A 72,089-nucleotide genomic window follows, 5' to 3' on the forward strand; every position below is an offset into this window, starting at 1 on the left:
AATAAGTTGATTTCCAAGATATTGAGAAGATATGAAGTCCGTCACAAGATTGCCACGATATATCATCCATAGATGAATGGTCACCAAAGTTATAAGTGATATTCTAGGCATATATAACAACTTTTAAGACACCTCTAGGCATGCCACCCTTCAAGTTGGTGTATGGGAAGGCTTTTCACCTCCTTGTTGAGCTGGAACTCAAGGCATATTGGGCCATTAAAAGGCTAATTTTTTATGCTTGATTAGCTGGGGAGCAAAGATTGGTTGAGCTTAATGAGATGGAAGAGTTTAGGGCACAACATAAGAGAATGCCAAGCTATACAAATAAAAGAATAAAATGTGGCATGACTAAATATTGATGCCACGACATTTTCATATTGGCCAACAAGTATTACTTTACAATTCAAGGATTAAGCTCTTTCATGGAAAGCTCAAATCTAGATGGTCAGGACCATTTTAGGTGCATCACGTCTACCCTCTTGGAGCAATTGATATAAAAAATATAAACGATGGGATGATATTTAAAGTCAACGATCAATGCTTGAAAGTTTACAATCGAGCTCCACTTTTACGCGACAAGTTAGTGTTTTACCTGTACGACGTTTGAGTGTGTTTTCCCCGTGAACCAAATTTCAATGCCACACCATTGGATTTTACTGTTTGTGCATAAATAAATAATTTATTTGTGTTTATATTTTTATTATTTTTAATATTTATGGATATTTACAAATTGTTTTGTATTGTAAGGACCCACCAGAGCTCATGACTAAACGATGGAGCTGTTACCAATGGAAGAAAATACAAAGTTTATGAGTGAAATGTTCTTTTTACACTTTATTACTTTATTTTATTTATATTTCCTTCTTTGATTTGTCCATTTACCCCTCATTTAATTCTTACTTTGTACTTTTTCACCTACCCATTTAACCCCATTCACTCACTTCTTTTCAACCTTTAACTCATTCTCTCTCTTTCACTCTTTCTTTTAACTTTTCATATTATTATTCTCTCTTTCGCTATACACCGATGTCATTGCTGCAAGCAAGTAAAGTTCTCAACTTTTTGTTCTTTCTTCTTCCAAATTAGTGTAAAAATGGTGCGCACACGACCTTCAAGATTCGAAACAACTCTCCCTCAACAATTCATGGATGAAGCTGCTAAGGAACAATTCCAAAACTTTAAAAATTGAAAACTTTTTTTCAAGTTGGGGTTTATTTCATCGAAGAGTAAGACAACGATTTTAGGCTGGATGTCATGGACATCGTTGAGCCCCACGCGCTAGCCCTTATAAATGGACTAAATAGATAAGTAAGGTATTACTATCTCACTCCAACAGAGCCGTTTGCAAGACATCCTGGCACCGTCAACGCCTTGTTGGTTAAGGAGTTTTATGCGAATATCTCGAAACCAAACCAACATGTTGTTTTTGTTAAGGGTCACTATATTCGTTTTACATCATCGATAATTAAATTTTATTTCACTTGCAGGACGTAGTCGATCAATATGTTGATTTTGAAAATGAAGTTGATAGTACGACTTACGATAGTATACTCGAAGATTTGTGTTTACCAACACTGAATGGAATGACAATCAAACTAGCCATTTTTTGTTAACCATGAGCATTTCCAACCTCGCAAAAAATTATGGAACTACTTCATGAAACACAAGTTAATATGGATGCCCATAACACGACGGTAACCCTTTCTCGTATAATGTTATTACATTATATTATGGTTACTTGTTCAATTGATGTGGGCCGTATAATTGTTGAGCAAATTCATGAGTGTCTAGGAAAGAAATCAAGTGCGTTGCTGCTCCCAAATCTTACCATGTTAATGTGCTGGAAAAAGAAGGTGGTTGAAAATGATTTTGATGAGATTTTGTTTGGAGTGTCAAATATCACGAGAGCACGACTGCATATTCTATTGGGATTGGTTAAACCCAAATCCAAGGCCACCAATACTGAGGAGTTTGAGGAAGATGAACCCTGCAATACCGAGGCAAGATTGCTTGTCCTCGATGAATCTGTACACCAAACAAGGACTCACTTGAGTGCTTTCACGGGTGATTTAAAGAATTTATTTTGCTACGTCAAGCAAAGGGATGTTGTTGTGGAGTCAATTTTTCAGGAGATGATCCCTCACATGGAATGAAACTTTCCAAGTTTCCAGGATAAAATTCTGCTAGTAATTGACGATGTCGAGGTAACCCCTGAGCCTGATGATGCTGATCCTGTTGATATTGAGCTCGTACAAGACTCGTAACCCATCCCCCATCTCATGTTGTTCATGATGAGTCGTCCCATGCAACCCCCAACCAAGATGTAGCACCAAAGCCTCATTTCACACATAGAACCAACCGTCGTATCAAGACTTCAGTGGGGCGCATCAACACCTATATTTCCTTATATCACTCAACGTCTCTAGAATCCATCCCCACCCCACCCCACTAACGAAGGAGACCAGGCATAGAATTGGCAGTACCTCCACCGCAACACCGCCACCACCAAAGAAATCGAGCTACCTCCCTTTGTTTTCATTTTTACATAACATGAAATTGTATTTAGTTTCTTTATTTACTTAGTTATTTTAAGCATTGATGACAATGTTTCTCTCAAGTTTAGGGGAGGTACTGTTTTTTGTAGAACATATACATGATCGTATTAGTATAACATTATGCCATGATATTAGTAATTGGTAGGACATTTAGATCAAATGCTTTGATGATACTCGGTGATAATGAAATTTTTAGGTTCGCTCCTCTAACCCTGAACCTACTAGTGAGATCCTCAACGCCATTGAAAAGTGCATTATTCCCGAAACAAACGCGCAGCTCTGTCGGACCTTCACGGCTGAGGAAGTGCGGACCTCTTTTTCTCAAATTAATCCCCACAAAGCTCCAGGTTTAGATGGTATACCCGGTTCCTTTTTTCGTTCCTTCTGCCATGTTATTGGAGATGATGTTGTTTCCCTTTGTCTCAGTTTGCTTAATGGGTTTGTTGATTTTGATTTTGTTAATAGAACAGTCATTGTACTTATACCGAAAATTGACAACCCAAGATTAATGAAAAATTTTAGACCAATTAGCCTTTGATCGGTCATCTACAAGGTCGTGTCAAAATCGATTGTTAACCGTTTAAAAAGTGTTATGCATTTATGTATCTCTGAAAATCAGTGCGCCTTTGTTCCCGGTAGGCAAATTTTTGATAACTTTCTCGTGGCACACGAGCTTCTCCACTACCTAAAGAACCATAATAATGGTCCCAACAAAGGGACAAAGTTAAAATTAGATACGAAAAAAGCTTACGATAGGGTTGAGTAGACTTTTATTTCGAGTGTGATGGAGAGAATGGGCTTTAATTCATCCTTTACTCATCTTACTATGAAATGTATCACCACGGTCTCTTATTGTATTAGAATAAATGGAAAAATCTAGAGAACTTTCAAAGCGGAAAGGCGTCTTCGCCAAGACGACCCCTTTCCCGATATTTATTTCTTTTTTGTGTGCAGGAACTTTCCACAACCCTTCTTTTATAACAATGTCATGGTGTGATCAAAGGTTTCCGAGCGAGCGTAAGGCCCCCCCGAATCAACCATTTGTTCTATGCTGACGATATCCTTCTCTTTTTGAAGAATTCTCGCAAGGAAGCTGAGTATTTAAAAAAAATGTTGTGCTTGTACGAGACCTATTCGGGACAAAAGATCAATTATGACAAATTCGTTGTTTATTTTTGCCCCGACACCCCTCCCGAGAATCGAATGCAGATTAAAGATATTCTTGGAGTTTAAGAACAAGAGTCCCCTAGAATGTACTTGGGTCTTCTTCTTATTACCGGCAAGAGCAAATTAAACGATTTTGATTTTATTAGAGGAAAAGTCAGCAACAGAATCAATATCTAGACGAATAATCTTTTGTCTTTCAACGGGAGGGAAGTTTTCATCAAATTGGTTATGCAAGCCCTCCTAACGTATATCATGTCATGCTACCTCCTCTCGGACAAAATTATCGACTATTAGCTCCCTGATAAGAGCTTTCTGGTGGTTGGGACGTCATGGTTCCCAAGGTTGGGCCCTTGTTGTGTGGAACCATGTGTGTCAAGCCAAACGTGACGGGAGATTAGGCTTTCGCGATCTCAAATGCTTCAACATTGCTCTCTTTGGTAAGCAAGTTTGGAAACTGATCCAAAATCCAAAATCCTTATTGTATAGAGTCTATAAAGCAAAATATTTCCCTAGCTCTAGCCTTATTAATGCGAAGATGGACCTAGAAGCTCACATGATTGGACAAGCTTATGGAAAGTAAATGAGGCTCTCTATGAGGGTTTCTTTTGTAGAGTTGGTTACAACGGACATGCTCACATCCTCTTGAATAGTTGGGGAGGCTCCCAATTGGTGGTCTTCTTCATTGCTTATTTGGATAACTCCAATTAGCCTCGGCTTGTAAAGAATTTTATACTCGAAGGCCTCACTCGATGGGATACTACTAAAGTTAGAACGATTTTCAATTGTGCGGATGCTAGAGAGGTCCTCAATACCCTTATCTCTCCGGTGGAAAAAGATATAATACTTTAGAGCCATAACAATAGAGGTCAATATTCTATTAAATATGGGTACAATTGGTTGTTAATGAAAAAAGGGACCATTCATGATCCATCTAGAATCTGGAGAATTTTGAATAAGCTTCCTACCCTTCTGTTGTGTGTTATGAGTACTAATAAACTATACGCAAACGATGTGCAAGTATACACAATAGCAATAAGTAATATAATGATAAATGAGTATCGTCATCTGGGATTGGTGGAAATTATGAGTTTGACCACAAAACTATCTAATTTATCTAAGTATATAAATGATATATACATTGATGATGATTCAATAATTGAGATGTGAGGGTGAATGAAATAATGCTAAAGAACTGTGATTGCGCTGTGGAAAGAGAACAATTTATAATGAGAAATGATGAAAATGCCAAGGCAATATAAAATGGTGAAAATAACAAATAAATGGAATATCTTGATAATCCTCACACTGGAAACTACATCAAGAATGAATAGTGAGGAGTCACTTAAAGAGCTGAAAACTTATCTTTCTAGTTGATCTAGTCTTCTAATGCTTTAGTTGTTCGATGGAGTTTGCTAAAAGTTTTCTCGCTATCTCTAGTCTAAGATCCTAACATAATAGAATGCAACGACATCTCCACTCAGTCTCAACTATGGCAACCTACATTATTGAAGACGCACTACCCCTCTTAGTCTCTTTAAAGTACTAAGGGACTAGGCTATAGTGATTAACTATACCCCATTGCTTATGTTAATCATACTTAAGCTTATCTCAAATACTTAAGAATTAGTGACTAGATTTATCTCGAACATCTAGTCTTCAGCTAAGAAATGGACACTCTTATGCCTTCTACAATCTTAGAAGATGAAGCACACATAAATAAAACAAGTAAAAATAAAAGATAAATAATCATCAACCATTAAAATAAAGTTTCAAGCATCCATCGAATGAACCCCGCCAAATATAACTTAGTTCATTGTGGGGTTCGAACAAACCATGGAGTATAACCAATCGTTCATTCGACTTTACAACCCAAATAAAGCTTTAAGCTTTAAAAATGGAGCAAAGGTTGGAGAAGAAAGCACTAGGAGTGCACAACTGACACTTCATTCAAGCCACCGCGAACAACTATAGGGTGAGCTCCTCTCGGATGCTATGTCACTCCCCCGAGCTTCACCATTGGAGGAACACCAATAAAAATTGAGAAAGAAGAAAAGAAAAGTTGTTGTGCGTTAATGGAGGTAGAGAAAATAGATAAGATGATGATTTTCCAAGTGTGTGTGTCTTTCTCTTGTGAGGTGTCCTTATAAATAAAATATCTAAGGGTATTCTTGGGAAATTTTGCACTCAAAATACCCATCATACCCCTAAATTCATTCCTTATGCGTGAAGTTTATCTCCATAGGTGGCAATGAACCTCATTCAGATGGTTACCAGCAGCAGACACGTATTTTGACAGCTATCTTCTTGTGAAAATATTTATTTGTCTTTTTCTGCGCCAGAAATGCCAACGAATTGCAGTCTACTTCAGCAACATGTGATGTCGCAACATTCTTCTCAACTTGCCCTATGCTCATTGTTTCATGCACATCACTAACCAACCACACCATTCCAATCATATAACACCTTAACAAAGTAAAAATAACACCACCACCACAAATGAAACTACATGAATCTGAAATGACCTATATGAACCCATAGACAAACAATAACTTTAGTGAAAAAATCCTTAAAAGTCACACCCCTAAACTTAAGTTATTACTTGCCCTCAAGCAATGGATAGCAATTAACACAATCAAAATGTCATGGCAATTTTCAACAATAAGAAAACAAGACAAAAATTGAATTTTCAACCCTCAGAAAGAATTGGCTTCACATGCTAGAGATATCAAGAAATCAAGTATTTTTCCCTAGGTCAAGATTCTTTGTGGTTGTGTGTGTGCGTGATTGTATATAATCTATACTTAACGAATCTAGGCAATTTCTAATTGAGTTCCCTTGTTTTTCCATGACATTTACTCATTCATTAAGCACATTTATACTCCATTTTTACTTAATACACATTTTCCTATTTTTTCATGCTGTTATGAGGAGATTCATCCCATCACAACTATTTTCTACACTTGATGTGCCTGTCATTTATTAAAAAATGGTATCCAGGCATTGCCTCAACAATGCAAACATGTAGAGTCATCCCTTGACTACTTTTATTCACTCATATGTGTGTGGTTGCCATATATTAAAGAGAGTTCCAGGTAATGCCACGACAAAGATAATTGTTCCTCTACAGCTATGTCGAAGCATTTATTCATGATTAAATAAAATTCAGACATAAGGGAATTCTTTAAACAATGATTTATCATTTAAGCACAATACCAACTTTTAATGTCAAGGTTAACCAAAGTTCTTTCATAAAAAAATTCCTAAATTCCTTAAGTATAGAGAACATACAAATTATATAAGAATAATTCACAGAGCATCAAGTCCTAGAGTCAATTCTATAATTCTCAATAGTAATTTACATTCAATTTCTAGCCTAAAAATTTCATCATCATCGAGTATCATCAAAGCATTTGATCTAAATGTCCTACCAATTACTAATATCATGGCATAATGTTATACTAATACTATCATGCATATGTTCTACAAAAAACACTACCTCCCCTAAACTTGAGAGAAACATTGTCATCAATGCTTAAAATAACTAAGTAAATAAAGAAACTAAATACAATTTCATGTTATGTAAAAATGAAAACAAAGGGAGGTAGCTCGATTTCTTTGGTGGTGGCGGTGTTGCGGTGGAGGTACTGCCAATTCTATGCCTGGTCTCCTTCGTTAGTGGGGCACTTCCTCAGCCGTGAAGGTCCGACAGAGCTGCGCGTTTGTTTCGGGAATAATGCACTTTTCAATGGCGTTGAGGATCTCGCTAGCAGGTTCGGGGTTAGAGGAGCGAAACAGGTTGGTGAAAAATCAGTGGCAGTGTCGAAGATCCTGTCCTGGTTCTCGGTCCAAATTCCATTAGAAGCAACCAAACCTTTAATCCAGTTTTTCTTCTTGTGCCGTTTGCTCTTGCATAGAAGAACCTAGTGTTCCTGTCCCGGTACTTAAGCCAGTCAACCTCTACAGCTATGTCGAAGCATTTATTCATGATTAAATAAAATTCAGACATAAGGGAATTCTTTAAACAATGATTTATCATTTAAGCACAATACCAACTTTTAATGTCAAGGTTAACCAAAGTTCTTTCATAAAAAAATTCCTAAATTCCTTAAGTATAGAGAACATACAAATTATATAAGAATAATTCACAGAGCATCAAGTCCTAGAGTCAATTCTATAATTCTCAATAGTAATTTACATTCAATTTCTAGCCTAAAAATTTCATCATCATCGAGTATCATCAAAGCATTTGATCTAAATGTCCTACCAATTACTAATATCATGGCATAATGTTATACTAATACTATCATGCATATGTTCTACAAAAAACACTACCTCCCCTAAACTTGAGAGAAACATTGTCATCAATGCTTAAAATAACTAAGTAAATAAAGAAACTAAATACAATTTCATGTTATGTAAAAATGAAAACAAAGGGAGGTAGCTCGATTTCTTTGGTGGTGGCGGTGTTGCGGTGGAGGTACTGCCAATTCTATGCCTGGTCTCCTTCGTTAGTGGGGCACTTCCTCAGCCGTGAAGGTCCGACAGAGCTGCGCGTTTGTTTCGGGAATAATGCACTTTTCAATGGCGTTGAGGATCTCGCTAGCAGGTTCGGGGTTAGAGGAGCGAAACAGGTTGGTGAAAAATTCAGTGGCAGTGTCGAAGATCCTGTCCTGGTTCTCGGTCCAAATTCCATTAGAAGCAACCAAACCTTTAATCCAGTTTTTCTTCTTGTGCCCGTTTGCTCTTGCATAGAAGAACCTAGTGTTCCTGTCCCGGTACTTAAGCCAGTCAACCCTCGACCTCTGTCTCCAGTAGACCTCTTTCTTTTGCATAGATATCACTTTGTTCTTTTTTAAGAGTTAACTATGATCTGTTCCTATACTTCCAACACGTGCAACTTAACCTCTACTTTTACTTTTAACGCCCTCAACGAACTTGCGATATTACGTGGGATTCTTTTATATGCTTACGTGGCAAATTCGAAGCCGCATGAAAACCATGTAAGAAAAATAGGAGTAATAAACTTCCATTCTATTTCTTTACACATGATGCGAACATCTTATATATTGTTTTCTCTAAATTTTGATATAAATCGACAAATGAAACAATGGCAATTGTCCACATGGATAATAAATTGGTAATTTCTCTTCATGGTTTATCGTTTTTTTAATAATTGAGTTTTCATTTTCTAGAGACTTCAAGGGTGAAAACAAATCTGTAGGGAAAAATCTTGTATATTTTGTCATTCTCAGCATCTTCTATCTTTTGTTTTTAGCTTCAGACGTATCCTCTACCAATTTTTTTAAAAATTTATTAATTTACCATATTTATCTGATTTTTTCAATAAAACCCTAATATAAAAAAATCAACTTCGAAATGAAAAAAGAGAGAGTTAAAATTGTCATTATATTTATCATTTTTGTATTATACATATACTACGGGCTATCAAGTTTGTCATTATATTTATTATTCGATATAATTATATTTTTTGTATTGAAATTTTATACCTGTTTATCCAATAGTAATTTTACAAATCAATAAATAAAATTATTTGAAAAAAATGCACTATATTAATATTGAAAATTGACAGAGAGGTACATGGTCCATATTGCAGCATCCATGAAATTCGAAATACAACCATGGAAAGCAACAACAAAGTACAAAGCTTTAAATGAACAAAGACTGCCTCAACCATTGATATATATTATTTTTTATTTAATTATGATGCAAACTAAAATAATTATTTACGTATTGAGTTGGCATTGATTCGAAATTCTTTGTCAAAAGGTCTGGTTGGTTTAATTTTTTTCAAGTTTATTTTTACATAATCTATTTTGACATAGAGTATAATTTTTTTTACATATGTTAGATTATAGCATTTCTTAATACCAAATAAGTATTTTTTATTTTTGGTTTTTACAAGGTAGGCTCTCCGCCGTTAACTATCCCATGTCCTTTCTTCTTGTAACAAATATTCTACTGCTCGTGGCGGATTGGCAATTATAAATCATTTTAAAATATCAAATAAGTATTTTAGAATGAGTTATACGAATTAAGTAATTTTAGTGGTTAAGAAATTATTATTATCTTTTGAGATATTGGGTTCGAGCATTATGTGTGTAGGGATGTGAGCATTTCATGTCAAATAATTAAAATTTTTTAAATAGATGTTATATTGTCTTTACCACGGATTAATAAAAAAAATGTTCTATTTATATATATTATAGATGTAGTCCTATTTATAATTTGAAAAAAAAGGTGTGGTATATATATGGGAGGGATTAGGGCATAATCATCATTGAAGTAAATTATTACATAGTGTGGCATTGCCAACTATCCATACATTTATTACAATAACACAGAAGCATATGCATGCAGCAAACGAAGGACACGATAAATTAAAAGGAGGGATTACATTATTCCAGCAATGGATTACATTATTCCAGCAATGGATTCCATTAAAGGAATTTAACCACATCAAGCTCACTCTTACAAATTCCCGAGAAAGGGCGTTTACAGTCTTCGATCCCTTCCGGCGTCAGATTTCCCTTTTTGTAACATAAATGAAGCTCCCCCACGATCGTTGTGTTTGTGCCTATCTGCTTGCGACAAACAATCTCAGGTGTCGCTTTTGCTACATTTTTTACCCTCTGTAAAAGCACTTTCACCTTGTAACTGCCACCGGATGGAGGTTGATAAACTGGGTTCAATAATTCACATAAAATGTTAATTATACAATGATGCATGGTTTAAAATCTCAATTAAGGCGTGAAAGTAGAGTTACCTTTAACAAATTGATCCCTGAGGTTAATTGCAGTTTTAAAGTACTGAATAGGATTATCACCGAAATCAGTACACATCCCATTCTGTTCCCATTGATGTTCCCAAAATTGCTGGTTTTTGGGAGGATATTTACTGTTCTTTAGATTTGGCCATGCTTCTGTTAACTCCTCCACCAAGTCCGCCTTTTGCAGTAGACCCTGTTTCATTTCAAACCACAACCAAAATCAATCAAACGAATTAACCAATATATATATCTATATATCTAAGGAATGTTGAATACCATGATTCTATCTGTGGGTACGGGTTTCAAACTGGTGCAGCTTGGGTCCTTGGAGTATGGAGGGACTCCATAGTTATAGCTGTTTTGTGGCCATAAACCAAAGATGGTGAAAGTTTTGGGGATATCTCCCTTGCATTTGTAACTCACGGAACAAGCACCGGGTGGCCATTGGAGAGCCAATTTGTAGGATACCAATGTAGTGGCGTCGGACACACCCACATGTCCCTGCTGCTGGAGCTCGACATTCGTAGCGGTCGCCGGTGCTTCGGCTGCATGGCAGCTCATCTGGACTGACAGGCAAGCCACCAAAGCGACCGCCAGTACTATGTTATTGCAATGCTTCTTCATCTTTCCTAAATTCATTACCACCGAATCTATGATAATGTTTCTAAAATGGTTGCTTGCTCCTTCACTCCCTGGTATGTGCCTATTTATAAAGTTTTCAAGCACAAGGGCTAATGCCTAATTTTGATTTTTGACACCCTATATTATAGTAAAACTCTCATATTGGTCCTCTTACTATTTTTTCTATCATTTTAAGCATCTTTATTTTGATTTCATTCACACTTTAGCCCTTCCTTGTTAACATTTTCTTTAATAGTATAGGGTAATTACAATATTGTATATATTCATAATTTTTCTTAATCTATTGACACAAATACGCATCCTACAGAGTATAAACGTAACTTTTTTTTAATATGATTCTTCTAAGGAGAACGACATCCTAATGTAATTAATATATGAATTAGCGATAAAATAAACTGTCAATTAAATCTGATTAATGTGAGCCTAAATATGCATTAATAATGAAATAAATTTTTTTTAAAATTTATTAGGAAAAAAATATAATGACTGTTTCCATATACCTTTTCTTCCTTTAATTCTGGAACAACGACATCTTTTATTAAATAACTGGAAATCTGAAATATTTGTGACCTAAAAATAATTTTATTAATAAAGTATATAAAGAGGAAAACAAAATTAATAATTGATTATAGGTAGAGTAAGAAAAGTTTGTCTCTATATCTATTGATATTGTCTTTGAATATTAAATAATAATTTTATTTAAACACTATTAAAATAATATATACCTTTAATGAAATAATTTTGACAATTTCTTAAATGAATTAACAGAGTAACTAAGACACATAAATTTTGATTTTTTTTAAAATGGAAAATCGTCCATTATGTTTTTGTCGGGGAAATGAAAAGATTGCATATTTTGAACCATGTCGTTTATTGATGTGCCTATTTCCTACACGTGAAGCGTACATACCCTATATTGTTTTCTCTAAATTATTATATAAGTTGACAAACCAAATAACGACAGTTATTCCAATGAATAATAAATTGTTCATTTATCTTCATGATTTATCGTTTTTAAGTGGTGTGGAAAAATGTACATTGTATTTGATTGACAAACCGTCGTACAAATTTAAACGTATATAATAATTGAAATCTCGGTAATGGTACAGGATATCTTTTTTATTAATATATAACGAATATAAAATAATATTTATTTAAAAAATTTAATCATTTTATATTGAAATTTTAAGTTAAATATTCTTTTAAAATAATATAGATTTTCTGTTCATAATATATATATGTTTTAGTTAATTGCTATTCTGAGTATCTTATATCTTTTTTTCTCCTTAACATTGTTCTCTCTCTCTCTTTTTCGTCGCTCTCTCTTGGATTTTTTTTAATTATTGATTTGGAAAGCACCATATCAACTTTATTGCTTGTCGTTGATCATATATATTATTTTATTTTATTTCTTAATTTTCTATATCACATCTATATTTTTTTTATTTCTAATAATATGGCCTTTTGTTTGAAAGTAAAGTTGAAGAAAGATAAAAAAAAATGTCTGAATAATTGGGATTACGGACTAATGAGCATGTTCAGAGTACGATCACGTAATTTGAACCGAAGGAGGGGTGAACTAAGATAAATGTTGATGGGTAAGAAGTACGAGGAAGAGATTAATTTCGGTTGGAGTGTTGTTTGCGATTGTAATAATAACCGACTATCTGGTTATAATCGCATGATTGATTATTGTTCAATCTTTCAAGTAAAATAGTAGAGTGTAGTTTATTTTCCTCATTTCATAAAAAAAAGCCTGTTAATAATATGCCTAAATAAAAAAATGTAATTCTAAAATTATTAAAAATAAAGACAGCAATTGTGTTTTCGACCCATCATTTTCTTTCCTCCATTCAAGTACACGTCTTATCTAAAACCAAAAGAAAAATCTGGAAATATGATATCTTTTATTAGAAAATAGCATTTTTTCCTTGTAAGCATATTCGCTTGGTGTAGTTTTAATGATTGTGACGCTTATGGCCCTACGTACAAGACGTGTCTCGTACACATTTATGTCTATAAAGTTTTTAATTAAATTAATATAATATTAATTTAGTCAAAAATAATAAAAAAATATTACAGTTTTTTTAATACTTTATATAATCTTTAAATAAAATAATTAAAATGCTATTTAAAAATCAAACTCAAAATTAATATACTCATAATACAAATATAATCAAATATATTTTTGAAAAAAACTAAAATAAATTGACAAATCAATCAAAAGGAGACAATACATCTGGCAATTTTCTTAATGATTTATTGTTGGTTTGTGAGTCACGTAAAAAAACGTGCATTTTATCACAATGATAAACGTATGGTGCATATTCACTCTCAAAATTACAGGACAATAGTATACAGAAATACTCTTGAGCAGTTGGCATTTTGTAAGTATATAACCTTTGATTTTCATTTTAGACTCATATTTAATAATATTTAGCGTTGAATAATATTTTAATTTCTAGAGTTATATTTTTATTATTATTCTAGTATTTATTTATTTTTAATTTAAATTGATCTTTAATTTTTTATGCAGCATATTATCTCATTATGTTCTTTTGTTATAAAAAATCATGTGGCATTCTAAAAATGTGTTACTTATAGCATCACATAACACATTATATATTAAATTCGAAAACTTTATAAAAGTATTTTACAAAACTTCAAATTATTTTAATTTTTTTTGAAATATTTATAATTAGAAGTGAGTAAAATTCTACTTAATTCAGAAAATCGATTTTCTTTATTCAACTCGACTAAAAAACTCGACTCAAATTATTTTCGAGTTGTAATTTCATAAATTCAACTCGACTAAAAAAATTTCAAATTCAAATCGAGTAATAAAATACTACTTGTCGACATGCATTTTCGTCCGACTTTATATTTTATATACATGTTATTATATTATATCATTATATATTATTATTCATTTGCTATTTTATTTTTCAGGTTCAATACTACAAATGAGTTTAAACTCCAAGGCCCTGTACACAATGGCCCAACAGAAACCCTAGTCTTCTACATCTTCAGCGTTGCAGCCAATATGCAAGGGGGAACTGCCAGCCGAGTTCCACGGTCAAACCCGAAGACTCCTCTCGCCTCACGTCTCCATCCACGTCACCGGAATCCTCGCCACAAGCAAAGCAAGAGTTTTAGTCCTAACGGGAGTCTAAAACCGAATTAGCACTATAAATACACATAGAATGGAAGGAAAAAAAGGGGGGATCCTTCTGTAAAATCGAAAACTTGCTTCCTTGTTCAATTAATACAATATGGAAAGAAAGCAGTAGCCTTTTTATAGAGAATGATCAAGCTTTGAAAAATGTTCTGTCGATTTGAAACACATCAAGCAATCAACATATTCAATCGAAAACAAATATAAAGAGGAGCACGCCCAGACAAGAAGCAATAGAAAAGAAGAAGAAGAATTTTCATGAGGTATTTTAATGCATTTTCGATTTCCAGTGTATGTGATGTGTGTGTTTTATTTTGACATAAGCAAATAAAAAAGAAAACCTTCTCTTTCGATTGACGACATTTTCCGGCGACCGGAGTCTTTATTCACTAATATGAACGGTGGGAAGTTTCATTACGGTGAGACGAGTAACATACTTCGGAACCAAGACGATCTAGCGGTGGACCGTGACGGATCGGAGCAAGAAATCCCGAACTGTTTTCGGCTCTTTTGTGGCAATCTGAGCATTTTATAGAGAAACGACCACTGGATTTGGACTCAGGTGACCGAAACGAGTCACTCTGTAAAATTTAATAATGAACGGACACCGTCGACGATGACGATAGACCGATGAAGATCACCGGAACCTATGGCCGGCTGTGTAAAGAATGGAAAATTGACATTATGAAAACACGCGCAAAATGAATTGAGATGCAGAGATTTGGTTTTGTAGAAGATTTTTCTGGGTAAATTACACCCAAAGCCACTAATTTTTATATATTTCAACTTTCAGTCTACAAACTTTATCCTGAATTCAATCTAACCCCTAATTTATTTTTATGATTTGATCTAATATTTTTATTTAATTATTATTCTATTTTCACTAATAATTTTTTGGAAATTTTTATTTCGTTTATTTTATTACTTTTAAAGTGTTATTTTTTATATATTTTATTTTATTTTTCCCTTTTGATTTATTTTATATTTATTTATTATTTCTTATCTAACGTTTTTTATTTATTTTTTCAATCAAAAGTAATTATTTCGAATTGAATTTTTAAACTTTAATTTTTGCAATTAAGATAACTGATAAAGTAATTGGAACCGAAAGGGCGGTTCAAGGGTGCTAATCCTTCATTGACCGTAACCGACTCTCGAACCCGACACATTTCTGGTGAAACGCAGATCAGGTAAGATGGTGTCCGATCTACCTAAATATCATTTTTAAAGTGATCGGTGGCGACTCTAACCCAATCAATTCAAGTCGAAACCCAATTCCGGGGCCCAACCGAAAGACGGTTGCGACAGCTTGGCGACTCCGTTGGGGACAAGTAAGTGAGTCAGGCCGAAATTAATTTCCGGTTGTCTTAGCAAAAATTACAAGTTTAAATTTTAATTTATTTATTCGATTCTTATTATTTATCTTTGATTATTTTTTTCAAATAAATAGTTGTACTAACGTTTTTTAATGATTTCAGATATTTTTCAAAATTTGCATCTCTAGCTCTATACCCGAGCTCCGAACCTTTTTTAAGTGGGGGCGAAAGCGACGCCTTCGTGGGAATTTATTCTCCGTATGGGCCTAGCAAGTAACCTTCGGGATTCATATACCTTATGCCTTCGTGTGAATTTATTCTCCGTATGGGCATAAGGGAATGTGTCCTCTCGAGTTTAACTTAGTCCACACAAGCCTGTGATGGGTTTCAGACTAAGGGTCTGGTCGGTCCAAGGGGGCACCAGCAAGGAGAACTCGAGTACCGTTTTTAGAACCTAAACCTGGAGACTTTGAAGGAGTTAGAGCCCACCCCAAAACCTCATTTCAAACCCTAGGAGGCCGGAATTATTTCCTGCTTTACTTTCTGTTCAAAGCATGTGAACTAGAAATTTATGCGGTTAGGACTTGTTCAAAATCAACTTGCGGGATAGAGATCATGTCCGGGTAGGAATAATAAGCATGTGGGGTAGATATCATGTGGGGTAAGACTTTTCAATTTTATCATTTTTTTTATCATCATTATCTCACTAACTTTTTTTTTTGGCATTTTTTTTATCATTCGCATCATTAAAACGAGGTATTGATCCACCAAAAATGTGTTTGTTAAACGTAAATAATCTGCATTAATGGACAAAGGGGTTATAATACAAAGAGATAAAAAGCTCAGAAGTCCAACCGTGATCAAAGAATACTCAGAGGCAAAAGTTGCAGGGGCAAGATGAGGAAATGGTTACTGACCCGGAGAGTCCTTTCGAAAATTACGAGAACAAGATGGTGAAACCCTAGCTAAGCCGGAGACCATTCCAAGAACAGGTCGACAAACTTCGGATTGAGGGCTCCAATGACACTTTCGTTTGGAACGAGCTCGGCATAGAGCGAAGGCCGGAGATGCAGTCATTCGAGACCTTTTTTGGGGCAAGCAACTCGTTACCCGCACAAGTTTAGCCAAAGGAACTGGAATGGTTCGACAAGATATTCAACCGGTGAAAAAGCGGAAGACGAATCAACTTTCCAGAGGCTGTGCAGGATCTATACCATCAAAAAAGTTTTTTGTCTCTTCAGATGTAACATTTTTGTCTCCAATAAGGATTATTCAGAATAATAGGCATATTTTTCGGATCAATGCCTTGAACATTTCATGCATCATACATTCAGACATATTGTGCATTTTGTTATTTTTTCTTTACATTCGCATTATGATTCCCTTTTTTCATTACATTCACATGTCTCATCAAAAATGAGAACATTCCGATCCTATGACATATAAAGAGCTTTACCAACAGTTGTTTGATGCACACGTGGTGTCCATGAAGCCCCGTACCCCAGGTAGTATGATGAGAACGCTCTTTGCGAAAATCATAGCGGAGTCCCAGGGTGCACTATCGAGAATTACTCCACCATCAAGAGAATCATACAGAAAATACGTAACAAGAATCGGATCGACTTCAACAACTTGGGGGCATCCAAGTGAGGCATATCATCTCATCATTTGAGCCATTCTGTTTGGATTTGTTTTTTCATTCTTTTCTCAAGTTTTTGCAATGACTTTTAAATAAATTTATGTTGCTTTAATGATGGCGAGCAATAAATCACATTTACAAACTTGCAATTCTTTGAATATCATTTGAATTAAGAAACTCTGTTAATGGTTCAAAGTTACGGATCTTTGACAAAGTAACATGATTTAAAAAAAAAGGACTTTGACCTTATCCAAAATATACCCTCAAACACCATACCCTACTCTTGTAATTAACCATATACCCTTTTCCTTTCATAAGGTGCGGACAACACGGGGCATCATTTGCATGACAATTACTATGTTTTTTATTTAAGACGTTCAATGACGATGATGATCTTTACAAATGAAAGAGTCGAGTAGGTGAATCCAGTTTAGGTCAGTTGCTGAAAATTGAACTCTAAAGATGAGATTCCTTGACTTTCAAAAAACCCTAGGCTATAACAGGTTCTTCTTGACAATCTTAGGAAATTAAATCCGTAAAAACTGAGCTATTCCGCTAAGGCAATTGGTTATAGAGGAAACTTGAAAGCCTGGCCTTATGAGTAGATTACGTTCAACCATGACATTGCTCGGACACTTGGCAATTCGGTGTTTGCTCCACTGCTCTGTCAGGCTGAAGACTCTGTGATGAGATGAACCTTTCAGTTAACTTGATAACTGTGATTATAATATTAAGCTGTCCCTCTAAAGTAATTGGTTAAATGCCCCGGCTTTATGGATTCAGCTAGCCAGATAATGACAAGTTAAATCAAATTTATCTAAGCAAGAAATTTTCGGTAAAATGGACTAAGGGAGTTAAGGAACACCTGTTATAGTCAACTACACATGAGCACTCAAGAATTTCATTTTTAGATCGATGTTTTTGCACTGTCTTTGTTAGAGGAGCCTACAAAGCTTGAACAAATAGAAGATTTCAGAGGACTGAAATAAAAGGTCTAGTAAGTGATCATGCTAGTTGCATCATTTTGTCCGCACCCAATTGAAGTGCCAAAGCATGTTGCGATATTTCAAAAAAAAATGACATTAGAAAGGAGGCCAACCTAAAGCCAACTCATCCCTTTGAACATTTGTCAAAGACCTGTAACTCTGAAATCATAAAAAGTGCTATTGATTCCTTGGATATACTTTGAACTCGTGTTTACAATTTGATTCAATTACGAACAATATTTTACAGAATTTTCATCATTTTCCCTCCTAAAACAAGAAAAAAGGAGAAAAACATTTTCAAACAGGACAGTCTCGGATATGAAAGGTCTGTAAAGCCAAAGCCCGGAAAAGGGAATGGGGCACGATCAATTCCAAGGACCAGATTGGCAGACAAAGCACGGGACTCCATCCAAGAAATAACACATAATTCATTCATGTTGCATGCATCTTAGACATACTTAGGTGCATCACATTCATAATTTTGTAGCTTTCAGAGTCAAGCTTCGACTTCAGGATGAAGGTTACTCGACTTGCAAGCTCCTTTAAAGAACGATGGTGTAACTCAGCAGCAAGAAGCTACACCTCAACCGACTTTACATATCTACAGATCTCAGAACCAATAGCAGATGGGTTCGAGAACCAATTCAGATCAAATTCAGTTCAGTTTCAACTCAACAATGAGCAACATGTTTCCAGTTTATGTCTTCAAGCCAGATTTCAATTCCACAACGGAAGATATTTGGCTGTCAGAATTCATCAACAGGCTTTCCCATAAAATGAGAGTCATCCAAAGATTGTCTTACTTGGTTCTCGCTCAGAGGAACCACCTGAAGAATCATGACCGGCTTCGACTCGTTAAGGGAAGCCATTTTTTTTAAACAAACTATTTGCGCATAGCTTAAGTCAAGAAGGGCTATCTGCCAAAGACCCCGAGTTCGATTACACTCAGCTTCGAGGGCACATCATTTGCAGCATAACTTAAGTCGAGAAGGGTTATCTGCCAACCAAAGACCTTCGAGTTCGACTACGCTCAGCTCCAAGGCATATCATTTACAGCACAACTTAAGTCTAGAAGGGTTGTCTGCCAACAAAAGACCCCCGAGTTCGATTACACTCAGCTTCGAGGACATATCATTTGCAGCACAACTTAAGTCTAGAAGGGTTGTCTGCCAACCAAAGACCTTTGAGTTCGATTACGCTCAGCTTCGAGGGCACATCATTTGCAGCATAACTCAAGGCTACAAGGGTTATCTGTCACCAAAAGACCTTCGAGTTCGATTACACTCAGCTCAGAGGCAAACCAGATTTACAGCATAGCTCAATGCAAGAAGGGCTATTCGTCAAAACGACTTGTCAAGTTCGGTTCCATTCAGCTCGATGACACCTCAATCACACTACTGTCCGGTTACAGTCGAGGTTTTCATATCAAGAAGAAGACTTGGGTTAGCTGTGCCTTAGTGACAATAAACCGTTTTTCCGGCATTATAGCTTAAGACGAGAAAAGCTATCTGTCAACGTAGACCTTTCGAGTTCGATTTCATTTAGCTCGAGGGCCTATCAACTATATGGTGCAGCCAAAGAATTATTTTCCAGTCGAATTTTCGATCAAGGTCTTTAAATCAAGAAGAAGACCGAAGTTGACTACAATTTGGCAACGAGAAGCCACATTCCAATTCAAATTTTGAACTACGATTTCAATTCCATGTCATTTCAAGATGAACTCGACTTCGCGACAAAGAAGCCATCTTCAACACAATTTGACAGGGAGTTATTCTTATTTTATCAGAGCCAATTTCAACTTCACAACGAAGGATATTGGACTCTTGACAACGCATGTTCAACTTCACGACGAAGGGACCACTGGTTGTCAACAACAACTTCCCAATTTCAGAGCCAATTTCAACTTCACAACGAAGGATATTGGACTCTTGACAACGCATGTTCAACTTCACGACGAAGGGACCGCTGGTTGTCAACAAACAACTTCTCAATTTCAGAGCCAATTTCAACTTCACAACGAAAGATATTGGACTCCAGACAACGCATGTTCAACTTCACGACGAAGGGACCGCTGGTTGTCAACAAACAACTTCTCAAATTCAGAGCCAATTTCAACTTCACAACAAAGGATATTGGACTCCAGACAACGCATGTTCAACTTCACGACGAAGGGACCGCTGGTTGTCAATAAACAACTTCTCAATTTTAGAGCCAATTTCAACTTCACAACGAAGGATATTGGACTCCAGACAACGCAAGTTCAACTTCACGATGAAGGGACCACTGGTTGTCAATAAACAACTTCCCAATTTCAGAGCCAATTTTAACTTCACAGCGAAGGATATTGGACTCCAGACAATGCATGGGACCGCTGGTTGTCAACAAACAACTTCTCAATTTCAGAGCCAATTTCAACTTCACAGCGAAGGATATTGGACTCCAGACAACGCATGTTCAACTTCACGACGAAGGGACCGCTGGTTGTCAACAAAAAACTTCTCAATTTCAGAGCCAATTTAAAACTTCACAACGAAGGATATTGGACTCCAGACAACGCATGTTCAACTTCACGACGAAGGGACTGCTGGTTGTCAACAAACAACTTCTCAATTTCAGAGCCAATTTCAACTTCACAACGAAGGATATTAGACTCCAGACAACGCAAGTTCAACTTCACGACGAAGGGACCGCTGGTTGTCAATAAACAACTTCCCAATTTCAGAGCCAATTTCAACTTCACAACGAAGGGAATCGTGCACACAAGCAACATCCATTTCTAGATTGGATTTCAACTTCACGACGAAGGATATCCAACTCAAAGAAGAATTGTCTGTCAACACACTTTTTAGTTTCAGTCAATTTCAACTCACAGCGAAGGATATTGGCCTCGAAACAACGCAACTTACATTGGATTTCAACTTACGACGAAGGATATCCAAATCCAAGGCTCACTTCACGCGAGGGGTCATATACGATTCCAACTTCATAAACAGATTGACCCAAAGGAGTCATCTATAACACATCAACACAGAAGTCTTCAAGTCAGGTTTCACCTTCACGATGAAGTATCTTGAGCAAGAAGACGATTCAGAGGCTACTTGCCAATGGTTTTTGAGTTCGATTTCAACTTTACGACGAAGGATGTTGTGCTCAAAAGCTTCCAGTTCAATTCGACCTCACGACGAGGGAGTCATTCCATATTTCAGTTTAATTTGACAAACCAATCAAATATCGGATTTCAACTCTGCGACAGAGGATATTCGATATGGTCGAAAATTTGTCTTTTATCTTTGTCCTATTTTTCGTTCCACGAAAAAGGTCAAAGAGGGGCAGCTGTTGACATGCATTTTCGTCCGACTTTATATTTTATATACATGTTATTATATTATATCATTATATATTATATTCATTTGCTATTTTATTTTTCAGGTTCAATACTACAAATGAGTTTAAACTCCAAGGCCCTGTACACAATGGCCCAACAGAAACCCTAGTCTTCTACATCTTCAGCGTTGCAGCCAACATGCAAGGGGGAACTGCCAGCCGAGTTCCACGGTCAACCCGAAGACTCCTCTCACCTCACGTCTCCATCCACGTCACCGGAATCCTCGCCACAAGCAAAGCAAGAGTTTTAGTCCTAACGGGAGTCTAAAACCGAATTAGCACTATAAATACACATAGAGTGGAAGGAAAAAAAAAGGGGGATCCTTCTGTAAAATCGAAAACTTGCTTCCTTGTTCAATTAATACAATATGGAAAGAAAGCAGTAGCCTTTTTATAGAGAATGATCAAGCTTTGAAAATGTTCTGTCGATTTGAAACACATCAAGCAATCAAACATATTCAATCGAAAACAATATAAAGAGGAGCACGCCCAGACAAGAAGCAATAGAAAAGAAGAAGAAGAATTTTCATGAGGTATTTAATGCATTTTCGATTTCCAGTGTATGTGATCTTTTATCTTTGTCCTTTTTTGTTCCACGAAAAGGTCAAAGAGGGGCAGCTGTCGACATGCATTTTCGTCCGACTTTATATTTTATATACATGTTATTATATTATATCATTATATTATTATTCATTGCTATTTTATTTTTCAGGTTCAATACTACAAATGAGTTTAAACTCCAAGGCCCTGTACACAAGGCCCAACAGAAACCCTAGTCTTCTACATCTTCAGCGTTGCAGCCAACATGCAAGGGGGAACTGCCAGCCGAGTTCCACGGTCAACCCGAAGACTCCTCTCGCCTCACGTCTCCTCCACGTCACCGAAATCCTCGCCACAAGCAAAGTAAGAGTTTTAGTCCTAACGGGAGTCTAAAACCAAATTAGCACTATAAATACACATAGAATGGAAGGAAAAAAAAAGGGGGCTTCTGTAAAATCGAAAACTTGCTTCCTTGTTCAATTAATACAATATGGAAAGAAAGCAGTAGCCTTTTATAGAGAATGATCAAGCTTTGCAAAATGTTCTGTCGATTTGAAACACATCAAGCAATCAACATATTCAATCGAAAACAAATATAAAGAGGAGCACGCCCAGACAAGAAGCAAGAAACCTTCTCTTCGATTGACACATTTTCCCGGCGACTGGAGTCTTTATTCACTAATATACGGGGAGTTTCATTACGGTGATACGAGTAACATACTTCGGAACCAAGACGATCTAGCGGTGGACCGTGACGGATCGGAGCAGAATCCCAACTGTTTTCGGCTCTTTTGTGGCATCTGAGCATTTCTAGAGAAACGCCACTGGATTTGGACTCAGGTGACCGAAACAGTCACTCGTAAAATTTAATAATGAACGGTACACCGTCGACGATGACGATAGACCGATGAAGATCACCAACCATGGCCGGCTGTGTAAAGAATGGAAAATTGACATTATGAAAACACGCGAAAATGAATTGAGATGCAGATTTGGTTTTGTAGATTTTTCTGGGTAAATTACACCAAAGCCAATTTATATTTTTTATATTTAACTTTCAGTCTACAAACTTTATCCTGATTCAATCTAACCCCTAATTTATTTTTATGATTTGATCTATATTTTATTTAATTATTTATTCTATTTTCACTAATATTTTTTTTGCAATTTTTATTTCGTTTATTTTATTACTTTTAAAGTGTTATTTTTTATATATTTTATTTTATTTTTCCCTTTTGATTTATTTTATATTTATTTATTATTTCTTATCTAACGTTTTTTATTTATTTTTTCAATCAAAAGTAATTATTTCGAATTGAATTTTTAAACTTTAATTTTCGCAATTAAGATAACTGATAAAGTAATTGATACCGAAAGGGCGGTTCAAGGGTGCTAATCCTTCCTTGACCGTAACAGACTCTCGAACCCGACACATTTCTGGTGAAACGCAGATCAGGTAAGATGGTGTCCGATCTACCTAAATATCATTTTTAAAGTGATCGGTGGCGACTCTAACCCAATCAATTCAAGTCGAAACCCAATTTCGGGGCCCAACCGAAAGACGGTTGCGACACTACTTAAATAACTCGAATAACTCAAAATTTTAATAAATAGTAGATTGATTTTCAAGTTTAAGAGTCCCTCAATTATGTATATATATGTATATCTCATATAAAAATATATATGTATCGTACATGATTATAAAAAATTATTTAAATTAGTATCATAATATTATAAATATTTACAATTAAATTTAAACAAGAACTCAAAAACTCAACTTGACTCAAAAAAATTACAAATCAAATTTAAGTTATAAAATAAGACACATCACTTGAATAACTAAAAAAATTTTAACTCGACTCGATCGAATGTTCACCTCTACTTATAGCCTTTTGGCTTAATGGTTATTTTAATCTTATAATAAATTCAAATAATCAATCTTGTCCATAATTTTAAATTGCATTAATTTTATATTCAAACTCATTTAATTTCATCAATTTAACCATCGACGTTAAATGTTATGTTACTAATATGATAATTCACTATATTGACTAGCCCTCAATTTCTTTATTTTTAAAAATTGTTTTTTTAATTTTAATATTTTTTTTGAAAATTATATGGATATCTTTTTATTAAGTTCATAGTTTTTTTAATTAAAGAATATTTTGATTATTTTCTTGAGAGTTACAAATTTAATTATTTTTAAAATTGTTAGGGTTCCAAAGAATATTTACACCTTTTGCTAATAGGGTTTTCATATATTAAATTTGTAAACATTTAACTCACAAAGTCGTGGCAGACAACGGAAAAAACTACATCCATAAAAAATTCAAGTCGTAATCTGGTTCAAATCTTTTGCTTACTTTCCCAGAATGAATAACATGGCAATGCACAACAAAAATTGAAGCCATGATTGGGGATAATCACGAGATGTACTTTCCCTGCTGCTCTTGAAGAATATTTGCAGAAGACTTGGCATCTATGTATAGCTTACTTACTTCCTCAAGATCCGCCTATAGGCCTGTAAATAAATCGAACACACACGAACGGAAGTATGTTCATGTTCGTTCATTTAATAAATAAACGAACAAGAAAAAAACGAACAAATTTTTTTTTGTTCATGTTTGTTCATTAAGAAATATAACTTGTTCATGTTCGTTCATTTAAATGATAAATGAACGTAAACGAACACAAACGAGCGAACATAAACGAACAACACAAACACAAAAAACAAACTTATTCAGACACAACAAATGAATGTAAAAAAAGTAAATAAGAATAAAAACTTAAAATTCATTAATATAACCTAAAACTTTATAATTAATTTGTTCGAATACGACAAAAACATACATAAATCATATATAAGCTATATGAACATAATAAAGTCTTAAAATTAATTTGTTCAACAAAACAATCTTCTTGAAATCCAAACAACTTTAATAATCTTCGTAACATATTCAACTTGACATCTGTTCGAACATAAATGAACGAACATAAACGAACATATAATCGAACGTTCATGAACGTAAATGAAAGAACTAGCCTTTTGTTCATGTTCGTTCATTTAATTAAACGAACACAAAATCTTGTTCATGTTCGTTCATTTAAATAAATAAACGAACATAAACCAAATTCTCACCACAGGATTTATGAACGGTTCGCTGAACGTTCAGTTCATTTACAGGCCTATCCGCCTATGAATAAGTAAATGAACACACATTTATTTCTTTTAACTGGTTGCAATTTGCAAACAACGATCGTGAAGAACAGCTACGTTCGATATTAAATTACCTTGCAAATCCCATCTCGTCCGTTCATTTTTGCCACGATGCTAGCAGGAGATAACAGCTGAACTGCATGTCTGAATAAATGGAAACATTGAAGTAAGGCTAAAGATGCACTCCCAACTGATACTAGAGCAAAAGCAGGGTTTTAAGTCTGACCTTAACGATGTGCTTTGTCCAATCTTTCCTAGCAGTGCCAGACTTTCTTCATCCACAATCAGTTCTTCCACCTGCGCACGGATTGCTAATATCTGCGGACCATAATAAGTGAAAACATAGTTGTCATCCGATGCACGGTACAAGTAACAAAGTTATGCTGTCAGCAAAAGCTCATATGAACAGGTCTTGAACCTGTATCATTTCAGCAGGACCGTAAATCTGTGTACGGATAATCACCAATCTGTCCAGTAAGTCATCCGGTATGCCATGAGGACTATTCATTTCTGTATCCCTACAAAAGGGCATCCACATTTTAGAGACCAGAACCAAACAGCTCAGTAATGCATAACGGGAATTTGTAAAAATAGGGTGAAACTCCATAGAAAATATACCATTTTTTTTATAGAAGTTGGAGATCTCATTAAAAACTCCATTCGTATTCTTCCACATACTTAGAAGTATGTTGAAGAACATAGTAAGGAAGAAAAGAGTGCCTCAAATTTTATTGAATAGTAAACCAAGTACATGTGGTAACACCGATCCCTCATATGAGAATATACACCATTACAAACCGTATCACCTAGAAATCTTACATCTTCAAACCAAAAACCCCTAAGACAATAACCCTATTTCTAAAATACACCTCAAGATGTAATATAACATAGCGAAATAGAAACAAACAATTACAACCCCAAACAAAAACACCTCTGAATGCAACTACCGAACAATCACGATCCTATAGGAGGAGCTAGTTCTAGTGAAATATCGCAATCTTCAGGGACCCAAGAATTAGGTTTGAAGGAAAGATCAACTTCATGCACCAACAAATCGAATAAATTATCACCGACCTTTAACTCCAACAACTCATCAATTCTCCCTTTAGCATTTGTGACGCCGATCAAAAGACGATGGAAACTCACAACTGTTGTCAATTGCTACTAACTTGCCCCATTTAGTTGCCATATTTTTGAAAGTATCCCAATTCCAAGCATGAAAATGGATACCTTCGCAAACTAACCATACGCGCAGGCTCTCCACCATTAGGCTTTCAGACCACGTTTCCACTCTGGAAAACCATTCTGCAAGCATCTCTAACTTATCATCCTTCACGCTTATCAACGAATTAGAGTCTTCAAAAACCATGAGAACTACATTTCCCGTAACTCTCATTAGCGTGAAACCAACTAATCCTTTGGCTTGTAATTGGTTAGCAAGATTACCAATTTTGATAAAATTCTTGCACCACCCCACAAGACAGTTGCTCAACACTTGTAGTTTATCTTCGTCCACTACGCCCTCAACTTTAAAGAGTTTATTCCTCGAAATATCATCCCTGCCAAACTTACTGTGAACAACTGTCGAAGACTTCCTCCAAAAAGACTGTCGGGGTTTATATTTAGCCAAAGAGACTCTGACTTTGCTGCCAAAAATATAATTAAACATTCATCTTTGATATCGCTATCCTGGATTCTTCAATTGTTGCATAGCGAATAAATCCAAACTAGGAATGAAGGCATCAAAAACTTGACCATGTGTGCCAAAAATAGACCCAAGTCTCTTCCAATGGATCAACTCTAGAAGGTTTTCGATAAAAAAACGTGTAACAACCATTTCTGATCCCATTTCCGATTCTTGTATGACTATCCTTTGACCAATTTTGAAACCCGTTTCTTCTCATTCTCGTTACTTTGGAGAATTTTCCATAGGAGTACCCTTTCGTGGTGCTCTCCTTAGTTCCATCATAATCAATATCAGCGGTAGGAAGAGTTGGCGATGCCTGAACTACAGAATTCTTTCCGACCTTTTGTTTCCCTCCTTTAGATGAAGACATTCCATTGTCGACAGTCATAACAACAGGTGGTTGACAGTCTGAAGTAGCTTTAGCAGAGCAATTTTTCAAACGCCCGGTTGATAACAGACTTTTAGCCGACCTCGCTGAATTTACTGTGAAATTTTGCTGATTTTGGGGCGAAGGCGAGTGTCTGTAGGTAGTGCCATCGTCCTCCACTGTCCAACCTGCCTCACGGGCCAAGGCGACCAGTACATCGTTCATATTATAATGCACGGAGAGATGAAAATTACCATACTGCCTCAATCCGACCAACAAACGTCTGGTGAAGGATCGCCTGTTCCGTTTCCGAAGCTTTGTCCTCTTCTTTTTGTTCTACCTCCCACGTTTTTCCTTGCTGGAGTAGTAAAAAGTGTAAGCGTTGTCCGGACCAGAGGGGGTACTAGAGGTGTTCACAGCAGTTGCACCTACTGCGTCTGTTGTAGTGAACCACAAGTTCGCCTGGAAGAGCCCAATTAGTTAGGTTCAAATCTAATACACCCAGACCACCACTGTTCAATGGCCTACAAACCGTGCTCCATTTCACCCAATGAATCTTCCTCTTTTCCTCCTTATCTCCTCATAGAAAATTAGCTAATAAGGAATTTATCTTCTTACCAATTTTACAAGGCATTTTAAACACCGATAAGAAAAAAATTGGTAAGGAAGTTAAAACCGACTTTAATAATACTGTCCTTCCAGCCAAAGACAAACAAGGCGCTTTCCACCCAGCAAGTTTGGAACTGAAGTTCTTAAATACAAGATCCCATAAAGCCTCTGAATTTTTCTTGGCACCCAGTGGAAGACCCAAATATTCCGTTGGAAAGGAACCAACTGAACAACCCACTTGGACTGCCCAATCTGTTAGTACATCCTGCTCCATATTAATTCCAAACAGCTTACTCTTCTCTAAATTTAAATGCAAACCAGCCATAATACTAAAAATCCTCAACACTCTTTTCACATTCTTGATCTGAGTTAGAGAGGCTTGACAAAAAATGATTAAGTCATCGGCGAACTGCAAGTGAGACAACCTAGCAGAATTTTCCGATTTCCCAATGACAAAGCCTTGGAACAAACCCCTGTCGACTGCTTTAGAAATCATCAAATGGAGATCTCACCTACGATGTTAAATAGGAGAGGAGAGAGATTGCACCATTGTCTAAGACCTTTGGCCATAGGAAACTCTTCCGAAGGAGACCCATTAACGAGTATCGAGATGGAAGCTGTTGAAAGGCACTGAGAAATCCACGAGGACCATCTATTCCCAAGACCCATATCTGCCATTGCTCTAAATAAAATTGGCCATTCCACATAATCGTAAGCTCTACGAAAATCAACCTTTAAAACAACCCCTTGCAACCCTTGTTTTCTCCAATAGTCGATTCCTTCATTCGTAATAAAAGCACAATCCAACAGTTGTCTCCCTGGTATAAAAGCAAACTGGGACTGACTGATTATGTCCCCAATACAACAGCTCAATCTCTCAGATAAAACTTTAGAGAGGATCTTGTAAAGACTACCTACGAGGCTGATAGGTCTAAAGTCCTCCACAGTCTCCAGATTAATCTTCTTCGGAATAAACGTGATAAATGCATGATTAACCCCATGTTCCCATTTCCTGCCCAAGTAAAAATCCTGAAAAAACTTCAATACATGCTCCTTTAAACTAGGCCAATGTTTCTTGTAAAAACCCATTGTAAAGCCATCCGGACCTAGTGCTTTAGAACTGTCCGATGAGTCTATTGCTTGCCATACTTCCTGTTCTAGGAACTGCTCCTCTAGTTTCTTAGATTGGTCCCCTGTTAGCTTTGCAAAAACCAGAGATAAATCTTCTACTTCCATTGTTGACTTGAAATTATAGGCTTTTTTGAAATACTCTGCAATATGCAGCTTAATCACTTTCGGATCTGAGACCACAAAACCATTGAAGTTCAAACTTGTGATTTCATTTCTTTTACTTCTGTTTAGTGCAGACAAATGAAAAAATCTGGTATTTCTGTCCCCATCCTTAATCCATCTCGCCCTTGATTTCTGAAACCATATACTTTCTTCAATCCTATATAGCCTCCAAAGATTCGATTTGAACTGCATCAACTGATCCCACTCTTGTTGAGACAGAACACTGCTTTGTGCCGTACATTCAATATCATTGATTTTTAGTTCCAACTCTGAAATAGAGTCAGAGATCCGATAAAACTTTCTACCTGACCAATTTCTGATTGACTTCTTTGTTTCCTGTAGAATTATCTAATGAAAATTTAACGACATCGTCAAATCCTTCATCCTCTAAGAGATAATTAAAAAATTTGAACGGTTTAGGGCCCCAATCAACAGATTTTTCCTCTAATAATACAAGATTGTGATCATATAGGGACCTAGGTAATAAGTTCTGCACAATATTCGGAAAACATAGCAGAAAACTCCCAGAAATCAAGAACCTGTCAAGTCTTACCCAAGTAGATGCTTCCCTGTTATTACACCAAGTAAACCTTCCCCCTACCATAGGGAGATCTATTAAGTTAGTTTGAATCAGAAAATTTCTTAGAATATCTATAGATAGCCAATTTTGAGACTTTCCCAACTTCTCAGTTGGATCAAGATACACATTTGGTGGGTGTCGAATCCAACAAATAATAATACTTGCTTTTAGAAATATAAATTTGTAGTAGTGATAAGCAAGGTCGAATCCACAGGGATTGAGTAGACTTATTTTAATGAAAAGTAAAGCAAATAAAAGGGGTTTTAGAATTGAGAAAAAATTAAAAAGAAAAAGCACTTAAAATCAACCAAAAATTTAGAGAGATTAATATTAAGGAAATATCCAACTAAAGGTATAATTTCAGAATTGGTTCAGAGAATTGATCATAGATGCAATGATAAAATCTTCTACTTTTCACTAAATTGGTTATGGTTATTGAGAAGCTCTAACAACCTGTCTCTCCTTAGTTTCTCGATAATCAAGAGAAGCTCTTTGATTAATTCCCTAGTTAATGAACAACCCTAGACAAGCTCTTAAGATTTAATCCACCAACAGCATTAATCACTAGAGGGACCACCAATTCTAGCCAACGAATACACAAGCTCGATTCGTTTAGACTATGTTATATACCTTCATAACATAATCATAATCAACCATGTTACTTTACCACTAATATTAGAACGTTTAAACAATTACGGATTTAAAGTTCTAAATGGTAATTTATCAACCTAATAATTGAATAACGGATCCTTTGCACAATCAATCAAGACAATAATTCTTAATAAAAACAGAAGATATATAAATAGTAAAGAAGTAAAAGAACAATGAAAATTATTTAGATCTCACAATCCTTGAAGAACCAAAACTTCAATTATCCTCCAGTTGGAACAAAAGTATTTAGCTACTCATAATTGAAAGAAAACTAAAAGGAAATAAAGATGAAAACTGATGTAAAACTTGATGTAAAAACTAATGCCTCCTATGAAAGCCCTAGCTCCCCTTTTATAAGGATTTTCCTATTCTAGATAAAGAAGTTTCCCTTAAAGAAAATCCCACAAAAATAGGAGTTTTAAATGCCTTAATCTTTTTCTAAAGATAAGAATAATTCAAAAGAGTCTTCCGGTCGTCATTAAACTCTTTTTCCTTTGTAAATTCGTAACCCTAATTTAGGGTTGTACGGACTGGTAAGGCGCGCCCACGCCTTAATTGTAGACTTCTGCGGTAGTTCAAGATGAATAAGTCGTGCCCACGCCTTATACGAAAACCTCTTCTGGTCTTGCCAACTTCTTGAATTCGATTTTTCCTCTTTAATTTGGGGATTTTGTGAAGATCATGCTAATCATTAGATTTTGAACTTGTTTTGTCCAAACCTTCAACCTAATCCACAAAATACGAAATATAATCAAAATCCATGATTTAATTAATTTTAGTTATTCAAATATGAGGAAAATATCATAGAATATATGTATACTATGCATCTTATCAAATTCCCCACACTTAAACCAATGCTTGTCCTCAACATACAATAGTTCGAATTCATAACTCTTCTCAACATTAATCCTTCTTCTTCCTTTGCTCATCCCTCCATAATCAAAATTATCATGCCTTAAAGACTCAAATCTAAACACAAATAAGGAACGAACAATTCGTAGAAGAAATTCTCATAAACCAACATACATGAATAATCACTCCATCAATCTTTTCGAAATCAAAATGTGGGATCTAATACCCTCACATTGGATTCACTCAATAAGCTCGAAGTGTTTAGGGGTGTCAACAAACTCTCAAGCCAAAACATAGAAAATTTTTACCATACGCTTTCTAACCTATCACATCCCACCACTAGTCAATGAATTGAATGCTTAAAAACCTAATGGTCTTAAATAGGGTGTAATGGGGCTTAGGTGAGGTTTAGTAGGAAAGGAATTTGAGTTGTTTTATCAAATGAGTCATACGAACTTATCCACATGGAACTCAATCTTCAAATGTTCTCTTCAAGCCATATAACATTTTTTTTTCATTGCACAATCTCTCTTTCTTCATTTCCTTTGCACGATTTTTTTCTTTTTCTTTCTTTTTCTTTTGTTTTATTTTTTTTCAAATGAAAGAGATTGTAACTCGAATTAATTTATTCCAACATCTTCTGCTCTTCTCAAGATGATTTGAATTCTCATGTGAAAAGCTCATACAATCCTCCAATTCAAGGTTCAAAAGAGGGGAAATTAACAAAAAGGATTTGATATTTGCTTGTACCATGGTTAATTTCAAACAAAAAGGCTCAGGCTCAAAATTGGCTTTCTAAGGATGATAATTAGGGTAGGCTCTTTACGAAAGCTAAAAGTGGTTTCACCTAAATGCCCTTATCGTTCTTGATGCATCTAATTCTAAAATGTGGTCTTTGACATGTATAGCAAAGCAAGTTCTAGAAAAATTAACTATGTATGGCAATCACTCAATCAAGAAATGAAGCATGCTGAAAAATGAGTGCTCATTGGCCCAAAAACTCACAAAAAGGGTAAACATGTATTAACTCCCACATATTTTTCATTCAATCAGTCATCAAGAGTAATCAGCCAGTGTGTAGTAAGGAAATTCAACTACTCAAGCTAATTCCCTATTATGCTTCAACTTAATTCGATAATTCACAACAATCCAAATCATGTAAGAACAAACATCGAAAGAATCTGGAATTTCGAAGAGAAAAATCACAAACAAGAACTAAAGCATACTTGTTTTTTCAAAAAAAAAATTGAAGCAAAATTATGTTCAAAGCAAAACCATGTATGAAATACTCTCCCCCACACTTAATACATATATTGTCCTCAATGTATCAAAAGTAAATGCTCAAAAACCATAAAAGAATAAGAGTATAAAACTCCCCTGAAAATATTGAGCATCAACCACGATATCTGTCACGAGATGGGAGTGAAGGCGTTGTGCGTCGGCTGAGTTGATTCTCGGACTGAGCAGAGATGTGGGTCAGGTGGAGTGGAGAAGACAGCTGGTGGCGCGTATTCTTCTGAATGAGCATAAAAAATAAAGAAAAGATGAGGCACATTTATATTTGAATCTTGTTTCCTGAACTAGAAGTGGTGTTGAGTTTAGACGTAGGCACGTCTTATACAAAAACATCTTCTGGATAGTGAGAGACTTTAGGAATAATTCTGCTTTTGTAAGGCGTGCCCACGGGTTACAAAAATCCATCTTCTGACCTAAAGAGGAAAACAAGATAAATTGTACTCCTAAAATCAAGGAAAAATAAAATAAAAAGAACAAAAATAGAAATTGAAAAAAAAAGAAAATTTGGGTTGCCTCCCAAGAGCGTCTTTCTTTAACGTCTTTGGCTAGACGTTGTAGCTTCTCAATTATCCTAAGTTGGGTACTCCAAAATGGTTTGACCAACAGTATGCACCAGAGAACCTTCATAAAAAGGTTTGAAACGATGATCATCAACCTTAAATATTTGACCTGTATCCAAACTTTGTATTTCATCAATAGAGAAATTTTTTCTCCATCCAATAGCTTCCTTGTACTCTCTAAGCATTCGAATCAACTTTTCTTCTTCTAAGTGAGAGAGTTTGTTGGGAATGATTACCGAAATAGTTTCTTCTCCTCCTAAATATACATGCTTCAGATGATTTGGTAAAGGCTTCGTTTCCAATTTTGGTGCCTGCACAATAGAAGGAAGAAGCTTGGTGTGAGAAAGAGGTGACTCAATATAAGAATACATTATACCTCATGAGTTTGAATGATTTTAGTTCTTGGATTGCATCTTGTAAATCAAGATCCATCACAGACTTTTTCATGATTCCCTGCAATCCTTCAGAACTGAAATTCATGTTGAGTGTATCTTTCAACTTGTCATCTTCATTTTGATCAAAAGTTTCCTGTGCTAGAGGGTCAATAACATCCATGACAAAAACAGAGGACACATCACTAGGACATCTCATGGTATCATAAATATTGAATTTAATAATTTCACCATCAAATTCCATGGTAAGTGTACCATCATTTACATCAATTTTTGTCCTAGTTGTTTTCAAAAATGGTCTTCCTAACAAAATTGATGTTGATTTAGAATAATCATCTTTTTGCATATCAAGCACATAAAAATCTGCAAGAAAAACCAATTCATTAACTTGCACCAAAACATCCTCTAAAACTCCCTCAGGATATACATTAGATCTATCAGCAAGTTGAAAAATCACTCCTGTTTCTTTCAAAGGACCAACATTCAGAGATGAGTAAATAGAAATAGGCATGATATTTATTGAGGCTCCTAGATCTAATATTGCTCTCTCAATCCTAACATTACCGAGTTTACAAGGGATAGTAAACATACCTGGATCTTTGCACTTGGGGGGTAGTTTTTTCTGGAGGACAGCTGAAACATTCTCCCCCATACTTACCTTTTCATTACCCTTGAGCTTTCTCTTGTTGGTGCATAATTCTTTAAGAACTTTAGCATATCGAAGTACTTGTTTAATTACATCTAGTAAAGGAATATTTACCTCGATCTTGCGAAATGTCTCAAGAATTTCTTTCTCTTCTGCTTCTTTCTTGGACTTAGCGAATCTAGAGGGAAAAGGAGGATCTATGGCAAATTCTTTCGGTTTTTCTCTTTTGAGTCCTTTAGGTTGGTCTTTCTGAGTCTGAGGAGCAACAACTTCCTTTTCAGTTTCTTCCTCTAAGGCTCTCCCATGTGCCAATGGACTAGGTTCCTTCAACTCCTTTCCAATTCTTAAAGTGATTGCACTAACATTTTGCTTTGAATTAACAATGGTTTGTGAAGGTAACTTACCTTGGGATTCCAACCGACTCACGGAGGATGCCAATTGACTCACTTGATTCTCTAAATTTTGCATGCTCGTTCTTGTCTCTTGCTAAAATTGTTGTGTATTAGTTGCAAGTGATTTTACAATTTCTTCTAGGGACATACATGTCTTTGAAGAAGACTGCTCAGGTGGAAAACGTTGAAATTGTGATGGTCTTGGTCCATAGCTAAGGTTAGGATGATCCCTCCATCCTGGATTATAGGTATTTAAGTAAGGATCATATTTCCTTTGTGGAGGATCGGGAAACCTTCCAACTGCATTGGTGTACTCGTGAGAATCATCTTGAAGTGTAGGGCACATGTCAGTTGGGTGACCAATCGCATCACATATCCCACAAGCTTTCACTTGTTGCATTTTTCCTACAACTAGTTGTTGAACAAGGGAGGTGAGATGCGATAATTGATGTTAAATGGAGGACGAACCTACCTATTCACCATTCTTGAAGATGTATCTTGCCTAAAGCCAAATTATTGTGAATTGTCGACCATGATGGAGATCAATGCCCTAGCATCGTGAGGAGTTTTATTCACTATGGCACCTCCACTGGCTGCATCCATCATCTTCCTCTCCATCGGTAGTAGTCCTTCATACAAATATCGGATGTGAAGTTGCTCAGAAATCCCATGTTGAGGGCAGCTGGCACACAGTCATTTGAATCGTTCCCAATACTCGTGAAGGGTCTCAGTATCTTTTTGTTTTATTCCACATATCTCCCTTCGAATTCCAGCGGCTCTTGAAGCAGGAAATTTTTTTATCAAGAAACAACCTCACCATATCGGCCCAAGTAGTCACAGAACCAAGGGGTAAATAGAAGAACCAATCTTTAGCTCTATCGACTAGCGAGAACGGAAAAGCGAGTAGTTTTACCTGCTCTTCGGCCACTTCTTGCGGTCTCATACTTGAACATACCACATGAAATTCCTTCAAATGCTTGTGAGGATCTTCATTCTCAAGCATAGTCACATGGATCGCGGTACGCTCGGTACGGGAACGTGGAACGGGATCGCAATTTGCTAGGTCCCTAAAATTCGGTACGAGGGGGTAGACTTATTTCGGATCGCTTCGGTACGATGTACCCGTTTCTTAGGTTGTTATTTTTCTACATCAAATTTTATAAGTAACTATAAATAGTAGGAATAAAATAAAAGAAATTAAAACTTCCTTAATAACTGAAATAACACATAAAAAATAGGGATTTAAACAATATTTACCCTTAACCAGAAACAAATATAAAATTGAACAGGTAAAATTAGAAATAAATCAGTGACCTAAGTACAAAATGCGCATAAGTTACAGGGTCCTATATATAATTTATCAAATTCTATTTAATCTAAAATAATATGTAAAATAACATAAATGGTACCTAAATATTTAAAACAAAATCAGAAAATTGGGACGAATTAGGGACCGTTTTATAAACATTCACTAAATTACGAGGCCTAAACATAATTTACCCCTAAGAATACGGTGACCAAATCCTAATTTAACCGAAAACCTAACTAAAGGTATTAAAATACCCAAACTCAGCCGCCTCTCTCCAACTCTCCCTCTTTTTTTTATAGGAACCCAACTCTCCTATCTTCTTCACCCTCCTATCTTCTTCTTCGACAGCATCATCGATAGCCGCCATCGTAAGCCAAGGTTAGTTTCGCCTAGTTCATTATCTTCTTCAGCCTTAAACCGACCCCTGTCGTTCCCCCATTTCCTCTCCCTCAAGCTCCTCTTTAACACTCGATGAAACCCAAAGCCTCCATGCCATCCGCCGTCCTATGCTCCGACGAGGAGCTAGGACTCCATCTAAACCCAAATCTCGTACCGAATCGCGATTTTGAAACGACTGGAATGCGTTTGTACCGCATTTCGGATCGCTTCGTACGGAATGCAGATCGTGGGCTGTTGAGCGATTTATGTGACTATGTTCTCAAGTCCATGAAAAGTAGGCAACAAATGAATCAAACCAGATTTTAATTCAAAAGCTACCTCCAAAGTTGGGTAGTCAATGCAGAGCGGTTGTTGATTCACATTTGGTGCACCAATTCTCTTAGAGTTCTTTCTTCGTTGGCCATTGTTCCTTCTATTTCAGAATCGCTGGATGAATCAACCAAGTTGACTGCAGATTCCGATTCAGGGGATGAAGAATAAGAAGCTTGTTTGTTTCGCAAGTTAGTTTCTTTTCTTAACCTGCGAGCGGTCTTCTCGATTTTAGGATCGAATTGGAGTTCACCTGCACGAGAAGAACGGGGCATAAAATAAATCTAAATGACACCAATCCCCGGCAACGGCGCCAAAAATTTGGTGGGTATCGAATCCAACAAATAATAATACTTGCTTTTAGAAATATAAATTTGTAGTAGTGATAAGCAAGGTCGAATCCACAGGGATTGGGTAGACTTATTTTAATGAAAAGTAAAGCAAATAAAAGGGGTTTTAGAATTGAGAAAAAATTAAAAAGAAAAAGCATTTAAAATCAACCAAAAATTTAGAGAGATTAATATGAAGGAAATATCCAACTAAAGGTATAATTTCAGAATTGGTTCAGAGAATTGATCATAGATGCAATGATAAAATCTTCTACTTTTCACTAAATTGGTTATGGTTATTGAGAAGCTCTAACAACCTGTCTCTCCTTAGTTTCTCGATAATCAAGAGAAGCTCTTTGATTATTTCCCTAGTTAATGAACAACCCTAGACAAGCTCTTAAGATTTAATCCACCAACAGCATTAATCACTAGAGGGACCACCAATTCTAGCCAACGAATACACAAGCTCGATTCATTTAGACTAGGTTATATACCTTCATAACATAATCATAATCAACCATGTTACTTTACCACTAATATTAGAACGTTTAAACAATTACGGATTTAAAGTTCTAAATGGCAATTTATCAACCTGATAATTGAACAACGGATCCTTTGCACAATCAATCAAGACAATAATTCTTAATAAAAACAAAAGATATATAAATAGTAAAGAAGTAAAAGAACAATGAAAATTATTTAGATCTCACAATCCTTGAAGAACCAAAACTTCAATTATCCTCCAGTTGGAACAAAAGTATTTGCTACTCATAATTGAAAGAAAACTAAAAGAAAATAAAGATGAAAACTGATGTAAAACTTGATGTAAAAACTAATGCCTCCTATGAAAGCCCTAGCTCCCCTTTTATAAGGATTTTCCTATTCTAGATAAAGAAGTTTCCCTTAAAGAAAATCCCACAAAAATAGAAGTTTTAAATGCCCTAATATTTTTCTAAAGATAAGAATAATTCAAAAGAGTCTTACAGCCGTCATTAAACTTTTTTTCCTTTGTAAATTTGTAACCCTAATTTAGGGTTGTACGGACTGGTAAGGCGCGCCCACGCCTTAATTGTAGACTTCTTCTGCGGTAGTTCAAGATGAATAAGCCGTGCCCACGCCTTATGCGAAAATCTCTTCTAGTCTTGCCAACTTCTTGAATTCCGATTTTTCCTCCTTAGTTTGGGGATTTTGTGAAGATCATGCTAATCATTAGATTTTGAACTTGTTTTGTCCAAACCTTCAACCTAATCCACAAAATACGAAATATAATCAAAATCCATGATTTAATCAATTTTAGTTATTCAAATATGAGGAAAATATCATAGAATATATGTCTAATATGCATCTTATCAACATTTAAATCACCCCCAATGCAGATTGCCACAATTTGAACAACAATAAAATCCAACAACTCCCTGAAAAATTCCTCCTTTTCTAAATCAATGGAGGGACCATAAACATTAATAATCACACACTCTTCACTTGAATTCTTGAACTTCCCAAAAACTGCTATGAATATGCCACTTAAATGACTATTTGAAACTTCAAAGTCTTTATCATTCCACAAGACCAACAGTCTACCAGTAGATCCCACTGCTGGAACGAATGTTCCTCCATTAAGAAACCTTCCTCCTAACCTTCTCCTCAAGGCCTGAGAACAAATTTCTAACTTCGTTTCTTGGATGAGAAGAATGCACGGCTTATGCTTCTTGACCATATTTGCTATAGCTCTTGATTTTTTTTTTACTCAAACCCCTGACATTCCATGAAATTATCTTAATCTTCATCATATAGACAAGTATAAAACCAAATCCTCAGAGTAAGGAAACAAAGCAGAAACCTATTCCCCCGATGCCATCCCTTCCCTATTTTTAACCAAGCCCTCCTCAAGATTAATAATTTTTCCAAAATTACCTTCTTCCCCTCTTTGAATGAAATCCCTAGAATTTTACTAACTTCCCATGTAGCCAAAGCCTCCTCCAAAAATATCGAGAAATTTGATGAAGACACAGTAGGAATACTAACCACCTCCAAAGCTTCCCTGGTCAAGAGCCTTCTCCTTCTTCTATTCTCCTTCCTTACCACTGGGTCACACTGATTCCCTATACCAACCTCTTCTACACTACGAGCCTGCTGTAAATTGTTTACTGCTGACTTGTTACTGATCCCACCTTCCACCTCAACCTCAGTGGGTCTTCCCTCCAAAATAGTGGGAAGAGGTTGGATACTTGAGGTAGGCTTACTGATATTCCTGTTAAGATCCATCAACTCCAAAGATTGCACAGCCCCCTCCTCTCTGCTCGGGTTAAACCACACATTTCTTTCTCTAGATCTTCTATATACTCTATAAATAGTACCACGACTCCACCTTCCAGTCGATGCATTTCTAATGTGCATACTCCTAGACAAATGATCTAATGGACTCCAGCTTCTTAAACCATTTATCAAAGACTCTTTGTTGAACACTGACCCCTGGTTAATACCTGTAGGGATTGTCATTGTTTCCCTTACCATCTTTGCTTCCTCCACATTGCTGACTTCCTTGACCAAACCTTCTACCTCCTCTAACATATCTTCATTTGACACTTTTGGAATACCACTCGACTGAGATTGTAATCTGACCTTGTCCCCATAAGTTGTCGAAATTGAGTTGTGATCAGATGAAACAGTAACCAAATTCTGCAAATTTGGTTCAAACAAGCCATGTTGCTGCTGCTCTCCTACTACCTCCACCCAAGACTCTTTAAGTTTGTCATAGCCCAATTTATTTATATTCATAGCTGGCCCAGAAATAGAAATTCTAGAATTGTTTGAATTGGGCTCACTCAAGTCCTCTGACAGGGCTTTATCACATTCATTAAAAAAGTCATTCCTTAACCCAAGACCCCGGTAATCCCCTTCCAAATTCAAATTTTTTCCTGGACAGTCTGACACCTTTACACCACTATGTTGACCTTCTTCTTCCTGCAACATTAAATGATGTCCCCCTTTACCGCCTGCCATATTTGAACCATACTCCCTCACCAACCCTTTACCCCCTACCTCTGTTGTACCAACTTCTCCTACCTGCCACCTGTCTACTGTGTCCCTAGACTCCACATCTAGCAATTCTAGACCGCCTACCCCGCCTGAGAACCGATCATCTTCCTCCTCTGATGAAGCTACATCTCTGAACTCTCCATCTCCGGCCACCATAGAGTTTTTTGCTGAAAATCTCTCTGTTTTGTACTAACCGATCCCACACTAGTTTTAATCTTAAATGATCTTCCATACGATCCCAATGTAACATTTTCCTGAATATCAAAAGGACTGGCCACCCTCAATAGAACTCTTGCCACCACCATATCCTCTCTTCTGACCGTCGACTCGTGGAAACACACCAGCTTCCCCCCCACCTTGATACAAGTTTTACCAGAAAGGAGACATTCCAACATAGTAATGGGAGTCCAACTAAGTCAACAAAACAAAATGCCATCAGAATACCATCAACACTCATAACCGGATCAATCCAGTCGAACCAAAAAAATAGCTCCTCCCTCCTGCTCAACCACGCCTCCTCAAAATCTTCCCCCAAACCAAAAGTTAAGATACAAGAGTTCCATATGAAACCCCATTTAGCTCCCTTAACCTTAATCCCCTCACTAGCCAGCCCATTCACCACTATTTCCAAATCTAAATGTGGTTTGATAATCCCAGTCAAAGATCTTTTCACCCAATTGTAATCATCCGGGGGAATATGCATCTCCCACAAATTCCTCAACCCAATAGCCTTACCTGAGAGACCCTCCCGAATCTCTTTGCTCGCTGGAACTTCCCTCCGTCCATCAACAGAGACAACCACTTCCTTATACGATCTTTCATCCCTCAATCGATTGAAAGACTCATATCCAGCTCTTCTTCTCCCAGTCACACTCTTTTCCATCTTGTCTTCCTCATTTCTAACAATACCTTTAGCAGCTTGCCCAGACCTCTGCTTCTGATACTTAGCTACTCCTACCGATACTCTCCTTCCATCTATCCAAATGCCATTAACATTAGTTAACGCCTTCTTTAATCCTTCCTCCTTCGCAAACTGAACGAAAGCAAAAGTATGGTTTCTATAGTTTGGCTTGTTAGAACTACTCAGAATGAAGACTCGCAGAACGCTACCCTGTTGTTGAAAAATTTCCTTTACTATTTTCCAAGTTACTCTCTTACTCAGATTGTCCACGAACACCGTCCACTCCTCGCCTGATGACTGACCACCTATGACTCTCTCTCCCCCCCTCTCTCGCTCTAACACTCTCTCTCTCCATCCTTTTAATTCATTAGTATTCTGCTTCTTAAATTGTATTCCTGGAAACTGAACATGTAAAACCATTTTTACCCTCTATATGCACACACAAAAGTATACAGATTATAGGTTACACACTCTTATGCAGAAATAAAGCAATTTCTAGAGAAGCAGTCCAAAGAGGGGAGAGATGATACTTTAAGCCAAATAATAACCAATCATAGTTGGAGTGAGAAACTAGCTAGCCTAAACCCAAATCACGTAGACTGTCCTAAGTGGCATAGGCAATAGGAACTACCTTGCCTAACAAGGTTTAGCTTTTCTAGTTTCATCAACCATAATTCATCACTAAGACTAACCTCAGTAAAAAATGACCGTAACTACTATAATGCACGCTGAATCCATTTATGCCATGTCAATATCATTTAGCAGACACGAAAAATCCCATTTCACAATTCTACGTGGTAGATGATTTTGTTTAACTTGGTTCATATTTCATCCCATCAATCCTCAAATTATGATAGCCAAATTTTGAACAAATACAAAAAAAAAAAATTATCCCCAATAACTGCCTTAGGGGTACAATCTTTTATGCATTCTATGCTTCATAAAGAACCAAGACCAACCAAATCACATGTATATGAAGTAATACCAGTAAGCTTATATTCAATTTACATTTTATAAAACTTCCTTTTACATGTATTAAAAGTGAATCCGCAAATATCTAAAAAAATTCTGACAAAATAGATTTTGATTACCTTACTTACATATGCCTCTATTTGTAGCAAAATTACTATTGGAGATAGTGAGCTCTCTAATGCACGATTCAAGTAGGAGAAGCACTCCATGTCCAGCATATGCACCTGTAAAACATGATTTAGAGAACATAACCATGCATGATCAGTAAATCAGCTTTGAGCATGTGCACATGTTGAGACCTAAGACAGTATCTTAGATCTACATGTATGTGCACACTTACATGGAAACAAATATTGCATCCATGCATTTAAGGACGTACATCATATACTAGAACAGCTCAACTAAAGAAATGGATGAAACCTCATCAATGAATAGAACTCCTGGGACAAGCTCTGCCACACCTTCATCAATATATCGGTTTACTACCTGTCACAAACAATAACAAACAATTGAGCATATCAGTTGTAATCAAAACCACGTAAGCTTGTTTCCAAATTGAACAAGCAAACCATTTGACTAAAACTCTAACCAAGTACTATAATGACAGATATTAGGGAGCTGATCATAACAGGATTTTTACTAGTAATAGGATTAAACCGGTGACTAGCTGAAGAGATTTTATCTATGTATTGGCCACAAAAATCACAACATTGGTAAAATTGGACTGCTGATTGTCTACAAAAATCATCCTAAAACGGGCCTCAACTTAGTTTGGAAAATAATACCTTATTTATTTCTTGTCATAATTTGTCAGTAATTTCCGTCTTCCTGGGCTTCATCATCTGACCCATTAGAGATAGTATGTCCTGTCCCCCTTGTGGTCGTGCATTGACAGCATCCAGATCATGAAGTGTTACATCCTAGGGATGAAGAAGATAGAATATATATATATTTAATGAATTCCAACGTGTCCAAAAAAATTTAGAACCAAAAAAGGAAAATACAACTAACATATTTAAGAAATCAAACAACTGTGGACAAAGGCATCAAATTTTAAAAAATATTCCCTTTTGTTTTCAATTGAGTTATTACATTTAGGCAGACCAACAGTTGGTAATAGACAAATCATTGGTGAGAAATTTCAGAAAGCAAAGCTCACTTCTCAAATGCAATCAATAGTTCATAATATTTATACCACATTGCTACAAAATAATACTGGCCCTTTGACATTGACAAATAAAAGTTTTTACCAAATTTGACAAGTGACAAGGCCCAAGAGTACGCAACATAAGCAGAAAGATTAAAGAAACCACTATGGTCAATAACAATAAACTATAACATGATGTTATAGGGAGCACATAAGTCTAAGCTAAATGGAGACAAACCTGCACTATCTTCTTTTTATGAACCTCTCCTTTTGGAAATGGAACATATTCTTCTGCTTCAAGGTCAAACTCTGTTGCAAAAGCATCGCTTCTGCCCACTCTTTTGACTACTCCACTATTAGCTTCAATATATATTACATCTCCAACAGCTACCTGCCAGTCATTAGAAATCCTACTAAATATCAAATTGAAGCCAAACACACGGACCATAACAACCTAAATGTTTGAAAGTCCCTAGAGGAAGATGGATAATCTAACATTCTACTGTGCCTCGTTTGGTTTACAAGAAGTTGGAAGAATAAAAACTTGAACAATATATATATTATTCCATGTAGCAAAGAAGGGAAACTTAAAAGCTTACCTTTTCCTTGATCAAGGCATCATAAATTGTAGGGTCTAGCTTCAGTTGTTTTGTTCCTTTAACAGTTTTCAATCCAATAATTACATGGCTAATGCTTTTACCATAACCACCAGTAACACTCTCTGTTTTTTCGGGAGAGAGTTTGGTAACCTGAAACAAGACTAACTAGGATCAGGCTCTGCAACTATCTCAACAATCCCTAGAGAAAACAATCACAAAAAATCAGAGACAAATAGATATCATCACCTCTAACTTGCCTCTCCTTCATAGACCTCCTTATTTTCCTTGATACGTAAATCTGTAGCATGTCGGAAATTTTCCATCAGAAGTTCAGAACCTCGGTTTTCTTTACTTCGGAAGAGTATACTTCAGATCCAACCATTGGACTGAAAGGAACCTGCAAATAAGGGAAAGGAATGTATATATACCAAATTGGAAAACACCTCCAAAAACCTGAATTCAAGCAACATTGGCAAAAGTCAAAAGAGATTCGAAAAATAAACAAGAAGAATTAATGAAAACCTTGCTCCCAAGCTCTTGGGATATTCCAAGTGACAAAGCTGTTTTCCCAGTACCAGGAGAACCAACCAACAAAAGTGCACTGCCAGCCATCTTCTTCTGCCTTATCATATCCACCACAAGACCAGCTGCTTCTCTTGCCTCTACTTGCCCCACAAAACAAGCAGCCAAAGGAATCGCATTTCCAGTGGCCTGGCTAACAAAGATAAAAAATCCATAAAAAAAAATCAAATTTGGTTAAAAAGGAGAAGCGCATAGATCACATTTTCGCTGGTAAAAAAACAAGCAAACAAAAGAGAAAGATGGGGTAAAGAGTATGTTAGCTAATTAGTGTATTTCTTTTCATTGTGAAAAAACATTCATAAAGCTCGTCTATTGGAGATTACAATGTCTAAGAAATAAATAACTTAATAACAACCCTTGCATTAAACACTCAGCTAATTCTTTTCAATTTCCATACTCCACCTATTGAGAATCAACTAAAATTCATACAGACTACATCATCACCTCCAATTTCGAACATTAAAGAAATTTAAACTACATTTTTATCCACTACAAAACAAAAAGTATGCCAAAATCAGAACCGAAAAATGAACAAAAAAGTGAACTTTTTAAGCTTAAAACCCTAAACCCAGTAAAGTTTTTATGAAAAGGCGATATCCCATGGATTAATAAAACAAAAAATATAACTTCAAAATACACACAGTTACGACCCCATTTCCAGGAACAAACGAAAATGCAGAGCATTGAAGCTGGAAAAATAGACGCAGAAAGAAAGAGAGAGGGTGCGATTACATCGAGACCAAGGCCTTTGATGTGTGTGTGAGTTACGATTCTTTGCTTTTTGGCCGTTGATTGAACCTCTTCGATTTTCATTTGTTTCATACAGTTCCTTTCTTTCTCCGAATTTTCAAATTTTCTTTTCTGGCGGTGAAAAATGGCAAGGGTTTTCCAGTTTTCTTAAACCTTTCTCCAGCTTTAAGATGTGTATATGAATTTGGTATTGAGAAAATAACCTCAGTGACCAAAAATGTCTTATAATATACTATTTTAACTAATATTTTTTGGATTTACCAAAATGACTAACTAAATCGCAATGCGATCGATAATTCGCAACGCGAACTCCGGTATCGCAAATCAGTTTCCAGATTCGTAACGCGATTCTGACTATCACATTGCGATTTTCCAAATTCGCGTTGCGATTTTCCTAATTCGCAATGAGAATATGTAAATCGCAACGCGAATCTGACTATCGCAACGCGTTCTGACTATCGCAACGCGATTCTGACTATCGCAACAAGATTCTGACTATCGCAACGCGATTCTGACTATCGCAATACTGAATTTCAAATTCGTAACTCGATTTCTGAATTCGCAACAGGTTTTAGTTTCGCAACACAAATGTTTTTGGGTATATAACTACGCAGCAGCAACAACTCATAACCTAAATCCCTAAATCGCAACTCATTCCATCTCCATCTATCACTCTCTCCGGCAACATGTTTTAGTTTCGCAGCTCGTTTGTTTAGTAAATTAATTTACAATAATGAAAACATCTAATGTTGATCATGTTTGGATAGATTTGTGTTTTGGAGGGTCATGGAGAATGTTCATGGTGTTTTACAATATATGCCTTTACCCATGAATCTTCAACTAAACTGTCATTAAAAAAGTTAACTTATGAAACTCTAATGTTACGTGTTGCAAATAAATTGAATTTAGAGCCCCTAAGTGGATTTAGGCTATCTTTTCAGAGAAAATATAAAGTTTATTTGTTAACCGACAATGAAGATGTTGAACGATTCATTGCCTACATTAGTATTTCAAGTGATGATGTTACATTGTATGTTGTTGAACCTAGAAGTAGTGAAGTTGGGTCAGTAGCGGGTAGTAATCAACTAAGTTTTTCAACCCCAGTTTATGGTGCTCAAAATTTAATGGTTCCACCACAATTTCATCACCAAGCAAATATTGTTTCGCCACATTTTCAATACCAAACACAATCTCAAAACCCACAACCTTTCCCTAATCCAAATCTCAATCAACTTTCAGCACCAAATTCCGGTTTTTGTATTGACCAGTTAGACGATGATGAGCCAATAGAAAAAATTGTGAGTACTAGTCAGTATTCGAAATTTGATCTTGGTCAATACCCGGACTTTGATCTTGGTCAATACTCGGATTTTGATGATTTTTCAGAAGAAGAAACAGACCCTGCGTGTAATGATTTTGATATTGGTCAATACTCGAATTTTGATGATGAAATAGCCGTTGTCGAGGAAGATGTTGTTGATGATAATGAGGAGGAAGTTACGACTGTAAATAAACATGTTGAACATCCATTTTGTAATTCATATAACCCTGAAGAAGAAAAAAAAGAAGAAGAAAATCCCCAAAGAAAAGTCCCCGAAGAAAATGCCACGGAGTATAACTGGAATATGTCAGAATTACTTCAGATACCGGAAGAAGAGTTGGTAAAGATAGCAGTTGATTGTTACACAAAAATTATTCATATCAAGAAAGATGATTGTTTTGATACAAAGGAAGACTTGAAGATAACTTTGTATACAAAATGTGTGGAAGATGGCTATCAACTAAAAGTTAACAAATCAAGCAAAGATCGTTTCGAAACAAGGTGTATGATTGACAAAAACTGTACGTGGCGTATGATTGCAAAGAGAATAAAAGATTGTGAAATGTTTCAAGTTAGGACTTTTATTGATAAACATACATGTTCAAGAACCCAGTTTTTCCTCACCATAGACAGCCAAACAAAAAGGTGTTGAGTGGTTTTCTGGCTGAGTTAATGTTTTTGAATGGCAGGGTATATCGGGGACATGAAATTATGACTGACATGAATGCTCGGTTCAAGATTAGTATCTCATATTCTCAAGCTTGGAGAGCCAAATGTTATACCTTGGAATTGTTGAGGGGGTCGCCAGAAGCATTGTTTGCCTAATTGCCGGCTTATTGTCACAACTTAAAGCTAAAAAATCTTGGGTCGGTAACTCATATCAAAACAGATAGAGATGGACGCTTTGAGTTGCTGTTTATCGCCATTGGTGCTGCAGTAAGTAAATCAATATAATTTTGTTGACTTATTTTTGTTAGTTACATGCATTTCACATTTAAATGATTATATTTCTTGTGTATATGATTTTGTAGATTCGTTCGTTTATTACTTGCATGTGCTCAGTTATTATAGTTGATGGAGCACATTTAAAAGGTCGATACCTTGGAGTAAACTTATTAGCAGTAGCCATGGATGCTAACAATGGGATACTGCCAATAGCTTACGGGGTTGGCAAATCTGAAACCTTTGATTCATGGACATGGTTTATGGGGCATCTTAGGGATTGCATAGGTCCTATTAGCAATCTGACAATCATATTCGATAGGGCAAACTCAAATGACAACGCTGTTAGAAGGTGTTTTCGTGATGCTTTTCATGGACTTTGTGGTGTTCATTTGTATAGAAATCTAAAATCAAGGTCTGCTGGTATAAAAAATCACAAATGGACATACTGAAAGGCTGTAAAAGCTTATCGGGAAGTGGATTTTAATAAGCATATAAACTGTTTAAGACGTGTTTTGCCTCAATGTGCTCAAACACTAGAAGATGTCGGGTTTGAAAGATGGTCAAGAGTACATCAACTTGGAGCAAGATATGGTTTCATGACGTCTAATAGTGCAGAATCAATCAACGCTCTAAGTCGTCATTCCCGGAAATTACCCATTACTATGTTAATGGAGTTTTTCCGAGCTTCTATTCAACAGTGGTACTACAAGAAAAGAAACCATGCAGGTATTATTTCTTTAAATTCGTAACTTATCATATATTTTACTAACTATTATTTATTTAAATTTACAGGAACATTCGAACATCGTGTTACACCATGGACTGAAAAAAGATAACGAAACGTGTTGTGAAGTCAACGTCATGGAGAGTTGAACCATGTTCAAACACTTTGTTTGAAGTACTAGATAATAACTTAAATGGGCTTGTCGATCTAAATGCAAAGACGTGTAGTTGTATGAAATGACAAACATCTGGTTATCTGTGTGGCCATGTTATAAAAGTTGCTCTTCATCTAAACCAAGATGATTCAAGCACATACGCTATGGATTGCTACACTATAGAAGTATATCGACAGACTTATGTCGAGATTGTCTACCCTATTCCACATCCTTCTGAGTGGGACATACCAGATGACTTACAAACAGTTTTGCCACCAGCCATGGACAGAAGGCTACCTGGCCGACCAAAAAGTCACGATCGTATACCGTCTAAGGGTGAAGAGAAGAAGAGATCGACATGTAGTCGGTGCAAGGAAAGTGGTCATACAAGGTTGACATATGGATCACCAATGCCATCACAATCATCTTTTCCTCTACCAAAATATGGATCCTCATCAAAATCCCAATCACAACCGGCTTCACCTTTTGGGACTGTTAACTTAGGTGATTTTTAAATGCAAACGTTGTATTATGTGTATATTATGTGTGAACTTTTAACATTTTCAGTTAGGCATGTATTAGTAACTTGAGTTTAAACATTGCTATGATATGTTCAGTTGTTATCACTTATTAGACATTCATTTGACTATCGCAACGCGGAAATCGCAACGCGAATATGACTATCGCAACACGGAAATGACTATCGCAACGCGGAAATGACTATCGCAACGAGAGAATCGCAATGCGAAATGAAAATCGCAACGAGAGAATCGCAATGCAAAAATGAAAATCGTAACGCGAATTTAGTTTCGCGTTGCGATTTTCATTTTCGCATTGCGATTCTCTCGTTGCGATTTTCATTTCGCATTGCGATTCTCTCGTTGCGATAGTCATTTCCGCGTTGCGATAGTCTGTTTTGCATTCAACATAATGCAGATTGAAATCAACAAATCAACTATTACATTTCAATCAATTAAACAAGCACAAATAATAATTATGTACACATCAATTAAACAAATCAACATTTACAAATCATCTTTTACAAATCAATTAAACAATCAAAAAATGATAATAAGAATTATTTCCTCATCAATTATTGAATCAACTTTTGCACCCATACATCCATTTCACGCAGCTCACTTCAGGATTAACCTGCAGAAACCAAACATTGAATCAACAACACTTTCTACACATCTAAAACCTACAAACAACAAATTATTGAATTCTAGCTACTTAACCAAACATTTTCAAACCAAAAAGAGTATATATGTTTAACAACACTTGTATTTGACTTACAAATTATTTATGGACACTTTCATAACGCGGATGCAGGTAGGCAGCGTCTCGCATATATCGTTCTAGCCATAAAATGCCGAAACCACAAGCCTACTGCACCTTTATCTCTATCTGTGGGAGGTAGAAACTGTGTACTTCCTGTCGTCAAACGCTCCAAGCACATGCATACGAGAGGACCACAATCCCCTCTGGCTTCATTCGTTTGTTGTGGCGCGGTCTCGTCTCTGATAACTGTAACATTGAACTTCTTTGGCTTCTTGTTTCTAGAATTAGTCCAATAATTAATTGCATCCAAGAATTTAGCCAAATGAGAGCTTCATCCCTTAATAATATCTCTCAAATCAGACAATGATATGTAATTTATCATGCTATCATATACTATTGTCTTTAGGGATGGGAGCTGAAGCTCGACGAGAAGCCAATGAGTACGTTCCAAAATAGGGATAAATACCTGCATCGAAATGTAATAATTCAAATTGCGCACTTATTTAAAATATTTAAACAAATAAATATTAACCTTATCGACCTCCCACCATACAGGATAAAGTTTAGCTTGTCCATTAGCCAACACATATGATTCATGTCGTTGATTCTTCAAGTGAACTACGTGAAAAGACGTCGGCATAATTGTATATTTCGCGTTTTTTTTATATTTTTCTTCAATTTCCTTACAATTAGAAGACGTGTCACCCATGCATCAATATGTTGTTTTACAAAAAAAGACATATATTAATGAATTACATAAATTTTTTAAAAAATTAATCAAACTGAAATATAAGAAGAAATATAAGACTTACCCCCATCGAAATAGTCGTTGTCTTCAACCCCTAATAATACACCCCACCAAGACCGTTCAATTAACAAATGCATATCATCGTTGAGTTTGTATATGTCAGCGTAACACCCTTGGCTCCGCTCATGTAGATAAAAATCAACTGCGGTCTTAGCCCAAAGGGTATTATCCAGAATTGTTTCCGGTAGTTGTTTCCTCTCCACTTCATCTGCGGAATGGTACTGGCCGGTAACTTATACGAAAGCCAATAGTCATCCATCATGTCCGGCATGTGAGGGGGCTTCTCAATAATTCGATATATTACGCCGTGTGAATCGGGCTCTAGAATGTTGGAAGGGACCTCTTCGACGATGACAGTGGCCTCTTGAACGGTGGGAGGGGACTCTTGAGGGATGATAGGAGCCTCTTGAACGATAGGGGAGGCCTCTTGAACGATGACAGGTGAGTCGGGCTTTTTCTTACGGATTCTTCGCACTATTGGGGTGAACGGAGACGTAATGCACGTGCACGCCGTCTGATGCGTGAACTCCGTCTTGTAAGAAAAACCCGACGTAGAGCATCCACCTTAGCGGGCCGCTAAAAATAAATTAATACATAAATAGTAAATAAACAGACATGATATTAAACAGTGAAAACAAAGACAAATATATTTCAAACTTGCACGGTATTCACCCAAGTCATTATTATATCATTGTTCACAAAATGCATCAGATAACATTCCAGAAGTAAGCACTTATATAAACATTTAAAAGGACAACATATAGGTTTAGTGCAGGTTCAATGACAACATAAAGAGTAGTAGTTTATTCTTGAAACTTAAATTTTCAACACTGTGAAGTTAGTATTTGTCTTTTGGTTGAAGTAATGCAATTCATTCAAGTTTCAATTTGCAGAAGAAGAATAGAATCTGAAACTTAAAATTGCAACGCGAAAATGACTATGCAATGCGAATTTGACTATCGCAATGCGATAGTCATTTTCGTATTGCGATAGTCATTTTCGCGTTGCGATTTTGTTGTTGCGATTTTCATTTCGCATTGCGATTCTCTCGTTGCGATAGTCATTTTCGCGTTGCGATAGTCATTTTCGCATTGCGATAGTCATTTTCGCATTGCGATAGTCATTTTCGCATTGCGATAGTAAACTATTCTTCTTCTGCAAATTGAAACTTGAATGGATTGCATTACTTCAACCAAAAGACAACCAAAAATAAATACTAACTTCACAGGGTTAAAGAGTAAACAGTTAAACAGTATTGGCAGCAACCGAATGAATTTACTAAGCAATCTAAGTGAAATTACGAGTAAATTTATCATCAAGTTAAATATGAAAAATATTAAACTTACCTCGTTGCGTAGAGTATGAACCTCGTTTTGCAACGATGCTACAATCTCACGTAGAGCTGCTACCTCACCACGTAAAGTAGACACCTCAACATGCCATGCACCATTGTCATCGCGTAAAGTACCGACCTCCTCACGCAAGCATTGACCTCATTACGTAACTCCCCTAACTCATCCCGTGGAGGTGAGGTGGAGAACAGGAGATAAACGTCGTGGCATCTTTGCCGGTTGGCTATCATGAGGTGATGGTGGAGAAGAGGCTCGATGATGTGACAAAATAGGTGATGACTCTCATTATGGAGGTGTATATTCGGGTCGATCAGGTGATGGCTCTGGGTGAGGTGATGGCTCTCGAAGTGGTGGCTGCTCATCATCCGTGCTATCAAAAAAACGCTTACTAGCTTGTCACCAATCAGTGGCAAGCTCAACTTCCGTGGGTGTCAGCCTCTGTAATGGAGTGTTGGCCTCCTAACAATATAAAAGCTCAAACAAAGTTAATCGTGTACTAGTAACAACTTGTTTATAAACATATGGTAGTATTTGTGTTAACTTACATTATTTATTGTAGTATATGGTAGTAAATCTTCTCATTGCTGCAAGGACCGTTTCCTCTTCCAGGAAATAGCCTTAGGAATATCATTAGAAGTTTTTAATGCATATGTCTGCATGGCGGGAAAGACCTCAAATATCCAAATCTACAAACAATATAATAACAAACATTAGTAATTGTTAAAGAATTAATTATAATTTTGGAAACATTATATAAAAATTATTACCTTAAAGGCCTAAATAAAGCCTGACAAAGTATTTGGAACCATCGCCACGCAAGCTTTTTCGATCATCAAAGGCAGACGATAACTTATTCCATGTAGCTTTCCATAGATACGAACCCTACGGAAACAGGTTCCATGCATTTAGGTCCTCTAACAATTTAATTAGATAATTAGGAATAGGTTGTCGGGCCTCTCTGCCTAAAAAGCCGTCTTGCAAAAGTATTAGAAGGCATACTCGGACAACATCGACGTCATCAATCCGAGTAAAACCATCTTTCTTATTCAATAATATCGTCAAGTCTTCCACGTGTAAATTCAGCTTCTCCGTTGACAGCTCAGGAAAAACCCGGAAAATCATGATAGCGGGTAATATGTATAGTGTACCGATCTACATCATCGTGTCCGAAGCGTAGACCGGTGATTAAGCAAAACTCCTCCCACCCAAAACACGTATACGCCGGTGGAAAATCAAACCATATCTCTTCATCACGACGTTGTATAGTCTCTGGTAGATCGCTAGTCATGGTTTGAAGAAACAGATGGGTCAACATAGCATCTCCACCCGGATGTTGTACTTTCAGCCATGGCCCGAAGCAAGTATCCTCAAATATTTTTCTTTGTGCAGGTGAAAGCTTCGACGCAATTATTTTGGCCAAGCTTACTTTATTTCTTAAGGTCAAATGAGCCGAATAAAAGTTCTGCAAAAACAATAACATACCAAGTTAGATATACCAAAAACTACACTGTGAAGATATAACAAGAGCAATAAACATAAAGAGTAGTAGTTTATTCTTCAAACTTAAATTTGCAACACTGTGAATTTAGTATTTGTCTTTATTTTTTGATTGAAGTAATGCAATTCATTCAAGTTTCAATTTGCAGAAGAAGAATAGTTTCTGAAACTTAAAATCGCAACACGAAAATGAAAATCGCAACACGAAAATGACTATCGCAACGCAAGAATTGCAACGCGAAATGAAAATCGCAACACGAAAATGACTATCGTAACGCGAAATGAAAATCGCAACGACAGAATCGCATTGCGATAGTCATTCTCGGTTTCAAATACTAAAATTGAAAGAAACTTGAATGGATTGCATTACTTCAACCAAAAGACAAAACAAAGACAAATACTAACTTCACAGGGTTAAAGACTAAACATTTTAGCAGTATTGGCAGCAATCGAATGAATTTAATAAGCAATCTAAGTGAAATGATTAATCTATTATTGAAAACACCAGTAAACTTATCATCAATTTCAATATGAAAAACCTAATAATAATGCAAAAATTTCAAAATAAAAATAATTAAAAAAACTAACCCTCGGTGGTTGATTTGGTTGATTTTCCATTTCTGACCGTGAATGATTTCGCCGGAGATGGAGACTAATATCGTCGGAGATGGGGACTGATTTCGTCGGAGATGAAGATTGATTTCGTCGGAGATGGGGACGGATGTCGCCTTAGAGAATGAGAGATGGAGATGAGACTGAGTTGTGATTTAGGGTTTTAGGTTATGAGTTGCGATTACGAGATATACTGTGGACGGTTCAGTGTTCCGATATATTAATATATTCGTGTTTGGAATTTGAAAAAAAAAATACGCGTTGCGATAAGAATGACGCTATGTAAATTGCAGTGCGATAGTCAGATTCGCGTTGCGATTTACGTATTCGCATTGCGATTTACGTATTCGCATTGAGAATTAGGAAAATCGCAACGCGATAGTCAAAATCGCAACGCGATAGTCAGAATCGCGTTGCGAATCTGGAAACTGATTTGCGATACCAGAGATCGCGTTGCGAATTATCGATCGCATTGCGATTTAGTTGGTCATTTTGGTAAATTCAAAAAAAATTGATTAAAATCGTATATTATAAGATATTTTTTGTCACTGAAATTATTTTCTCTTTGGTATTTGAAATTTTGATCTCTGCTTTTTCGACGTAACTCCTTATGCTCCTTCATTTTTAAAGTGCCACGTGGCTTTTACTCATTGATTACAAAAGTTAAATGAAGAGTATAATGTTTTTTTTTATTATAAAATGGATATTATATACTATTGTTAATGGAAATGGTATGAATCTACTTTAGTCTGGATAAAATAATCGTTGTTGTTTTTCCACAGGAAGAAAGCCATTGCCATTGCCAATGGACACTCTTTCAGGATTTGCTTTCATCACCAACTGCAATAGTTCTCCATATACAAGATTCTCTCCACATCCTCGCCCTCAAAGACCACCATTTTCTAGAACCCCAACTGTATATGTCTTGAAAACAAGCTCTCCTTCAGGTAACATCTTCACAAATCTCCTTACACTTCGTATTATCGCATTGGATTTTGAGTTTTATGGTTATTTCAGGTCATATTTGGCATGGGATTCTTTCAATTCTAAGTTTTTTAACTTACCAAAAAACAAGTTTTTTAGGGGATTATCAATGAATTAATTTTTGTCGAGGAGATTTTTCGTCTCGTGGGAAATTAAGGACTAATGTTTTCATGGATCTACTGCCTCTTACTTTATGATGAATTTTACTGTTTGATCATGTTAGTCATGGCTACTAATTGCTTGAAATTATATTCAATTTCGCATGCTGCAATTTCTTTATCATCCTATCCATGAATCATTCATGCAAATAAGTGAAATTTTCCACAAGGTAATCCCACCATTGGCGGCTTAGAGGTTATATTTATTTGACATTATAACTGTACATTGTTGACTATAGTAGGTGGTCATTTTTCATTTCACTCTTATCTTTTAATAAAATTTTCAGTGAGTGAATCTGTAGAAGAGAATGTTCTGGAGATGTTCTTCAAGGATAGAGAAATAAATGGAGATTTTATTTCGAAAGTTTCAGACAAGCTATGGCAGAGGGAGGTTCTGAAAGTTGTTGATACCAATGTCAGTGAACCAGCTGACACTGCTCAGCAATCAGAGCAGGTACAAATATATTATTTCTTTATTTTGCATTCCTGATGCGATTTTAGTTTAACATGTCGGTTTGCTGTGTGCAGTAATACTGAATCCTCAACTCCCTTAGCCCGATTTCTTCTGTATTGCTGTTTGACATTATAATATAAGAGGGATGACTTGCTTTTTCTTGGGAGGAGTTTTGGGGGGGGGGGTTCTTTTCCTTTACTTATGTGTAGTCTTTCCATGTTTGCATATTTGTATACATAGTATTTTGTTTATGAAGCTGATTCAGTTCACTTGTGCTATTGATTCTAAATATGTGTAGGTCATGGGAAGTGATGATGATGGTGGGTTTTTGAAGCTGTCAACAACTCAAGAATGGTTATCAGGTGACAATTATGCTCCAAGGAATAAAAAAGCCATTGCCAAGGTGTGCTTTTTTATTATCACCCTCCCTCATTCCCCCATCTCTGGTTATCATTTTGTCCTATGCTTTCTAATTCGGTAGCTCTGTGTTTATATATTAGTAAGCACAGTCAAAGTGACGCACATGTGTTTGTGAGACTAATGCTTGCCAAACATAATCTGGCTGTCCTTGGTTATCTCTGATAGGGCAGAATACAATGGATAAAGGTCTATATGTCTGTTAGTCTTGGCCAAAATTTAAAATTAAAAGGCTGAAATTCCCAGCATTTATTAACTTCGGGAAATTGTCAGCCTTAAGAAATAGATCACTCTTTTTTGTTACTAACCCATTTGTATGAACAGGTGTTGCGGGATGACAGCGAAAGAAGGAAGAAACTGAATCTTCTAAAATATGAAGCTGTATGATACTCATCAGATTTCTCAGTTAGTTGTAGGGGTTTATGTTCCCATCTGAATTTATTTCTGTAATGTATCAAGAACTGGAAAACTGGAAAGATGTTTTGTTGCATACTGTGAATATATTTCTTGCATCTGAAAATTGTTAAATTGTTTTGAAAGGTACTAAATTGCTAATTGTTTGTCATTTGATCCCCCAGCTCAAGAGGGAATTGACACTTTTATCTGTTGGAATTGGAACGGCATGCAGCGGGTACTGTTTGGTAGTGTTATCAGTTCAGGTAAAGTATTCACCAAAACCTGCAGTGCCGTGGGTGGTGATGAATAAATTTCAATGATATGTATATTTGATCAGTTGTGCCCTGTTTGAAACCTGGAAATGGATCTGGAATCTTGCCCTGATTCTTTACTCTTAAGCTTTGGCCATACTTCCTTTCCTTCTATTTTTAGGAGATATTGCTTCAAGATGGGAAAAAATAGAGATTTTTAGAAATTGTTACATTTATTATCTTTGGTTTATTTGGAACTGACTTCTTTTTTTTGTTTTTGATGTTAAGAACTGACTGTTAATATTCTGCAGGCTGCTGTTAGTTATGCAATTGGGGTTCTTTTCAGGTTAGTTGCTACATTTCTAATTTGGTCATTTCTGTTGAATCAACCTTGATGACCTCAGTGTAGCAATCATGTGTTTGTAGTGAATTTCTAGAACCAAAGAGGTAACTAGTCGATGTTTAAGCCCCCATCTTTCCACGTGTATATATCATATGTTTGTACTGAACAATTCCCATTTTTATCTTGTTCAGAGAAGAAAACATCGATTAATGGTTCATCTGCTGGAGTAACCGGAGGATGGTTTAATCCAAGGCACAATGGCCTTTTTCCCATTGAAATTATTACGGGCCTAATAAAATTTTTAACCTTGAAAATTATTTCTGCATGGAGTTTGACTTGGAAAACCCGATTAGTATATCTTAGTTGGTGATATCTTTTAACTAATCAGCATTTTAGCGAGCCCAACTTACGGACAAATGGTGCTCATATGCTGATTTCTTGAGGGAAGGATTAGAAGAGAACCTGTTTTATTATTGTTTTTTTCCACCCTTGTTAGTCATCTTAGTACCGAATGCTTTACCTAATACATTTTCTGGGTAGTTGCTTATACCTCCAGCTCTTATATCAACATGCGGACAACCTATCTCAAGAAATGGTTCCTCAGGTTTTCAAGCAGAAGAAATCGAAAAAGTACCTCTACTAACTTGTTTTGGTGATCACTCTTTTCATAGTAGTAGTAAACGAATCTTTGTTCTCTTTGATTGTTTTCAACGATATTAGTTTTCTTATATCAGAATAGGAATAAGAAGCGAGGACTTGCAGACTTCTTTGAGAGAATGATTAAGGGTAGTGGCATTGCACTTTCTTCTCCCAGATTAGTCATCCCGGTTGCTGTATATGGATTGTGGATCATATCGCATAAATTTTTGGCCAATGATTTCTTTGATTTCCAGGTAGCTTTTAAACACTTTTACCTTCTTTTTTCCCCTGATATTAACCTGTTGAGCAGTATCCTGCATACGGTTAGTGATTATGTTGCTCCGACTTTTCATTTCTCTTGACACATATTTGGATATATATACGAGGATAAGACTTTCCAAGGATATTCCAAGTACATGGAAAAAGAAATATTAAACATACCATATCCTACGCTTACACTCGAGTCCCACTGTCCCAGTAATGAAATTGAAAAAACAGTATCGATGTTTGAAATATGGCAAGAAGTAATTTGCTCCGTCATTTATAGTTGTTGGTGTTTATTCTTCACAGCTTGTGCCTGCAATGCTTGGGATGTTTGCATACAAAGCAGCTGCTCTAGTTCAAGTATACAGGGACAATGAAGACCTGCAGTTTATCTTTCCGGAAAACGAGTAACAGTCAAGTAACTGAGTCTCCAATTTATAGAAAACTTCCAACACAGAACTGATCACTCTCCGGCTGGTGTCGTACGATCCGAAGTTGAGCTACCTTTGAAGATTCCAACAAGACAGCCGTCCAAATAACTTAATAATTCAGTTTCTACTTTCATGGGCTAGGATTGCAGTTGCATACATTAGCTTGCAAGTACGGGTGTATGCTGAATACGGAATTGCCACGTAGTCTTGAAGCTCCTCCGTTTTGATTTTGAGGCTTTATTGTATATATTTCCAAGCTCCAGGAATGAATATGATTCTCAAAATCCATGTACCTTTTGGTAGTGTGCTTTAGTTGTCATTCAGCTATTCATAATCCATTGTCATTTGGAATAAATCGCAACGCGAATTTCGACTTTCGCAACGAATTTGGAAAATCGCAACGCGAATTTCGACTATCGCAATGCGAATATGTAAATCGCATTGCGATAGTCCAAGTTCGTGTTGCGAATCTAGAAACTGATTTGCGATACTGGAGATCGCGTTGCGAATTATCGATCGCATTACGATTTAGTTGGTCATTTTGGCAAATTCAAAAAAAATTGGTTAAAATCGTATATTATAAGGCATTTTTGGTCACTGAAGTTATTTTCTCCTCTTTAAGAACTCCGGCGGCGGTCACCGGGGATTGCAAAAATTGATTTGCGATACCGGAGATCGCGTTGCGAATTATCGATCGCATTGCGATTTAGTTTGTCATTTTGACAAATACAAAAAAATTTGGTTAAAATCGTATATTATAAGGTATTTTTGGTCACTGAGATTATTTTCTCCTCTTTAAGAACTCTGGCGGCGGTCATCGGGGATTGCAAGAATCGATGTCCTCAGTGATCTCTCTACTCTTCATTTTAGTAGCTTGCGTCGAACTCTGCGATGCTGCCGCTGGCATCGACGTCTACCGTCTAATCCAATACGACATGTTTGGTTCCGCTTTCGGATCTCGCTTCGCTGCCCTCAACCACCATGCCGCCTCCTTGCATTTCCCTCCTGGCGTTGATCTTTCAAGAACTGTCCTCATCATTCCTCTACGTGAACTAAACATCACTTTCGTCCGAGGTTCGCTTTCATCTCAACAATTTAAGTTCTCAGCTTTTGTTTTTTAGAAAACAATTAGTTAAACCTTTTCTTTTGGCGATTGGCAGAATATGTTAACCAGAAAAAGCCGTTAGGAGGATTGCTATTTTTTGATTCCTGAAATATTTAACCCTGGAAATGGAGGGAAGAAGCAAGTTCATGAAAGGGAGAAACTGAAAAACGTGTTGGCAGTGCTCGAACGGTTACTGATACATGCAAATTTACTTGTGACTATAACAGAGATTATAGTTCTTATGGTTAAATTTTACCTTTATGCAGAAGTAATATGTCTATATCCCTACGTAAATTTCCATGTTAATTTGGTTTCTTGGTAACTGAAGCTTCCTCATTTGTTAAACTAATTTTCATTAAGATATGGGTTCTGTAAACTTAACATTTTAAAAGGATTAGATTTTGTTGTTTGGAACGTTATTTTGTTTCTGTTGACTGAGACTGAATCAAGTTTTATGTTTTTCCATATCTAGTCATTTATTAGATTAACGAAAAGACTTAGATTCCAATTCCTAGCACCATGCTTCCGTCTTAAGTGGATAGCTGTTATTGTCATATCAATTAATTGTTTGATTGGAAAATAGCATAAACCTTGAAATTTCTTTAAAACAGGCCAGAAATATGTAATTCAACACCAGTGCTTATAAACGATATTTGAGCTAACCTTTTTCTATTGCTATTATTGCATCTTTGGTAAAGCTGTTTCTAAAAATTAATTATACAAGGATAGATACTTAACTTAGGTCTCATACACTTTAGCTTCCCTAAGGGCACTATCCTCTCCACTAGTGTTATCAGCTAGTGAAGGTGTCTGTCCTTTATTTCTCAGTTTTCAGATTCTTTGCATTGTATGAAAATGATTTTTGGAATTTATATCCAAGTTAATAGTGTTCTGGTGACTCCAAATGAAATCTTTGCTACTTCTCAACTCTTTATTTCATTTATTAATTATTTGTTTGATTTTATATATCTTCTTTAAGATAGGCGGCCATAACATCATTGTGGGGATTTTGTGCTGCAGTATCCTGTCTATTTTGCTTTTGAGAACGATGAAATTGATATTGTATTGGCGGATATCAAGAAGAATGATGCAATTGGTCAACCTGCTACTGCAACTACAGGAGGGTCAGTTTATATATATATATATATATATATATTGTTATTTTAAAAATGATACTTTCTATTCAAGTGTTCTATAAATTTCCGTTTGGTATTAGGAAACTGGCTTACCGCTTTGCATGAGGTAGAAAACATATTACCTGGTACTCGTTTTATTTCTCGAATATTGTAGAATGATCATTTTCCAGCTAGACACTCAAATAAGCGGTGCCTATTTTTGTTCATTTTGATTTTGAATTGGTAATAAAAATACCTTTTGTTGTCATTGTTCATGTTTAATCCAACTCTTGTGAAAAAATGCAGATACAAGCTTGTTATCCCAACACCTAAACCAAAGAAAGTTGCATCTCCCACCATCACTAATATTCAGGTTTGTGTCAATTTTTACATGGTAGAGGAAAATGACATGGCTTGTATTCTGGCTGCTGCTTATATACAGTAATAATGAGACATATTAGCATACAGAAGACTGTCACTTTGTTTTGCTTTTATCATATGAAAGAATACTAGTTGTGGTTTAAAAGAAAGAACAATATTATCTTCTGACTGGAGAAAAAAGAAATATATGATTGCTTCTGACTAGTTGTGGTTTAAAAGAAAGAACAATATTGTCTTCTGACTGGAGACAAAAGAAATATATGATTGCTTCTGGAAATTGCATGGCATCATTTTCTCTTGTTGCTTGCCCCATCTTCATAATATATTTTTGTCTTGGAAAGATATTTTGACTTCAGATATTGGTATGTTTAATTTTCTTGAGCTAGTTTTATTGCATGTATTATCTGGGGAATTTTGAATATGCTATTAATGGAGTTTTCTAGAAGTTTTCACGCTGCTTATTCTGATGTGATAACATGGGTGGTTGTCTGGATTGAAAGCTGATGGAGATATGAATCAACTTCCAACCATTGCTATTGTGGCATCTTGTAGAAATCAGAGTAATTCTCTGTAATTTCTCATTCTTTTCAATATGACAGATTACATATTTATATACAAAATATCTCTCTAAAGTAGGAAACTCTAAAAAAAGAAAAATAATAATCCTAGGATATGATCCCTTAAAATAAGGGATTGTAGAAATCTATTTACAAAATCATATCTCTATAGGAATGACAACAAATCATATCTCTATAGGAATGATAACAAATCATATCTCTATAGGAATGGTAACAAATCATCTCTATAATTCCTACACTCCCCCTCAAGCTGGAGAATATACATTGAATAATCCCAGCTTGAATAGGAATTTATTGAAAATAGGCTTTGGCAAAGCCTTAGTAAGAATGTCTGCAACTTGTTCTTCTGAAGGAATGTATGAAAGTGTGGCTGTCTTTTTGTTAACTTGATCAGCAATAAAATGCATATCAATCTCAACATGCTTTGTCCGATCATGTTGAACTGGGTTCTTGGAAATTTGAATAGCAGATTGATTATCACACAAAACTTCAAAGTGATCTTCTTGATTAGTGACAAGTTCTTTCAGTAGTTTAAGTAGCCAAATTCCTTCGCATTTTCCCAATGCTAGTGCTCTAAATTCAGCTTCAGCACTACTTTTTGAAACGACAGATTGTTTCTTACTTCTCCAAGTTGTAAGGTTTCCCCAAACAAAGGTGCAGTAGCCACTAGTGAATCTCCTTTCAGTAAGGTCTCCGGCCCAACTATAATCTGTAAAGATCTTAACAGTTCTGTCTTGTGTCTTCTTAAACATTAAACATTGTCCTGGAGTTTTCTTCAAGTACTTGATAATTCTATTTGCTGCTGCCATATGCTCTTCAGTAGGATTAGTCATGTGTTGACTTATCACATTTACATGAAATGTTATATCTGGCCTTGTCAAGGATAAATATATTAGTTTCCCAACTAATCTTTGAAATTTCTCTTTGTCTACCAATGACCCATCTTCTTTGTTAAATTTCAAGCTTGCCCTCCATTGGTGTATCAATCGGCTTACAACCAAGAAAACCAGTTTCTTTGAGTAAATCAAGTACATATTTTCTTTGCTTGATCACAAGTCCTTCTTTTGATCTTGCCACCTCCATTCCTAGGAAATACCTTAGCTTTCCCAAGTCCTTGGTTTCGAATTCCTTATTTAACAACTTATTCAAATTGCAAATCTCTTCTTCATCATCTCCGGTAAGAATTATGTCGTCCACGTACACAATAAGGATAGCTTTCTTATTTGTAGAAGTTACCTTGATGAAAAGAGTGTGATCGGCGAGGGATTGCTTGTAACCGTTTTTTAGGATGACTTTAGTGAACCTCTCGAACCAAGCTCTGGGTGATTGTTTTAACCCGTATAGAGACTTGTTGAGCTTGCACACCTTGTTACTTCCTTCAACAGACTTTAAGCCAGGTGGCAACTTTATATAGACTTCTTCTTCTAGCTTGCCATTAAGAAAAGCGTTTTTTACATCAAGTTGGTGTAATTTTCAATCGCAATTTACAGCCAAACTTAGGAGTACTCGAACAGTATTAAGCTTCGCCACAGGTGCAAAAGTTTCTGTGAAATCTATCCCATATGTTTGTGTAAAGCCTCTGGCCACTAGTCTCGCTTTGTATCGTTGGATGCTACCATTTGAGTTATACTTTACAGTAAAGATCCATTTATAGCCAACGACTTTTTTCCTTGAGGAAGGCCCGTAACAGTCCAAGTAGCATTTTTCTCCAGTGCACAAATTTTCTCTTCAACAACCCTTCTCCATTTTGAATCCTTTAGAGCTTCAGCTATGCTTGTGGGAACCTGTTCTTTATCCAAGTTTGCTGTAAATGCTTGAAAAGAAGGCATCAATGAATTATAACTAGCAAATTTTTCAATAGGATGCTTGGTGCACTGTCTAACCCCTTTTCTAATAGCAATAGGGAAGTCATCTAGAGTAGGGGAAGTGACTTACTGATTTCTTCTTCTATTTCGGCAGCTGGACCCAAATCCAATTCTCGGCAAGCATCAGATTGCAAAACAGCCTCAGGAATATGTTTTCTTTTCCTTGTATAGAAACGGAGATGTTTGATTGGTGTTGTTTGTGGAATATTTTGAATGGGAGTATGTGTATTTTCAGGAAGGATATTTAAAGTGGGTATGGGTGAAGTAGTGATAGGTACTACCGGTGGATCAATGGGAGTAGTTACAGGTGACAAATCTGTAGGTAAGGAAAAATTGGTGGCAATTCTGAAGGTTGAGAATGAAGAGTAGGAGGAGATACCTGATGTGGATGAAAATCCTTTCATGTCTCCCCCTGAATTTCAGCCTGAGTGAAATAGGGATCCTGTTCATAAAATGTTATATCCATAGTGGTAAAAAATCGTTTTGAAGGAGGATGATAGCATTTATAACCCTTCTTAAGTGAAGAATACCCAACCAGTACACACTTTAATGATTTATGATCTAACTTTGACTTATTAGGAGCAATGTTTTGGATAAAAGCAGTACAACCAAATATTTTAAGTGGAAGAATGGAGGAGATAGGTTTAAAATGGGGAAAGTATTGCAAAAATATAGATTGAGGTGTTTGAAATTGTAAAACCTTACTAGGCATTCGATTGATTAAATATGTGGCAGTTAATAAGGCTTCCCCCCACAAATATTTTGGAACATTAGTGGTAAATAGAAGAGAACGAGTAACTTCAAGGAGGTGTCTATTTTTTCTTTCGGCAATACCGTTTTGTTGTGGGGTGTCAACACAAGAACTAATTTGAACTATGCCCTTTTCCCTAAAAAACGCACCCAAAGACTTAGCAAACAATTCACTGCCATTATCAGATTTAAAGAGCTGAATTTTAGACTCAAATTGAGTGAGAACCATGTTATAAAATTGGGTAAAAACACATGTAGTTTCAGATTTATCTTTTAGCAAATAAGTCCAAGTTATCCTACTGTGATCATCAATGAAAGTGATAAACCACTTATAATTATCAGCATTCTTCACCCGAGAAAAACCCAAATATCATTGTGGATCAAAGCAAAAGGGTGAGAAGGCTTATATGTAGAAGAAGAATAAGTTGATTTAGTATGTTTGGCAAGAGAGCAAACTTTGCAAGAAAAAGAATTTGACCTTTTATGAATGAATAGAGCAGGAAAAACTTTTACAAGATAGTGAAAACTAGGATGACCTAAACGATAGTGCCATAACATAACATTATCAACTTTTTCTAAAGCGGTGAAAGATTTCGAGATTTCGGTTTTAGTAGAGGCAGGAAGAATGTAGAGACCATTCTGCAAGCTGGCCTTACCAATCATCTTCTTCGAGTTCAGTGCCTGCAAAGTACAATCAATATCATTAAAAATTGAAGAGCAGTGCAAGTCGGTGGAAAGTTTACTAACCGAAACGAGATTGCAAGCCAGGTTTGGTACGAAGAGGACATTTTTAAGTACAATCTGGTCATTGAGAATAACAGTGCCATGTCCTTTTATTTTGCACAAAGAACCGTTAGCCGTTTTGACAGCTTTACCAAAGTTTGGAAAAAAATTGCAAAACAAATCCTTATTACCAGTCATATGATCCATAGCACCAGAATCGAGGATCCAATTAGGGGACGACTAGAAGGAGAAAAAAACTGTAGCATGAGGTTTATCTTCTGGTTCTTTCATGACCAGATTACCTTCTGATTGAGCAGCAGAACCAGAAAAATTTTCTGGATTTGAAGTGATCTCCGGAGTAGGAGAAGAAGTTGTGGACATCATCTAGGTTGGAAAGAAACCGTAACCTAAGCTGATACCATGTAGAAATCAGAGTAATTCTCTGTAATTTCTTATTCTTTTCAGTATGACAAATTACATATTTATATATAAAATATCTCTCTAAAGTAGGAAACTTTAAGAAAGGAAAAATAATAATCCTAGGATATGATCCCTTAAAACAAGAGATTGTAGAAATCTATTTACAAAATCATATCTCTATAAGAATGACAACAAATCATATCTCTATAGGAATGGTAACAAATCATATCTCTATAGGAATGGTAACAAATCATATCTCTATAGGAATGGTAACAAATCATCTCTATAATTCCTACACATCTTATGATACTTTTGGGGCTGCTCCTGTGCGTATTTTATTATTTTTCAGTAAAGAAAATCAGCTTCAATTATCCAAATGAAGGGACCATAAATTATTTTAAATGTGTAGGCATTATCAGTGGGAAGTGACAGCAATGGAAGTAGCATTGTGGCGCTTCTTGAAATAGCTAGGCTATTCTCTCTCCTGTATTCAAATCCTAAGACAAGAGGAAGGTACAATTTACTTTTTGGCCTGACATCTGGTGGACCATATAACTACAACGGAACTCAGAAGGTGATCCATTTTCCTCGATGAACTGAAATTTTACCATCTCGTTCAGTGGCTTGGATATCTTTCTGGTTACTTTTGCTGTCATTTTGGTTGCTCTGGTCATGTAAGTATCATATTCTGTGCAGTGGCTTCGGAGTTTTGATCAACGTTTACGTGAGAGTATTGACTATGCTATTTGCTTAAATAGTATTGGTTCTTGGGATAATGAATTGTGGATTCATGTTTCTAAGCCTCCAGAAAGTGCCTACATCAAGCAGATTTTTGAGGTAAGCTGCTATGTTACCTTGACTCTTCATTTTTCATGAAGTACCCTTGTCCGGCACTCGTGTCTGACACTTGAATATGGTGATATGATACCCAAATAGCCTCCAAATATATAGGAAAACATTAAAAAATCTAGCCATACCCATGTCTGACACTGACATCTGAGTCAGAGTTAACATATGTAAGCGTGCGACATCTTGAATAATAGATCTTGAATGCATTATATTATATTTTCTTTCCATTGTTCAGAATCTGATACATTGTGTTATTGAAGGGTTTCTCTAATGTGGCAGAGGAGTTGGATATCAAAGTTGGCTTGAAGCACAAGAAAATAAACTTCTCCAATCCTCGAGTGAGTTGATATATGTATATGTAACAATGTTTGAACCATCTTCTGTCATCATTTTCTGAAATTAAGAATGTTATTATGATCAACTTCATCTATGAGAGACGTATGAAACTTTAATTTGATGTATTTATGAATGAATTTTTTTGTGGTTTTCCAAAATTCAGTTGTAACCCCTTTTCCCTTTATGATCCTGTGGTCTGTTTGCTCTGAACATCTTCTCTGGAAATGGTTAACTTATTCTTGAAATAAATCTGTTAAATCTTAATTTTTTGCTGTTGTTGTTAACTTATGACTTTACCGGATGATTTCACACATGAAGGAGCAGTACATTTATTTATGTGAGCATTCTGTGGATAGATGTAACTTGTAAGAATGCTATGGTCTTGCACTTCTGCTGTTTAGATCTGGTAATAGAACAGTTGATCTGCTGTAGGTAGCTTAGGAGCATGAACAGTTCTCAAGACTGCGAGTTACTGGAGCCACTCTTTCTCAAATTCCGGTTGCTCCTGAACTCCTAGAAAGCACTGGAGGTCTGTTTGATAGCAGGTAATATTTTCAGACTCGAGTTCATATTATCAAATTTCCAGAGTGACTTTGTTTTGAGATTAGTTGCTGAGAGCTTTGACTATTTTGCAGACAATTTGTGAATGAAACTGCAATCACTAGAGGTGTGAAGTTAGTTGCTGAAAGTCTTGCAGTAAGATCAAATGACTTACCAGTATAAATTGATTTAATTTTTTTTGAATGCCATTCTTGTGATAAAATAAGTTCTTGCAAGAGAGAACCCTCAGCCCCTCCCATTTTTATCAGTAAGCTTGAAAAATGGAAATCTACGCTGCAATATTTATGAGAACTTCTGGAAGAGAATGTGTGGACTGTGGGCCATTACATCTGTGTCTGATCTACCAAATCAGTGTCAAATGGGTTAGTAACATTAATAACTTATCATGTGATGCTCTTGTGTGGAATGTAACGGATTTACAGGTGTAAGCATATAAGTGAAAATTTCTCCCGGTGCATATTAACCTTGGAAAAATTAATTACAGTTCTCAGCGGAGGAAAAATTTTAGCATCACATATATGCTAGTTCTTGATGCGATTGTCTTTTGGGTTTTTTTAGGCGAAGACCCAACTAGTGTGGAAAGTGTCATTTAGACCATGCTTTTGCCGGTCAATTTCTGGATAGAGTACACTGGTATATGACCAATGTAAGCCAACCAACTAGTTAGCAAAGGCTTTATCTTGGTGATTTTTTTGTATTTTTATTTTATACGCATAGTAAAGAGTATTTAAATATTTGCTTACTTGCGTTCAAAGGCATTAAGGTTTAATCATTGCTTGTACAAGACAATGTACTTTTTATTTTAAAATTGTCACTACTTTGTGCTGAGGCATGTCTACGGTACCAGGGGAAGGATGTCCAAATTTTTGCAGATGGGGGTAGTTTGGCTGTAAATCCTGCTTATGTGCAATCTTGGATGGATCTTTTATCACGAACACCTCGAGTAGCTCCATTTCTTTCAAAGAATGACCCCTTCGTGATGACATTAAAGAAGTTTTGTCTTCTTTTACTTTTCTTGATCCTCTCCTTTATGTTTCTGTTTCCATCTTTAAGATGATGATGTACACTTTTAGAATTGAACTTAGAATTTCACTTTGTTTAAAGAATCAAATATATGATATCTAAGATATGGGGGATACCAAATGTCTTGTGTAACACCCTCAACCCGTACCCGACCCGAATACGAGTCTGAGATGTCATATTATCTTTTTAAAACACTTTTCTTTACAAAATAACAAAACATTTGAACTTATTTTAATAAAATACAATAATATATTATTAAATTATATTCGGTATAAAATTTTGAGATACAAATGTATTTATGAACAATATTATATGATATGAACAGTAACCTATTACAGTAACGTAAACAGTAACCTGTTATAGTACCGTAAACAGTAATCTGCTACAATACCGTGAACAGTATTTTGCTACAATATCCTGCTACAGTATTGATTACACAAATTTAACCGATTCCCCTGCTACTGTGCTGCTACAGTACTTCCGTAAAACGTACATAAAACTCGTAAAAATTTAACCGTTCATTACTATACATTTACATTCACTTAAATACGTTCAAAACATTAGAAAAATCGATCAGAGAGTTCGTAACTAACAACTTATTACATACCAACACACTTTATACCACAAAATACATACTTTGTTGTTTACTTCTGATCTGATCTTCTAGTAATGATGTTGTCTTTGCCACTTCTATTTATGCTCTGCTTGTTTCTTTGTACCTACGTGTAAATCACTTACACGCTAAGTCATAGACTTAGTGAGGCATAACAAAATATATAACAATAAATTCATAGAACATGCACTCTTACCGTTCAATCATAACATCATAACCTGCATGTATCCATTACACTACAACATATATGATCATGTCATGCATATATGAAATTTATCGTCTTATGCAAGTTTCACTTCACTTTATCTTTGTATTGCTCATGTACATTATTGAGAACAAGAGGTACGCGAGCACACTGAGGTTGTGCACATCTGTTGTCACCACAACTCGTATAAATTCCCACTAGGGGCACTGAATATTTGTCCCGAAGGACCACTGTGTCCCGAAGGACCACTGTATATCCCTCGACTCTTGGCATGCCAATTATACATACACCTCTCATATTAAATAACATGAGCTTAAAAATGAATACATTTCTCATTTTCATATATTTTTTCATCACTTTTCATATAAACACATAATTCACTTCACATGCACATTTATAATCACTTTCAATATTTCACATACCCGAATTGATTCTCTGAAAATTGCATTCTTTCATATAATATCATATTTAAGCATAAATGAATTATGCATGAAATCATTGTATCATATATATATATATATATAGATGCATGTACATGAATATGAAATCATGAATTCAACTACCAGAGATAGACTTATCACAAGTCATACCTCCATACAATTTTATCTAGTATGTGCACTCACCTTAGCCTTGCTTACTTTGACTCGATTCTAATACTTCGATAGTTTAGGAACTCGTTTAGGATCGATATCTATATAAACATAATTTTCTAGACAATTATAAAAAGCCTAAACCTTACAATTAACCTCTAATAGCTTAAACAAATTTAAGGAATTAATATTTCATTTTTCCTTTAGAGGGAATCGGTTCCCCACTGTGGGGTATCGATTCCCCTATTACATTCTGGAAATTTTAACCCAAAATTCATTAACTCATCACTGAATTTCCTCATACAAAACTCCTTTCATACCACTAAATTCAACTACATTCATTTTAACTAACTTATATCATTCACACACCTTATTATCTACAATACTTCATTCAAATTCTTAAAGCTAAGAATCATACCAAATTTTTCAACATGTTTTAAATCCAATTCTAACACTCCATATTCCTTAATTAACCTCTTAACAAGTCAAAAATCTTATTCAAACTTCAAAAACTCATTCATATCAAAATTTCATCTAAAAACCCATTCTTCAAATCCATCTCTAAAACACTTATCTTGTTGTTTTAATGTCATATAAGCTTTCTTTTAGCTTATATAACATTCAAACTTTCATTACTAAACCAAAAATCAAAGAAACAACCAAGATTAAGATTCTTACCTTGAGCTTGGATGCTTCACGTTTGGGAGAAGAAGATAAAGAAAGAAGGAAGAAGAGATGAGAGAAATCTGGAAACATTTGTTTCCTACTTATGCCCCATGTGGGTTATAATATAACCCCATTTATTATTTTATTCATCTTTTTATTCAATGACTCTTTTATCCTTTTACTTTTCCTTTATTTGCTAATTAGTCCTACACCAACATCTTTCAATTAATTCCTTCACTTTTTAATTTATTTAGTTTGGTCATTGAATTTAAAAAAAATCTTACACTTAAATCACTAACCCGGTATTGAGGATGTTACATATTGGGTAACTCCTTTTCTAAATGGGAGTTGGCATAAAGAAATACTTTGCTTATATGAATAAAAGTTGCATGCACCATTCAGAAGCAAAACTAAAGATAAAAAAAAAGTACCACTATTTCGTCCCAGCTGTTTCACTTCAAAACTTTTATTCTCTTACCAATGGAACAGACTTTTGGATGCATATTTATGGTAAATGGTGAAAACACTAGAATGACTTGCCTTTCTGTAGCTTTCAATTCTGATTGCTATCTGTTTCACTCTTTGGCAGGAATTAGTCGATCACACTGACAAAGTAAACTTGCAACATGAGATTCTTGATGTTCACTTTCTATGATTCAACTAGCGCAATGCTTAACATCTATCAGGTATTTACTGTACTTCCAATTAACTCTTATCATATTTTTTTTTCTCTATGATTCATGAGATTGGTTGGGACTATAGGGACATATAGACAGAATTAATTTATGTTGATCATTTCTCATTGTTTTCTACGACATAAAATGACCTGAACCCCTTCATATCTGCAATTAATTTCTAGCCGTCTTCAAATCTACCATAAAGTGGGGGAAATGGAATGAAATGCTATCAACTATACATGTGGAATTTACTCACTCAGCTTTGGAAGCAACTGATTATCACTATAAATGAAAGGTAGTTGATCGGGGTGGGGGGTTGGGGGGAAATAGTGCAAGAAACTAGTGAGAATGGGACAATGCGTCATGAGAAAGTTTGTGAAATGATATTCTTAATCAAATCTAATGAAACTCAAAGTGGATCTTGTTTAGTTTGGATTGTATTTGTGAAACTTACAAAACAATTCCTTGGCTGCTGCTACCCAACTCTCAAGTATTACTCGGATCTTTTTACTCGAACATTATTCTTAATTTTCTTTTTGCTGGTGCCATGAGCACAGAACATTCTTGGATTTTTTTAATTATGACCAGTGATCTGAAAACTCAACTGCTTACTATGATTTTTTTTAAATAGTATAAAAGAACTGTCTTCTATCATAGGCGATTTTCCTGATATATCACCGGTGAACAGTATATTTCCCGATCTAACACCGGTCAGATTATATTTTTCGATCTAACACCCTTAGCAGTAAAGCGCGCCCCCCTGCACTGCACTATACGATGATTTGACACCACGTGAGGTATAGCGCGTCCCCTGCACCGCGCTATACGGTGATCTGGCATACACGTGGGTATAGTGCGGCCCCTGCAGCGCGCTATATGCCACGTAGGGGTATAGCGCGGGGCAGGTACCGCGACATACTTTTAATTTTATATAGCGCGGGGCAGTTACCGCGACATACCTTTACTCCTGACATAATTTTATATAGCGCGAGGCAGGTACCGCGTTTTGTATAACTTTCCTCGCTATAAATATCATTCTCCGCCGGTTAAGTTTCTCACATCTCTCCTCTCAACTTATAAATTAATACAACAATTCCGTCAACGAGTCAATAATTCTGACAATCTTCTCATATTTTATTTAGAAGTTCGTGCGATTTTTCGTTATAAGGTACTTTTGTTATAAATTTTTATTATATTTATTGTTTATTATGATTATTTAAAAAAAATATTATACTAATTATTTTTAATTAATTTTTATGTTTGTAAAATTGGAAAGCGGGAGCATATGTCGAAATAGTTTTGCGGTGCAGGTAATAATATTAAATTATATTATTTAATTTATTTACGTTGATGTGTAAAAATTTTATTGTGTTATATGTTCGTTTATATATAATTTATTAAATCAGGTTTGTTTCATTTTTTTTGCAAATATAATAGTGCCGCACTTTTAAACTCAAATAATGGTGCGACTTTCAGCTTTGTTTATTATGATGGTGAAATTGAGAAGATGAAACCGGCGTTGTTTTCGTATC

The 72,089-nt window shown here is 35.9% G+C and overlaps 1 protein-coding gene and 3 pseudogenes across 1 annotated transcript; 2 read left to right on the forward strand and 2 right to left on the reverse strand.

Moving 5' to 3' along the window:
- Window positions 1–9,992: 9,992 nt before the first annotated feature.
- Window positions 9,993–11,179, reverse strand: LOC120210082 (ribonuclease MC-like). The gene is made up of 3 exons (XM_039208897.1): window positions 10,786–11,179; window positions 10,507–10,702; window positions 9,993–10,422 (listed from the first exon to the last, which is right to left on the reverse strand). The coding sequence occupies exons 1-3, from the start codon at window positions 11,146–11,148 to the stop codon at window positions 10,181–10,183; spliced, it is 801 nt and encodes a 266-aa protein (XP_039064828.1). The 5' UTR covers window positions 11,149–11,179; the 3' UTR covers window positions 9,993–10,180.
- Window positions 11,180–24,614: 13,435 nt separating this feature from the next.
- LOC120210093 lies at window positions 24,615–45,141 on the reverse strand (annotated as a pseudogene).
- Window positions 45,142–54,501: 9,360 nt separating this feature from the next.
- Window positions 54,502–58,310, forward strand: LOC120211861 (annotated as a pseudogene).
- Window positions 58,311–58,365: 55 nt separating this feature from the next.
- On the forward strand, window positions 58,366–67,161 carry LOC120210550 (annotated as a pseudogene).
- The last annotated feature ends 4,928 nt before the right edge of the window (window positions 67,162–72,089 follow it).

This window comes from Hibiscus syriacus, unplaced genomic scaffold (genome assembly GCF_006381635.1).
Source record: "Hibiscus syriacus cultivar Baekdansim isolate YM2019G1 unplaced genomic scaffold, ASM638163v2 tig00000715_pilon, whole genome shotgun sequence".
In the NCBI taxonomy this organism is placed as follows: domain Eukaryota; kingdom Viridiplantae; phylum Streptophyta; class Magnoliopsida; order Malvales; family Malvaceae; genus Hibiscus; species Hibiscus syriacus.

Excerpts from the sequence above, each read along its gene's own strand:
- LOC120210082 (XM_039208897.1), bottom strand. The coding sequence starts at position 11,148 with ATGAATTTAGGAAAGATGAAGAAGCATTGCAATAACATAGTACTGGCG. Across the intron at positions 10,703-10,785 it reads TACCCACAGATAGAATCATG|GGTCTACTGCAAAAGGCGGA; the intron begins GTATTCAACATT and ends GAAATGAAACAG. Across the intron at positions 10,423-10,506 it reads CAGGGATCAATTTGTTAAAG|TTTATCAACCTCCATCCGGT; the intron begins GTAACTCTACTT and ends TATTGAACCCAG.